The 72,089-nt window shown below is 41.8% G+C and overlaps 2 protein-coding genes across 2 annotated transcripts; both read right to left on the bottom strand.

The window, feature by feature from the left end:
• Positions 1-5,363: 5,363 nt before the first annotated feature.
• On the bottom strand, positions 5,364-7,205 carry LOC135515289 (amphoterin-induced protein 2-like). Its single transcript, XM_064938982.1, has one exon. The coding sequence runs from the start codon at positions 7,159-7,161 to the stop codon at positions 5,725-5,727; it is 1,437 nt and encodes a 478-aa protein (XP_064795054.1). The 5' UTR covers positions 7,162-7,205; the 3' UTR covers positions 5,364-5,724.
• A 10,392-nt stretch (positions 7,206-17,597) lies between these two features.
• LOC135515754 (anoctamin-4-like) lies at positions 17,598-69,044 on the bottom strand. Its single transcript, XM_064939462.1, has 29 exons — positions 68,688-69,044; positions 67,228-67,308; positions 57,181-57,417; positions 45,965-46,159; positions 45,090-45,226; positions 44,612-44,764; positions 43,685-43,785; positions 43,252-43,296; positions 43,015-43,146; positions 42,406-42,512; positions 42,008-42,063; positions 41,378-41,499; positions 40,984-41,118; positions 40,585-40,681; positions 39,937-39,997; positions 32,979-33,061; positions 28,499-28,639; positions 28,058-28,222; positions 26,878-26,914; positions 26,573-26,684; positions 26,421-26,478; positions 25,781-25,878; positions 25,540-25,682; positions 21,891-22,043; positions 21,427-21,574; positions 21,201-21,320; positions 20,994-21,102; positions 20,687-20,890; positions 17,598-20,311 (listed from the first exon to the last, which is right to left on the bottom strand). Exons 1-28 carry the CDS (start codon positions 68,926-68,928, stop codon positions 20,699-20,701), a joined length of 3,459 nt encoding a protein of 1,152 aa, XP_064795534.1. The 5' UTR covers positions 68,929-69,044; the 3' UTR covers positions 17,598-20,311; positions 20,687-20,698.
• Positions 69,045-72,089: the final 3,045 nt, after the last annotated feature.

Below are 72,089 nucleotides of genomic sequence, written 5' to 3'. Positions count from 1 at the left end.
CAAAACCTACTAAAGTAGAACTTTACACAACTGCAAAACAGTACTGTTCATTTTTTGTGCTACAGAGAAAATTTGCCTACTGTACACATACAGAAGGTAGAATCATTGAGACATGAGGCACTCATTACTCAAGTGCTAATAATTCATTGATATCAACAGGAAATGTGTCATTTCAGATTTGCATCTCTCAAATTGGGATTGAATAGTACACTAAACAGTGTGACATGAGAGTTACACAGGAGTGTACAACCTTCCCAGTTTGAACAAAACACAGAGAGAGAGAGAGAGAGCAAACCACCCACAGGGCATACACTGGTTGAATCAATGTTGTTTCCACGTAATTTCAATGAAATTAGGTTGAACCAACGTGGAATAGACAATGAATTGATGTCTGTGCCCAGTGGGCATTGGAAAGGGCAAACTTTCATGGAGTAGACATGAAGAAACCAAGTTCTGTTAAGAGGAGCTCAGGTAGGTCACACCACGGACATGCATTTGCTGAAAATAGAGAAAGAGGGAGTGTTCTATGAAATGGAATGTACTGGATATTCGGAAGTGTTGTCAATTCACTCTTTGTAGTGCTTTAATAGAATGGAAATTCAGTGGTGGTTATTTTCATGGGCGCAACTTTGGTTTTAGAAGTGGGGGGGACACAATTATTTTTTTTTTTAAATCCAGTCAGACACTCTCCAAACAGCCTACCCAACCTCTCGCAGGTGTCCGCATGGTCCTAAAGCACACCGTTGCCTCGTTTTGTATCGCATTCCAATGACAAACCTGGGGGGGACGACAAAAATGCAATTTCAGACTGTGGGGGAAACATGTCCCCCATACCCCTCCCGTCCCCAGTGAAAGTTGTACCCCTGGATATTTTGAATGATAAAACATTTTAAAATTGCCTTGAAATGAAACGTAGGTATTCTGGAATAACTACCTTCTCTGTTATATGCATTTGGGCTCCAGATCCACCTAGACTCAAGTAAGCTTTACGCAGAAACAGCACTCAAGTTATTTTCAGTTTCTGCAAACGGAAATTACATCACTTTTAATTCTTAGAAATACACCACTAATATATTTAGATTACATGACATCAGTGTTTTCCCAGGAAGATTGCGTCAAATGGGCTTCCAACAACTATTTCAATAATTGTTTTATTTAACTAGGCAAGTCAGTTAAGAACAAATTCTTATTTACAGTGACGACTCACAATTGGCGCGCTGCATCTCAGTGCTAGAGGCGTCACTACAGACCCTGGTTTGATTCCAGGCTGCATCACAACCGGACCACGCTGGGCCAATTGCGTGCCACCTTATGGGACTCTCGATCATGGCCGGTTGTGATACAGCCTGGGATCAAACCCGGGTCTGTAGTGATGCCTCAAGCACTGCGATGCAGGGCCTTAGGCTGCTGCGCCACTCGGGAGGCCATTCATACATTTCCTATGGAAATATCTCCTCCTTCACAATTTAATATTTCTGTTTCTATCAATTACTTTATAAAAGGACATTTACTCCAAGCATATGAAGTGTCAGTGACTCAATGCGTCTGTTTTCAATTTCCTGTTCACTTACTTATAGTTACATAGCTAATGTGCTGCTACACTGCTAATGTTGAGAACCTTAACATTGGACTGACGGAGGGAAAAGTTGGCTTCAACAGTTACATGTATTACTTAGTTATTACATATTAACACTTACCTGTCAACATGCCAATTTAACACATGTACGTGTTGTAACGTGTGTATGTATTTAACAAAACTGGCCTTTTGTGTGTGTGATTGTAGTATATCATACAAATATGCTAATAAATCTAAACAGGCTCATCATAGCATCCAGTCATTGACCAATGGGCACACATACTAAACATCTCTAAGTTGTCATTATTACAGAAGCCAGGCCTATAGTCCGTGTGGCGGTAGCTCCCTGTCATTGCTGGGAAAATGTTCCCTTTTCTTCTTAGAAAGCCCAGACATGAATTGTCGTTTTCACATCAGTTTGTGGGCAATGTGTGTTTTAGGGAGAGCTTCAAAAACGACACAGTTCAGAATATAGTACCCTATGGCCATACTGTGCACTAATCTAAACTATGTAATTGCATGAGAAAAATAATTTGTGAGTTGCTGTACACAAATGCTCGCCTTGTCTTGCCCCTTCATCAATGATATAACTGTCATGGAGGCGGAGTTTCATCCTACGTGTTCCTCTAACTCACGTACAGTTATGGTATTGACAGCAAAGAGATCTGTTGTTGACATGGATTTCCTGTTAGCATAGTGAGACAGCACAATCTAAAATCAGATACAGTGCTGGGATCCCTGTGGCTTCAAGCATCAAATCAAGAATGGTTTGTTCCGTTCCTACAGTACAAACAGACTACAACACATAAAAGCATGAATGTCGTTTTTATAAAGATCCTCTTTTCCTTTGTTGGCTGAAAGGACTTTTGAAAGCGTTGTTAAAGGATACATTGGATGTAGCCTCATTTTTTAATGGGACCACATTTCCATACAATAACTTGTCTTTTCATCTAGTTTATGAGTGGGTTGGGGCGTAGCTTATTGATGACCATTCCCCTGTCACATGGACGGCAAATGAGCTGAGGTTTACTTAACGTGGCAATGTCAATGACCAAACAAACACTTTGCATTTAGTGAGCAGGACTACCCAAGACATAATTAAAGGGAAGGACTGAGTCTTGGGAAATGGTAGTTTACGTTCCATTTGACAAAACTTTCCATAAAAAAAAATACTATGAGTAGACTGAAAGCAGCTACTAGTCCCTCATTGTTTGCAGATCCCATGAAACCGGATAGGTGTTAACATGGCGGAAGCTCTCCAAAGCCCATTGAAAAGGCTAGATGGTGCCGTCACCATTATTGCTTACATATATACAGCTCATTCAGATCTGTAAACACAGAAGGAATAGGGGCTCAGATCAAACTTGTACAGTTGAAGTCGGAAGTTGACATAGCCAAATATTTTTCAACTCAGTTGCATCATTCCTGACATTTAATCCTAGTAAGAATTCCCTGTTTTAGGGCAGTTTGGATCACCACTTCATAAAAAGAATGTGAAATGACAGAATAATAGTAGAGAGAATGATTTAATTCAGCTTTTATTTCTTTCATCACATTCTCAGTGGGTCAGAAGTTTACATACCACTCAATTAGTATTTGGTAGCATTGGCTTTTAAATTGTTTAACTTGGGTCAAACGTTACAGGTAGCCTTCCACAAGCTTCCCAGAATAAGTTGGGTGAATTTTGTCCCATTCCTCCTGACAGAGCTGGTGTAACTGAGTCAGGTGTGTAGGCCTCCTTGCTCGCACACGCTTTTTCAGTTCTGCCCACAAATGTTCTATAGGATTGAGGTCAGAGATTTGTGATGGCCACTCCAATACCTTGACTTTGTTTCCCTTAAGCCATTTTGCCACAACTTTGGAAGTATGCTTGGGATCATTGTCCATTTGGAAGACCCATTTGCGACCAAGCTTTAACTTCCTGACTGATGTCTTGAGATCTTGCTTCAATATCCACATAATTTTCCTGCTTCATGATGCCATCTATTTTGTGAAGTGCACCAGTCCCTTCTGCAGCAAAGCACCCTCACAACATGATGCTGCCACCCCCGTGCTTCACGATTGGGATGGTGTTCTTCGGCTTGCAAGCCTCCCCCTTTTTCCTCCAAACATAACAACGGTCATTATGGCCAAACGGTTCTTTTTTTGTTTCATCAGAGGACATTTCTACAAAAAGTATGATCTTTGTCCCAATGTGCAGTTGCAAATCGTAGTCTGGCTTTTTAATGGTGGTTTGGAGCCCTTGGCTTCTTCCTTTCCGAGCGGCCTTTCAGGTTGTCGATTATAGGACTCGTTTTTACTGTGGATATAGATACGTTTGTACCTGTTGTTCTGGGATTGATTTGCACTTTTCGCACCAAAGTACATTCATCTCTAGGAGACAGAACACGTCTCCTTCCTGAGCAGTATGACGGCTGTGTGGTCCCATGGTGTTTATACTTGCGTACTATTGTTTGTCCAGATGAACGTGGTACCTTCAGGCGTTTGGAAATTGCTCCCAAGGATGAACCAGACTTGTGGAGGTCTACAATTTTTTGGAGGTCTTGGTTGATTTCTTTAGATTTTCCAATGATGTCAAGCAAAGAAGCACTGAATTTGAAGGTAGGCCTTGAAATATATATACACAGGTACACTTCAAATTGACTCATATTAAAGTCAATTAGCCTATCAGAGCCTTCTAAAGCCATAACAACATTTTCTGTAATTTTCCAAGCAGTTTAAAGGCACAGTCAACTTAGTGTATGTAAGCTTCTGACCCACTGGAATTGTGATACAGTGAATTATAAGTGAAATAATCTTTCTGTAAACAATTGTTTGAGAAATTACTTGTCTCATGCACAAAGGAGATGTTTTTCAACCACTTTGTTGGTAAGGACAAGTTTTAAAGTGTATGTAAACTTCAGACTTCAACTGTATGTCCCATACATAGAACTTTTATGAGGGCCTGATTCCACAATTGAGCTAGAGTTCTCTGCACTAGACAACACAGCCTTAAAAACGGTCACAGATTTTAGTTCCATCAGATTCCTTCGTCAGATGAAACCTAGTGATTGGAACTATCCTGATACTACATGTCTGTACAAGTCACATTTAGCTGTGGTAGAATATTATACTGTGATCACGTAAAAACAACATAAAAACATGGAACTGTAGTTAAATATGTCCCCTAGAGAACTGTCAGTGAGGGGGGTGGGAACCTACTGGGGAACCTACTGTAGTTAAATATGTCCCCTAGAGAACTGTCATTTGGGGGGGAACCTATCAATTCATGTCCACGCCATCACCTCTAAGGACGTGAAAATGCTTTATTCCATTACGGCCTAACGCTAATATCAAATTAAGTGATTTCTTTCTATGAAAATGGTGTCTAAAATAGTGTATAAAAGCAGGTCTCTTGCACCGGTTCGAGATCATTGTCAGATAAAAAAAGCCTACTCATCTGAAATGCATATATACTTAAATACAACGGAATTTAGTTATTCTAAATGAATGTCAATTTCCAAGTTAGTTCAATATATGAATACCAGCAGTAACATATCAGTCCCTTCCTCACCTTGAAAAACTCTATTCACGGTCACACCTGCAAAAATAACTGAGAACAACAATAGTATATAGGTCATGGGAGGCTTGGGGCTAGAGCTGACTAGTCCCCAGACACTGATCAGGGTCGACTGACATCTTTGTCTGAATGCATCCATTCAACCTGCATATAATACATTAAGAATACATTTACAGTGTTCACCCTGTTATGATCATTCATAGTAGCGCATGGCACCTTATGACAGACTAGGAACCTGCAAGTAAGCATTTGGATGGACAGTGTATACCATGTGCATCCTGTAATAACATTATAGATCCATGAATGCCTACATAATGAATTTCACACAGGTGTTCCACAGAATGTATTTTGTTTGGAACTATTTCTTTATCTGCAAGTTCATGTGTATAAAACTTTGACAAAGAAACCAACTACTGTTTCCATATCTGTCCACACAGTAGGTATAACATAAAAAAGCAGTCTGATCACTGTTGTGAAATAAAGGGTGTTAAAACTACTTTCATGTATGGATTCTCAATGCGAGGTTTCAATATTTTACATTTTGAGAACCATGAAAGCCTGGTGGGGCTTTAAGGACAGACCCTGAATGCTACACAAGGTGTTCTTCGTGGACCTGCTCCAAGGCCCTGCTTCCGTTCTTCAATATGCCCTCTGTGGCTGCAGTGTCCATTACTGAGTGCTTGGCACTGCATTTGTGGGGGTGCTCGTCCCCCGTGTCGAGGAAGGCCACCCTCTTTCCACCGGTGACCCTTCGGTCTGTGAGCTCCGCCTCTCTGGGGTCTGCACAGAGGAGCATGGCTCGCCCGCCGCACCCAACAACTCCCCTGGCATTTCCACCATGGCAACGGCAGGGAGTGAGGTACAGGTAGAGGAGCACCAGGACGATGCTGACCACACAGGACGCCAGCGTGGTAAATGCCGTGTTAAAATGCGCCCCGCCGCTGCTACGTACCTCCCCGCTCTTACCTGGTCCGCTGGGGTTACCTACGGAGACGGTGACCTCCAAAGTCTCGTTGGAGCTCCGGTGTCGACCGCGGACTGCCACGCATGAGTAAGTCCCTGAATCCCCACGGAGAGCCCCTCGGATCTCCAGCGTACCGTTAGTGAGGACCGTGAGGCGGCTGCTCTGATCGTCTGTTACGCCCAGTGCCGGGGATCCATCGCCCGGGGTCACCCAGAACACCACCACCTCTTCCTGGAAGGGGAGAGAAATGCCAGGGCACGGCACCATAAGCCAATCGCCAGGCTCTGCCTGGTAAGACACTTCTACAGTTCCATGGAACCCACCCTGAGGGTTGCCAGAACAATTCAGCCACTCCTCCTGACCCAGACTGCATGGATACTCCTCCCTGAAGTCTAGTAGGGGACAGTACTGCCTCCTCTCCCAGTACTCCAGCATGGCGCGCAGGGCACAGTCACACACCAACGGGTTCCCCTGCAAGTAGATGCCACCCTGCTGCCAGGTGGCCAGAGAGAGTAGGCTCTGCACGGGCACCTGCCTCACCATGTTCGTCGACAGATCCAGGAAACGCAGGCGTGGCAGAGCCCCATTTCGCTGGTAGAGCTCCAGGGGGAAGGCAGTCAGTCTGTTCCCACCCAGATACAGCCTTTCCAGGCTGCTCAGCCCCTCGAAGGCTCCCGCCATTGTCTGAGAGATGCGGTTTCCAAACAGAAGCAGCACTTCCAGTTCCCCGAGCCCATGGAAGGCAGATGCATTGAGCCGAGACAGCCCATTGGACGAGAGGTCCAGGTGGCGAAGGTGAGGGGTGGGGGCAAAGGCGTCCGGTGCCAGATGGATAATGGCATTTTGGCTGAGGACCAGTACGGTCAGCCTGTCCAGACGCCGGTCTGACCAATCCAAGAGCAGAGCAGTGAGGACATTGTGGCCAAGGTCCAATCGGGTGACATAGCCAGGGAGGTCAGGGGGAACGGTTGACAGATTGCGACCACTGCAGGAGACGATGTCGCTGGCACACAGGCAGGGTGGTGGGCAGGCGGCCGTGAACGTCATACGGGACAGACACATGGACAGGAGGAATGCCAAGGTAACCCTAAAGCCATGTAAGTGCCCGTCAATAGACACACACAGTGGTTGTGGCACAACGGGACACATTCTACTGTTTGAGGGCTGAGTCTCAGGTTGTTGGTGAAGAAGTTGCACACATCTTATGAGCCACTCTTAAGCGTCCCATTCAAAAAGAGCTAAGAGAGAGGAGAGACACACAGAGAGAGAAAGATAGGTATTGGCATCCAATACTGTCATATGACAGTTAAGGTTATTTTTCAGAGAAAACAAGTTAACAAGAGTCCTTAATTAAAACAAAGAAGCAGCCATGCCACCTCTTTTGGTAAAAAAAACCTGAGGGATGGACATGGAAAAATGTAACCACTCAAATTCATAGACATAATGTAGTCAGTCCTTGCATCCACAGCTCTATCATAATGGTAGTTTTAACCACGTTGAGGCTTTACAACAGGGCTGCCCAACCCTCTTCCTGGAGATCTACCTTCCTGTGGGTTCTCAGTCCAACCATAAATTAACACAACTGATTCTACTAAATTAGCTGCTCAACAAGACCTTAACTAGCTGAATCAGAAATGCTAAATTAGGGTTGGACTGAAAACCTACAGGACAGTTGATCTCCAGGAAAAGGGTTGGGCAGCCCTGCTTTACAGTGCTTGTTTACATTTACAAACATTAGAGTAAAATATGTTGACATTTTGGGTTCTTATGGTGTTAGTTGAACTAAACACATGAAGCATGAGCTATTAAATTAGATAACCATCTGGATTTTGCTCGTTTAGTTGTCTACTTACAGTGGGATAGCTCGAACCACCATGTAGTTTAGAACTACTAGTGAAACTGTTATTTTACCAGCTGAAAATTAGGCTAAAATGGAATAGATTGAGTCTCATTGAAAAGACTCCCAGAGAGCTGCCAAACAAAAGGTCAAAGCAATAGAACGTTTAACATAACCACTTACATTTCCAAACGATGAAGAGCCTCACAATAATGCGACATCGTTTTCTTCGTATTGTGACCATAACCAATGAACGTATTTCGCTCTCTGGAACTGTTTTCATCTCACACACGATGCGTAGGCTATATTCCGTAAAAAAATGATATCCAATACTTCATACAATAAAATACAATTTCAAGCAGAATGCCACATGATTGCGCAGTTCAAAAGCGGCGTTGTCATCTCTAACCAGACTTCAAAAGCGTCCGAATGATAGCAGAGCTTTCAGGACTCATGAAGCGTGTTATTCAGTTCACCTTTTTGGGGTAGCGGTTGCGCACAAAATACTTATGGCACATCGATAGTAGGCTATTAAACCAATTAGGCGACTTGTTTCCTCGTGTCCCCGACAAATACAAGCGTTATTTCTCTCAAATGTTGTGCTCCAATTTGTTTACATCCCTGTAAGTGAGCATTTCTCATTTGCTAAAATAATCTATCCCCCTGACAGGTGTGGCATATCAAGACGCTGATTAACAGCACGATCATTAAACAGGTGCACCTTGTGCTGGGGACAGTAAAAGGCCACTAAAATGTTTTGTCACACAACACAATGCCACAGATGTCTCAAATATTGAGGGAGCATGCAATTGGAATGCTCACTGTAGGAATGTCCAATAGAGCTGTTTCCAGAGAATTGGATGTTCAGTTCTCTACCATAAGACACCCAGTCATTTTAGAGCATTTGGCAGTACATCCAAAAGGCCTCACAACCACAGACCACGTGTAACCCAAAAACTCATTCTGATTGGCTGCGCCTGGCTTCCCTGTGGGTGGACATGGCTCTCAAGTGGGTGGGCCTATGCCCTCCCAGGCCCATCCATGGCTGTGTCCCTGCCCAGTTAGGTGAAATCCATAGATTAGGGCCCAATGAATTTATTTCAATTGACTGATTTCATTCTATGAACTGTAACTCAGTAAAATGTTGCGTTTATATTTTTGGTCAATAGAGATAGGCTAACCTACCCCGGTAGAAGATTATGGCATAGGGTTTCACACAAGTGTGTTAAAATCCATTTAATCAGTTTTATTTAGAAATTATTTAGTAAGTAATACTGAAAAGCTAAGTCTGGTTATCTTATTTTAATAATTGAAATTAAATATGAGGGCATGATGTTGCACATGTCACCATTAATACCTGCACTATGAGGAGCTTTGATGTAAAGTCCCTCTTTTTAGCTCACCTGCACATTCCTATTATTTGTTCTTTCTTTGTTGTTCCTTTTCCATACAATCCATTATGTACCATTACACTAAATATGATTTGAATAATGCAAGATCTTAAATCCCAGCAGTCTTTAAAATGACATTCAGGAGCAAAAGGTTTTCAATAGTGTTGGAATATAACATTTAATAACAGTAACTTAACTAATTAACTCAGTGTAACGATGTGGCAACTCTCTTATGTTCTGCTATTGCACAATTATAATTAGAACATGTAGGTCACAAATACAGCTATCCCTAGTAAAATTGGAGCACAACTCATGAGCCTACGTCCTGCACTGCTTGCACCTAAATCCCCACCTGTGACTGAAAACAGGGGGAGAGATGCCAATTGAAAAGCTCTGTCTTAGCTATCTACGTTTTTTCTAGCTATATGACATAAAATGCTGCGTAAAATAGCTAAAAGGCTATAAAGTTGAATTAACAGTAAAGCTATCAGTCACTAGCGGAAACATTTAGAACTGAAATTAAGCTATTGTCACATCTGCTCCTGCCACGCCCTCGACTGCTCATCCTGTGTCTCCTTGACGTGCCGCCACTCCTCCAGTACTCTCTCCCACTCCCTCTCTCTCTCTGTGTGATTGTGTGGGCGAAGACAGGTGTGCTGGATTCAGAGCAGATCCCCACCAGCTGCAACCTATTCCATAATCAAGACTTTTACAAATACTCAGCCCTGCCACTGCCAGATTGTAATATCTGCTCAGTCAGTCTACGCGGCTAGCTATTTGTTACGATTCAGATCCTGGTGTCCTTGTCTGATGCTATTTTCCTCTCCGCTACAATTCTGCCCGCTCTGACTCTGGTGCCTGTCCCGCGTCTAGTCATCCTACTACTCTGTCCTGGAGTCCCCACTCTATTACTCCCTTGGATTCCCTCCGGACCTGCTTACCCTGTCTCAACCCTTCTCACTCCAGTCACAGCCTCGGCACCTGGTTTCCAGCAACCCGCACAAGCTTTCCCTGACCTACACTCCATCTCCCCCCTGGGGTTCAATAAATACCTTGGTTACTTCATCCCACTCTCCTTGTCTGAGTCTGCTCTTGGGTTCCCCTGTTCCACTCCGATTAACAGTTATGTTATCTTTTTAAATATATTTTTACCTCAAACTATCTGGTAGTGAGATTGCTAGCTAGCACTCCTAGCAGCTTATGCTAACTAGCTAGCTGGCAAGCATTTAATGCTAGTGAAGTTGCTAGCTAGCATAAACTAGCACTAACTGGGCTAGTCATTGTCTAACTGACAGGAATAAACACATTCATAACCAAAAAGGGGTAACAAGCCCCCAGAGGTCAGTTACCCCCTAGTAGGGGGGAGAGTTGCCCCAACACACTCATCTAACATACTCAAAACTATCAACATGTTTCTCTCTAAACAAGTTGGTTATTTCTAAGGCTTTCCTACTTGAATTTTTAACAAAAATATATAGATCTAACATCATTGGAATATATCTACAACTTTTTCTAAATGTAAAAAAATTTGATCAACTTACCACAAAATCGTTTTGTTGAAATATCTCAAGGTTGTAATGACACAGGACATTTTTTGTTCAGCAAGAACAGTAACAGCCAGGGAAAGTGTTGGAAAAATAATTTGACACCTTGTGGTCATTATGTGAATTACAGGGGGGCAGTTACCCCAGGTGGCTACTACTACTCTATTTACAATTATTGTTGCCAAAGGCTAATCAAATGCCATTTGTAATATACAAGTCTAATCAAGAAATGTAGGCTATGAAAGCGAAGAGAAATCACGGATATTGATCAAATCCATAATCAGTAAGTGCAATCAAAGGTTTTTTCTTGAAAAATGTAGGCTACATTCCTCTGGACACAGACATCAGTTCAGTTCTAGTTTTGATTTACATTTGTTGTCAACTAAATTCAATACAGCAACAAAAAATTAACCATGTCATTGGATTTATGTTTAAAGTTAGGTGAAAACACCCCGATATACCCTTATGTTGATGATTTTTGAAAAATCCAATCATTTTTCCAAATTGATTCAACGTCATCAACGTTGAATCAACTCAACCAGTTTTTGCCCAGCAGGGTGTTTCTTTTGCCAAACATGTTATTGCATTGCATTCTCTGTTGTTCATGTTATAAAATCATTGAAATGATCCTGCGCAGACACAATTAGGTGGCTTATCCCACATCTCTCAAGTCTCCACTTAAAGGGCCAATCCGTTGTTGAAACAATAACAAAGCGTCAACCCTGCTCTCTTTTGGTAAAAAGCTGAGGGACGGGCCTTAAATGTAACCATTTAAATTCATAGACAGAGGACTGACCATACATTATATCAAAGGTGTTGTTTTAACCAATAATACCATGTTTTAACTATGTTTTTAGGCTATACAGTGTTGAGGCTATACATTTACAACGTTTACAATCATTGTAGTAAAACCAGCTTATATTTTGGGTTCAGATGGGGTGTGACAGTTGAACTAAGCTCATGAGGCATTACGTTATATTCTTCAAGAATGGGTATATATAATTAATTTATAAGTCCAAAAAGGGATGTAGCAACTGCAGTTTGCCCTTCATTCTGTCCCTGAGCAAGGCAGTTGACCCACTGTTCCCCGGGTGCCGATGACGTGGATGCTGATTAAGGCAGCCCCCCACACCTCTCTGATTCAGAGGAGTTGGGTTAAATGCAGAAGACACATTTCAGTTGAATGCATTCAGTTGTACAACTTACTAGGCATCCCCCTTTCCCTTCAAGTCATACGGAGACAGTGGCCTATTTAAATCGGAATAGAGAGTAGCATGCTTATGGAAATCACCATATGTCTTCTACCACAGTCTTTAGTGGAGAAGAGTTTCAACAGACATCCACTGTAACAAACTGGTGCATTGAACTGTATTTGGCACCTGGAAAAGGGTACAATAGATTGATTGTATAAGAAGATAATTATAGGCCTACAGTATATATTTATACCAAATAATCAACACTTGAACTTCTCTACTTTGGATAAAACATAATATATTTCCTAACTGAATATGAAGTACTCTTACTGTCACAACAAAGGACATACTGTATGCCGTGTCTATTGAACAGCAGTTATTAGGCCTATCTGGCAACGTTTCAAGTCTTTTGGGACAATCTAAAGGCCATGGAGCTTTAAATTCAGCCCATACCCCTGACTCATGTTCCTCATTTCCTGTGACTGTGTGCTTCGAAAAGGTCCCGCTGACATGACCAATGCCTGGTGGTGTTATATTGATGTTATATGCCTCCCCTTGGTAGTATTACCCACATATCCTATTAGGAATAACATTATATTAACACATTCAGTGCATGGTATAAAATCTAACTTTGAAGGGTTTGATCAGCATAACCAACATGAAACACTTCTCACCCACCTAACAGCTTATTGCATTGAATAGAACATATCTGATTAGCTTGAATGATACAACCCATCCTACACAGATTCCCTCCCTAAATAGGACATTATGTGAATCGCTGTAGGCAGTGGTTAAGTGGTGCCTGGAGAAGTGGATATACTCTAATTGTGAGAAGAAAAGAAAATGGCCCACCCGGCAACAGAAAGGCACCCTGTGTGAAAACGTCTGAGAAATAGTGACACACTCTGAATGACCTAAAATCTTTCACAGTCAGGCCTCCCCAAGCTGTACTGTGCAAGTATGCTAATAGTAGGCCTTCTATTGAAACAGATAAATGAGTCTGTCAACTGAGTCAGAAATTCACAGGTTTCTTATTTATATATTTTCTAAGGTTTTTAAGTCACTTTTTGAATATTATTATTTTTTAAAATTGAAAGTTCTAAGTCACAGGTGTCAAACTCATTCCACGGAGGACCGAGTGTCTGTGGGTTTTCGCTCCACCCTTGTACTTGATTGATGAATTAAGGTCACTAAGGAACTTCTTCCCAGAAAGTCTGGGAAAAATCAAATAGATGTATTTTTTATTGTAGTTACCCTTTGATTCAAGTGTGCAAGCATATAGCACTGTTGTTTGGTTAGCAGTGTTTCTGTAGCACATGAGATGGAGTTTACAAAACAAATAGGCACTGGATTGATGCAAATAATCATGATATCATTCAGCCAGGTAGGCTACTTTGTAGCTGGTTAACATTTAATTGAGAAGGTTTTGGGAAAGCCTTTCCATATACCAGAAGGCGGTTAGTCCCATCAATTGGCAGCAATTACATTATAAAATACTTCCTCTTATGCATTCTCCTGTTTTATTGGTTTTCTTTCAACTTTCTTTTATTGTCAAGCCACCAAAGGCATAATCCTAGTCATATTATTACTACACTGCCATGTAGTTCTGGGCTGATCCCTAAACCTTCCTCATGATCATTGATGCCCCAAGAGGTGAGATCTTGCATGGAGCCCCAGACCGAGGGTGATTCACCGTCATCTTGAACTTCTTCCATTTTCTAATAATTGCGCCAACAGTTGTTGCCTTCTCACCAAGCTGCTTGCCTATTGTCCTATAGCCCATCCCAGCCTTGTGCAGGTCTACAATTTTATCCCTGATGTCCTTACACAGCTGGTCTTGGCCATTGTGGAGAGGTTGGAGTCTGTTTGATAGAGTGTGTGGACAGGTGTCTTTTATACAGGTAACAAATTCAAACAGGTGCAGTTAATACAGGTAATAAGTGGAGAACAGGAAGGCTTCTTAAAGAAAAACTAACAGGTCTGTGAGAGCCGGAATTCTTACTGGTTGGTAGGTGATCAAATACTTATGTCATGCAATAAAATGCAAATTAATTACTTAACAAATTATACAATGTGATTTTCTGGATTTTTGTTTTAGATTCAGTCTCTCACAGTTGAATTGTACCTATGATTAAAAATTACTAGATGCTTTGTAAGTAGGAAAACCTGCAAAATCGGCAGTGTATCAAATACTTGTTCTCCCCACTTTATACACGTGCACACACACAAGCACTTAGCCAAGCATCTACCTTAGGGGTTTGTACACGTGCAGTCAGCTGTTAATCATAATCAGCCAGTATTTCTCTGTGTTTTCTGTGTTCATAATTGTTGCAAACCGTATTACTAGCCTGTTCAACCTCTCTTTCGTATCGTCTGAGATTCCCATAGATTGGAAAGCTGCCACGGTCATCTCCCTCTTCAAAGGGGGAGACACGAGACCCAAACTGCTACAGACCTCTATCTATCCTTTCTAAGGTCTTCGAAAGCCAAGTTAACAAACACATTACCGACCATATCAAATCAAATCCAATGTATTTATATAGCCCTTCGTACATCAGCTGATATCTCAAAGTGCTGTACAAAAACCCAGCCTAAAACCCCAAACAGCAAGCAATGCAGGTGTAGAAGCACAGTGGCTAGGAAAAACTCCCTAGAAAGGCCAAAACCTAGGAAGAATCCCACCGTACCTTCTCCGCTATGCAATCTGGTTTCAGAGCTGGTCATGGGTGCACCTCAGCCACGCTCAAGGTCCTAAACGATATCATAACCACCATCGATAAGAGACATTACTGTGCAGCCGTATTCATCGACCTGGCTAAAGCTTTCGACTCTGTCAATCACAACATTCTTATTGGCAGACTCAACAGCCTTGGTTTCTCAAATGACTGCCTCTCCTGGTTCACCAACTACTTCTCTGATAGAGTTCATTATGTCAAATTGGAGGGCCTGTTGTCTGGACCTCTGGCAGTCTCTATGGGGGTGCCACAGGGTTTAATTCTCGGGCCGACTCTCTTCTCTGTATACATCAATGATGTCGCTCTTGCTGCCGGTGATTCTTTGATCCACCTCTACGCGGATGACACCATTCTGTATACCACTGGCCCTTCCGTGGACACTGTATTAACTAACCTCCAGATGAGCTTCAATGTCACATAACTCTCCTTCCATGGCCTCAAACTGCTCTTAAATACAAGTAAAACTAAATGCATGCTCTTCAACCGATTGCTGCCCCTACCCGCCTGTTCGTCCAGCATCACTACTCTGGACGGTTCTGACTTAGAATATATGGACAACTACAAATACCTACGTGTCTGGTTTGACTGTAAACTCTCCTTCCAGAAACACATTAAGCATCTCCAAATAGAATTGGCTTCCTATTCGCAACAAAGCATCCTTCACTCATACTGCCAAACATAGCCTCGTAAAACTGACCATCCTACCAATCTTCGACTTCGGCGATGTCATTTACAAAATAGCCTCCAAAACTCTACTCAACAAATTGGATGCAGTCTACCACAGTGCCATCCGTTTTGTCACCAAAGCCCCATATACTACCCACCACTGCAACCTGTACACTCTTGTTGGCTGGCCCTCACTTCATACTCGTCGCCAAACCCACTGGCTCCAGGTCATCTACAAGTCTCTGCTAGGTAAAGCCCCGCCTTATCTCAGCTCACTGGTCACCATAGCAGCACCCACCAGTAGCACATGCTCCAGCAGGTATATCTCACTGGTCACCCTCAAAGCCAATTCTTCCTTCGGCCGCCTCTCCTTCCAGTACTCTGCTGCCAATGACTGGAATGAACTGCAAAAATCACTAAAGCTGGAGACTCTTACCTCCCTCACTAGCTTTAAGCACCAGCTGTCAGAGCAGCTCACAGGTCACTGCACCTGTACATAGCTCATCTGTAAATAGCCCACCCAATCTACCTCATCCCCATACTGTATTTATTTATCTATCTTGCTCCTTTCCACCCTAGTATCTCTACTTGTACATTCATCTTCTGCACATTCCACCATTCCATTATTTAATTGCTATATTGTAATTACTTCACCACCACGGCCTATCTTATCTTACCTCACTTGCACATACTGTATATTGATTTGTCTACTATATTATTGATTGTATGTTTGTTTATTCCATGTGTAACTCTGGTACAGAGTTACACATGATTTGTAATGTTTTATTTGTGCTTCCCATGACAGGTTTTGGGTGTTTTATTGCGTGTATAATGTGTATATTTATGTTGTATTATACAGGGCACATCTTCCATGTTAAAATAAAGGTTAAAAAAAAGAATAATACAAAAAACATTCAGCAAGAAGGGAGATGTACGTTTGGAAAGTAAACAAGTCAATTAACAGGTTAGGTTAGCAGGAGCTTGTGAAACAAGACGAGATAAGAGTTGTTATGATGGGTCTGCATTAGCAAATTTCGCCAGATCTATAAATGTATATTTATTCACTGAGATTTTTAACATGCCTCCTCTGAAAGCTTTCACGTTTGACATTTGATCCTAATCTCTAAATGATATTCAGTTACATGGTGCAAGAAAAGGTCAAACATGATTGGCTATGAAACTATTAAGCAGCATTTCAAAAAGGTTTGTCTTAGAGATGCAGCACACACTAAATGATTGTTTATTTATTAAATATGGAACTAATTTCATAATTTGTTTTTATCATCAATTTATAACAATTGTATGTGTTCTTTCAGAATTAATTCATTCGTATGGCCGGTGGACCTATTAAAGTGAGGGGAATAAGACTCTTGTTGTGATACTATTTCCTAGAACAGGACTGGTAAAATGGTGCCATAACATTTCATATAAACAGAAATGGATTCCATGGATAAGTCAATAAATAGAACGCGGTACCATTGACCCAGTTTCTTGTGTGGGGAAGGTGAAGAGTGGTGCACTGTTGACATAATTGCCACTTTCACTGGGACAAGGGCTGACAGATTCACTCTTAAAAATGGTCCCTTTCAACGCATTTGGGGCACGCATTGGGGTCACGGTTTGGACAGGATGAGAGTAGCTTCCCACATCATCAACCGTGTTATTAGACTACATTATTATCTATCTGCTGTTACAAGGGTTGTAGGCGCACTTAAGTGTGTGTGTGTGAGATGGAACAGGCTGCTGTGTCGTTCCAGGCAACCAGTGAGTGGTTCTTTCTCTCCCTGTAGCAGGGACAGAGGAAGACAGTCATACATCTAATCTGTTTGTGCAAACAGCCTGCGAGGAGGGCTCTTTATCAGCAACATTACGGCCGGCAGCTGGGGCCCTGACATTCAAGGACGTGCACCATGGCACTGTCGCCACGGGAGTGCTGAAATCATTTATGACATTATGATAAAAAATACAAGACCATGTTAGAAACATCAGTTGTGTGTTGGTGCTTTCTGTTGCTCAAAGGGCCTATGCATTATTCTGGCAAAGCTCTCTGACATGGGTTTTCAGGTATCAGGCATGGTTGATCATGAGGCAAGCAACATTCAAGGAACCACACAATGCAGGGGTCTCTTCAATTAAAATCTGAAAGTCTATATTTGAGAACTCCTATTAAATGCTATTGAACACCAATAGGTCTGGGTATAACATGAGACATTGTGTTTGATGTCGGAATCGTGGCTGAGACAGACTGGAGAGGTAGACTGAGTAGTTCTGCATGAATAAGTATTAGAAAATGAGTTGGATTAATTAAAAAGACTAGCGAGGGATACAAATAAAAAAATAATAAAAAACAGACGGGTCAAGGAACACTGGTCACTGGTCTGAACGAAATGGATGAAAACTCAAATGAAGCTTACATCCCATCAAACAGGAGCCTGTACATATAAATATCATCTATTCATTCATTCTATGTTCCCAGGTCCCTACCACTTCGTATTGGACATTTCTGAAAAGAATACAGGATATGAGGCCATGGCTGATATGATCGCAGATTCCCAGGATAGCCTTACGCAACTCAAAGCCGGTGTCAGGGATAATCCTCTTAGAGGAGAACATTTGCCTTAATAGGAAACAAACACGCCATGTTTCCCCTCCTGTTTTTAATTCTCATAATGGAGAGTTTACGTGTGGATGTGTACCCTGCGCTAACTCCTCCATCACACCACAGTAACCAACCTGAAGGACATGGCACTGGACTACATAGAATTTATAGCCTCCAATTTGCAGTGATGTGCATCACATACAAGCGAAAGTTAAAAATGTGAACAGTAGATTACAAGCATTTTCCAAGGGTCAGGAGGATTTAGCATGCTGATGTGATTTCCAACAGCTCCCAGCTCCACATGTATCAGTTCCAGTCAAGGTCAGACCGTTAGACTAAGAAGGGATACTTTATGTAACCTCAGAATGGCTTTATAATGCTCACACAATATGACCATAGACAACATACTGTAAAAGTGTTTTTCATAAAACATACAGAATGGTTTGGAACTTCTCAGTGGCATTACAAAGCCCTTTTCTCAGGCGTCCAGGGTCAAGACAGTTGCAAGATGGGTGTGATTCTGTTGTCAACACAATCAACTTCCAACCATAATGCTGTCTCTCTTCAATGACATTCAGCCAAGAAACTTCCCCCCAACATGTGTATTTTGTGCTCAAACAGGAACATGCGATTTCTGCTTGAATCCAGCCCTGTGGTTGCTGCTGAAAAGGCCTTTCAGTGTGCTCTGGTTGCCAACACGACCTTGACTGGCCACTTCAGCCATCTTCTTGTTTTGTCTTATTAGACTGCTGAACGTCAATCATGAATAGGAGCTGTAACAGTTTTAAATGACGTCTTATCCTCAATGTAACTGTTACCTATCACAGAAAGGGATAACAAGCTAGTTCACCTTGATAGGCTGTTATAGTGCCAGATGTGTGAAACAAGTCTGACAATTCCTACGGATATGAAAGAAAGTGGTCGATATTGAGGCGGTGCTTGGGGAACCAACTGCTGCCCTTGGCAAAATGTGTATTACTATTACATAGACATGTAGACACTAGGAATTATATAAACGTACAGGAGAAAGCAGCCAACAGCAGAGAGCATTTAAATAAACATAAAGCTTTAAGGATTTGACAGATATTTTACACCAATAATGGTGTAAACCAAACAAGAATTCCTCCAGGGGCACAAAAAAACCACCATACAATAAACAAAAATAAAGATACTTCTCATCTTCAAAGTATCAGAACATGACTGTGTTTATCTTTGGACACCTGACAAAAAAATGTGAGAACTGTGCACCTATTCCCTTCTCTCTCTCATTGTTGAGGCCTGTGGCTGCACCAGAAGATAGGTGTATTGGCGCCCCTTGGTGGCCAAGTAGGGAACTGCAGAGGGGGTATCAGGTGTTACCACACTAGACACTAGAGGCAGACAGTAGCTACAGCTACTTGGCGGGCAGCCTCTAAACGAGCTGGAGGAGACATCAGTGTTAGTGATGCATACTGTGCTCTGACAACCTGCCCTACCCGCTAAGGATGTGCTAACCGCCATGGAGATTCTCGTAGTGGCACATTCTGTCAGATGGAAACATGTTGAAACGGTTTTAAAATGACAGCAAAGTGCAAATGGGACAATTACAAAACCGGTTTGTAACAAATACGAATTTTTATTACTCTTATTAGTATCCATTGTAAAGGAAGGCATTGGATGTCTGAGCAGTCTGCGTCCACTAACACAGATCTGATGGAACGCTTCAAAATAACATTGTAAGCAGCACACAACGTAAGCAGAGAACATGGCCGAAGGTTTACAACCTTGTAAAAGCCATTGATCATGATTCCTCATGAATTTGTCCTCAAAATGAAAAGGCTAGGATTGTAAACAGGGTTTGTCATTCAACCGCACAGATGACAGAATATTTCTTTAAGTTGTGACAACAGAACTGCAAAAGTTAGTTTTTTTGTGTTTCTTTGAAATCTACATTCAGGTTTTCAAGAAATGTACAGTTGAGAGTCCAAAGTGGAAGGAGCAATCTGGGGGAAAAAGTAGTAAACCCATTGTCAAATGTTCCAACGTCTGTCCTCTTTTTCCCCCCTCGCCCACTGGCCTCTCGGATTCAGAATGACGTACAGTACGTTTGAACACCATGGCGAGGAGCATGCTGACGGTCCTCTTGGGGGCACACACCTGGTCCAGTGGGAGACGCAGACAGGCAGGACAGTCCCTGGCGTGCATGCAGCCAGTTCTCTGTCATTCCCACTCACAACACCACCGAGCAAAAATGGACACCAGTATGACCTGTGGAGTCATAGAGAGAGTGTCAGTAGATGATCACATCAGTAGTGGAAATTCTAGACAACAGGAACAAAAGGGACATGACTTTTTTATTTTATTTACTTATTTCCCTTCCTTGCACAACCTGGTCCCTTGTCATCCCGTGCTTCAATTAGCAAATCTTACTTTGATAGCTGATGTGTGTTGAGCATTCAGGCATAAAATGACAGCCGTGCTTCACCCAGATGAGTGGTGCTACATCTTGGTCATACAGGTGAGTTATTCTTCCTATATATAAATGTAATTCCTATGCGCCACACTCTGCAGCCTGCAAACTGTTATAGATTGCCTGTCTGTATTCTGTGCTGGTCCCTTCAGTGCAGTGTAGTTATTTATCACCTGCTTGTGCATTCAGAGCAATGCGTTATGATGGGCCCTGTAATTCTTCTTCTTCTCGTTCTTCTCCTTCTGCAGTCTCTCTAGCTCGGCCTCGTACATCATCTCCTGGATCAGGTACTTCTCCCGCCGCATGCGGTCCCGCAGGTCCTTGGGCAGGTCTGGGATCAGGTAGGCGATCAGGTTCTTGATGGTGAAAACCATGTGCTACAAAAGAACATAACACCAATAGTACAGAAATTACAGAATGTCATCTCGGCTGAATATTGTGTTATGGTTTTGTTGAATGGAATGAACTGTACAAACTAACCTCGAAGACGATGATGAAGGCCAGTCGTGCGGCCAGGACATGCCAGAACTGCAGTGTGTAGGAGTATGGCTCACCGGGCGAGTCTGGGGGCTCTCTGTAGTCACGGTACCTGGGGGGTCAAGCACAGAGTCGAAAGGTCAAAGGTTATGACTTTTCTGTTCAAACAAGCACAAACATACCAAGACTCTCTTTGGTCACCAAACCTACCTGCAGTACTTCACTGCTTCTCCAAACGTATCCGATCCATCTGTCCTGGGCACCGACGTGTTCTCAAAATCAGACACTCTGAACATCGATAGACTGGCGTTCACATATCCCATCATGCACCTGGACAGGAAACATTAAAATGTCAGTGGTTTGACGTTGTGATGCCAGAAAACATGTCAAAGGCAGACACTTTGCCTGTGTGGTCACTGTGGTCAGGCTCGCTCACCTCTCCCCGGCCCGGCCCTGCCCGGCACACGGGCCGTACTTGTATGCGTAGACAAGGCGTGGGATGAAGTCGGAGGTGACGGCGATGACAAAGGCGTTGGTGATGACGGACAAGATACCGATGCCCTCCAGGATGCCGTACCAGATCCCTGGAGAGAAATTAAAATGATGTTCTTGCTCCGATGCAAATGATTTATTACAGTTCACCAGCAAGCAGCCTGTCAGGACCTCTTCAAAGAATACTTAGAAAGGGGTTTGAGAAGGATTCCAAAAGTATAAAGCATAACAGACTGGCTGGCTAAAATTGTCTGTCTGTGCTGAAACTAATGAAATAGGGTTCCATTGAGTGGAAATAGCTGAGGCACGATTGTTGGCGTAGAACAATTTTGTCTATATGGCATGTTTTGCGTTCCTTTGAAAATGTCCCTACAGTAGGGGATTGTCAGACCGGAAGTTGAGCCTAACCGATGTCTTTGGCTTGAGAGGGCAGGGGTCTCCTCCACTGGGTGACAAACTTGTAGGCGTCCAGGCGGATCTCGATGATGTTGTTGAGGAGGGCCAGGAGCGGGGCCAGGGGGAAAGCTGCCACAAATATGGTGGTGAAGCCAAACTGTAAGACTGAAACACACAGACACAGGGAGTAAAGCGTCACCAGTAGTCCTATTGAAAACCCCATTCAAAAACCCCATTACATTTTGTACAGATGGCCACCCCAAAGCCATATTCACTCAGAAAGGGTGATAGGATTTGAGGTTATACCGTTCAATGTCACAATTGTTACTGTATGTTAGTGCGTGTGGTATTTCACAGGACAAAGTTAGCCATTAGATTTTGTGCTTCGTGAAGAGCCTCGCCAAGGAAGTCACAGACGGCACATCGAGCGTAATTACAAATCAGCACTCAAAAAGCCTACAGAGACACCACATAATGGATCTATGCAGCATTATGGGTTAAAATAGCATTATGGGTTACAATAGCATTATGGGTTAAAATAAACAGTGACACATGCACGTGGACATAGCTGCATGCAACCACGGAATCCTAGCCTAAGCGTTACACTGATCTGTCACTGTCATAAATGTCACGGTCATCTGACATTGTTACACATAAATCTGTCTACACCAAACACATGTAGGAGAAATGCTTCAAGTAACCATTGTGTGATTAATACATGGCATGTGCCTGCTTTATGTATACCTCACATAATCATACTTAAAGGACAACTCCACCCCAAAAACTATCTTTTGGTATTTGTTAAATTAGTCTATTGTTTTGCCAAAATGTTTTGCTTGTCAGCACTCAAGTTTTCAAGATACGTAACTTTCAAAACACAGAAATCATCCCCGTATGGTGCAAACCGCAGCATCATATAATGCTAAATGCATCATATAGTGATGATTACTGTATTTTGAAAGTTACATATCTTAAAAACTTGAGCGCTGACAAGCAAAACACTTTGGGACTATGTCAACAATGGACTAATTAAACAAATACCAAAAGATAGTTTTGGGGCAGACTTTTCCTTCAATATACACGTGGAAAATCTATGTAGACGTTAATTATTAATATTTACCAGCATTCACATTGATGGTAAATAAATGTAAACATGATATATACAGTACATGGCTTGTATATAATGGTTTACATGAGCAAACACTGTACGAGTGCTAGTTTATGGTTGACCTTCGACCTCCAGCTCCCCAGGGGGCAAAGAGTCATGTAGGTCAACATATTCTAGAATGTAACAAGAGCAGGTTAGAGATCTTACTGTCCAAACATGTTCCGGTTTTTACTCAACAGTTCTTAAATATCAGACTGTATTAGAGGATTATAAAATAGTGAAATGATGACATTTCAATAATGATCTCTCCTAGTTAGTGAAGTTGGCAGAGGCTGCATGCCGTCTTAGAGGATGTCATTCCTGAAAAGGTGAAGAGCTTACAGATTGATATGGACATTTCACATGGAGAATTGCATAGCATTATACTTCAGTTAACTTTTCAATAATGACATCATACCCAGGTCATAACCACTCATTCTTTACACCAGTGTTTTCTTGGTAAATTACATTCCCGGGTCATTTGTGATACTGGTATAATTTGTTAGAAATTCTGTATTCTTATGACAGGTGTTTTCAGCCTTATGTGGGCCCTGTGACGTTTAGGCTGTATTTCAGTCTGGAATCTCTCAGACAGAAAGGTCATTTCCACCACCCAGAAACTATCCAGGTTAATCAACACCCTCTGAGGTGATCTATAGTCATCAATAGACTGTAGGTCAGGTGTGTTATTGTTTTGGCAGCCTGGAGAAAAGGTTGGCACTAACACCAGCACTTTGTCCACCACAGAACCACGTGCAGCCCCTCAAAGAACACTGTTGTGCCCAGTGGAAATCGGTTTTCTATAGAAGTAATTAGATCCTTAGCTAATATTCATGGCCTTTCTCCTCTCCATGTGCAGTTTGCCTGGCAAAGCAGAATATGATGGCAAGGAGCGCAATAAACATATTTGGCACATGCATTCATGACCTAACTAGTAAACAACATTTTGTTCTACAGTACCTTTCATGTTCACTGCAAGCAATCAGGCAATCAGGGAAAAATGACAACGGAGTTGGTGTCCCACATCTGACCAATAGGTTCTCTCAACTTATTAACAATTTACATTACACTACTCTCATTACTGTTGAATTACTATTGTAAGCGGTGCAAAAATAATTGTAATTAGTCATTGCTACACTGTACTTACTGTTAGCGTAACTAACGGTTACGTCTAGGTGCTGCTTAGGGTTAGTTGTGCTGCTCTAAGTTGGAGTGTAACAATGAGTAATTAAAATTCTTGTAACACTGTACTCACAGCAATAACTACACTGTACTCACAGGAATAACTACACTGTACTCACAGGAATAACTACACTGTACTCACAGGAATAACTACACTGTACTCACAGGAATAACTACACTGTACTCACAGGAATAACTACACTGTACTCACATGAATAATTACACTGTACTCACAGGAATAACTACACTGTACTCACAGGAATAACTACACTGTACTCACAGGAATAATTACACGGTAATAAGAACCCCTTGTAAAGTGTTACCCAAATTGTTTAAGGAAATGGTTCACCCAATATACACATGTACATTGTTTTCCTTACACTGTAAGACATCTAGAGAAAAGGTTAGACATCAATCCATCCTTTGGTTTTATATACCTGGCCAGTGGCCACAATTCCCAAATTCTAACATTGTTGTTTTATTGTCCAAAGACCAATGTAACTCAATATCCCCAAAATTAACATGTTTAGCATTTCATGTCCAAATCATTCCAAAGTGTCTACAATTGAACCATTTCTAGTCAAAGCATGTGAACATAACAAACAGAACAGTGTAAGCACCACTGATGGGAATGGGACAAACAGAAAGAAGAGGATCTATCGATGACAACACCAACACATTTTTACACCCATCTTACACAGAGGGGTTAGCTATGTTTTCTGCACTTGTGTATTAACTGCATACAAGATGATGACGGCAATGACTCTCAGTGTTCTCAATGCAGAGCAGTGGCTTACTTGGTTGCTCACTCAGGTCTATATCGCTCGACCCACACTGATTTCTTCTGATTGGTCAATTGATTGATAGTGAGATAGAAATAATTTGCATTTTAAAGTAACTGTCCAGTGTTTCCAGATTTCTATGGAATATAATCTAGAACTAATTACAATATGAGTGAAATATTTTTAATCCAGAAAATGGTACTTAAGTATGTTAACAAGCAGATTTTTTGTATTGGAATATTGTAGCCCAACAACAGAAAGGTGTGGGTGTACACTGGTAATTCAAAAAAGATATATGAGTAGACCAACTGATTGGCCAGGAGGAGGACATCATCCTCTATGTGGAAATAGCAAGCATTTTTTAAACGGTCTGTTTGAGGTGTTTTTTTGTAAGGTGTTTTCCTCCAATGTATGCTTTGGCAACAAATACGAGTATAGGATGAGTCAACAACATTATTTGGGTATGAGTTTACAGAATATTAAGTTTTAAAAGTGATATTTTCATTTGACAGTTGCTTTAAACGTGGGCTCAGGGTCAAAGGGCACATACTCATCTCCAGGTATTCGTCAAACAGTCCGTAGGCATTCATGGGCTGCAGGTTGTAGTCCCTCTCCCACTGCGGGAAGCTGGCCTTGGCGTTGGGGCCGTGCTCCTGCCTCAGCCTTCGCCGCGTCCACCAGTTCTGGATCAGCCTGACAAACAAGCAATTATAAAGTCACAGGGGGTGACTGGTGGAGATGACACGATAGGCGCTAGTTGCGTCTAATTGGCTAAGACAGGCCATACTCACGGGTAGCCCAGCTCCATGAAGTTGTTCCAGGTCTGCTTGAGCACCATGATGATACCCATCTGCATGCAGAGATCTATCAAACAACCACTGGGATGGCACTACACAGAAAGGGGAAACAGTGCCGACACTTTATTCAATCATAACTCTTCAACTAACTAACTATCCAGTAACCCTAATTTTCTGGTTCAAAACACAGAGGTTTGAGTGAGAATACAGTGTTCCAAGCTACTATCCACTTAATCTGGGACAGCCAGAACAAATTGTGGGGGTATTTTCGGCATAAACTCAATTCAGTTCTGGGCGGAGACGTGTTAGGAAATATACTAAAGAGACTACTGAAGTCTCCACCCCTCTAAACTGAAACTCTCAGACAGTTTCTGGTAAGTCCACGGGACAAAATGTCCACTCCACTTCCTAAATTCGAAAGATGCGAGCAACTACGAAATTGTGATGTGATCAGCGATGAAAAATCGACGTACTGGAACAAGGTTCCTAATTCGTAGTGGCATCCCACAGTCTGTCGACAGATGCTACTACCATTTATGTTATGTGCATCTGTCCACGAGAGTACTTTCCACTATACATTTTCCAAGTTGAACACATTTCAAAAGCCCAATGAAAAACATACACGTTCACTCACCTCTTCCAGTTTCCAACGGTTAATGAGGCGGATATAAGCTCCTGGCCGGCCAGTGAACCTGACAAAGGTGGTCACATCATTTTACTAACTAATCTCTATGAAATATAGCCGGGTATTACGATTTACACCATGAAGTAGAGATGTTTCCTCACCTGCCCAGGAAAAAAGCTATGTAGAAGGTAGAGCTGTTGAGATTGACAAACTGAAACAGGAACATCTTCAGGGTGAAGCTGTTCTCCCACTCGGACTCAGTCCTCGGCTGCTCTGTGGACACAGAGCCAGAGGGAGAGACAGAGAAACAGAAAGAGAGAGAAAATAGAGAATAAGAGAGAAAGAAGAATAAAGAGAGGGCGACAGAAATAGAGAGGATGTGTATAAAACCACAGCCCCTGCATTACATTGACTGTAATTACCTCTGAGGATGGCATGTTACAGCATGATGACAGTTGTAGCTTACCTAAATTGGTGAGCAGAAGGGCAACTTTTTCATACAACTGAAAAGAAACAAGGTTACCAGTTAATAGGGTTTGTTTTCCATGACTCTCTTGACTCTCATGCGGTTGTAGCTAAAATGCGATACGTCATGACATTGAAGGGCGTTAGGATCCATTTTGATCAACATTTTGAGCACAACTGTAGTTAACTGAATCAAAAAGCGCTACACGACATTAGGGTTTCACCGCTGATAGACAATATACACTGAGTGTGCAACATTAAGAACACCTTCCTAATATTGAGTTGCACCCCCCTTTGCCCTCAAAACAGCCTCAATTCTTTCGGGTCATGGACAAGGCGTCGAAAGCGTTCCACAGGGATGCTGGCCCATGTTGACTCCTGTGATTCCCCCATGAATTGCTGGTAGTGGATCTCTACTCCATATAGTTTGTTCCGTCTCATCCCACAGATGCTCAATTGGATTGAGATCTGATGACTGGGCAGGCCACTGCATTAAGCTGAATTCATTCATGTTCGTGGAACCATTTCTGGACAATCCTAGCCTTGTGTCATGGGGCATTATCCTGCTGTTAAAAATCTATTCGCAGACAGATACACTACTGCCATGAAGGGATACACCTGATTGGCAATTATGTTCAGATATCCTTTGGCATTCAAATGTTGCTCCACTTTTATCAAGGGGCCTAATGTGTGCCATGAAAACACACCCCACACCATTACCACCAGGCTGCAATGTTGACACACATCAATGTGAAAAAGAAGGAACCAGGATTCATCAGACCAGGCAATGTTTTTCCAATTCTCCAGTGTCTTCGTTGCTTAGCCCATTGCAAACGCAGTTTCTTGTTTTTAATGAAAGAAGTGGAACTCTAAGGTTGTCGGCTGCCATACCCCATTCGTGTCAAGGTATGACGAGTTGTGCATCCTTTTGTGCGTTTTTGGGCACCAATGTTGTACTGGACTGTCAGTTGACTAATTGCTGCTCTGCACAATTTGTGTCAGCCTCCTTTGTCCCCTTTCATCAATTACCCGCTTTTAACCACTGGTTTGCGGGATGTCCTTTTGGTGGAGCAGGTGTTCCTAATGTTGTGTACACTCAGTGTGTGTGTGTGTGTGTGTGTATATATATGCCACTTTTTTAATCTCATAATCCTAAATGCATTTCTCAACAAAGCCCTTACCACATTGAGGAGCATGATGATGCAGAAGTTGATGCACACGGCTGTGCCGGTGGTGGCCACCTGAGAGTTATTCCTGATGAGAGCCCAGCCGAAGGCGGCAAAAGTGCTGACTGTGATCACGCGGTAAATCACGATGCCGAAGACGGCAGCGATCACCACCAGGATCTGTGGTCAATAAAACATTCTGGTCAGACACACCGATAGCAACAAGGCAAATCTGATTGATAGCTCACTGGCTTGTGTTGGCTTGCTTGCAACGTCATAGTGGTGGGTTTGATTCCTGCATGGGCCACTTACTGAAGATTTGAATGAATTCAAAAACACAGTGGGAAACTGGTTTTGCGGCAAGTACGAGGCTACATGCAAACCATTTTAATGAATCTGTCCCTACTCAAATGAATTTATTATGAAATATTCACTATACCTACTCCAGGGACTTACCATAAAGAAGATTCCAGAAGCTGAGACGATGAGTCGGCTGTACTTGTCTGTAAAGGCCTGGTACGGCTCAGGCTTTCCAGATATGGGGTTCATCCTCTCCTTTTTGGAATATTTGGCCTCAAACTGGGGGCGGATTTCCTCCTGCAGCACACAGAAAGCTGTCTGAGCCACAAACACTCCCAGAATGTTCTGCAAACGTCTGCAAAATGTTCTAGGAACGTGATCATGACACGTCTCCTTGGCTTTCTTGAAACAGCTGTAGAACGCATAACTGTGGGTATTTCAAGAACACAGCAGAGTGTCATAACCAAGGTTGAATATTTTCCTGTTATTTTACAAATGTTCCATCCCGAGAATAAAACCACTTTCCCCCCGGGTAACCCAGTACTTCCCACCAAAACTGGGAGTGTCGTTCTAAAGTGTTTAATTTTTGGAGTTTGGACTGTGTCACTGTATTATATGGACATCGCTCAAACCATGAAGCTGGGAGAGAAGCTGTTATGCTGGTGCAGGACATGCAGCCCACAAAGTTACAATTACAGGCAAGTAAATTTGATTGAAAAAATGTATGTAGTAAGGCCTATTTTACATTTCTATAATTAGTAGGCTTACACCTATATATACACAACTTTCATAATATTTCCCCTAATGTTGTGTGACGTGTGTATTAGCATATAACCCTCCCTTTTGGTAATATTTAGATATGTGCAAAACTGGCAAACACATTTGGAAGGAAAATAAGTGGGTAGAATGTATATATTTTTTATTAAATGTAAAACCCTAATTTTAGAAAGGTGGTGTTTAAAAAATATATTACATGAATGTACAGTGCCTTGCGAAAGTATTCGGCCCCCTTGAACTTTGCGACCTTTTGCCACATTTCAGGCTTCAAACATAAAGATATAAAACTGTATTTTTTTGTGAAGAATCAACAACAAGTGGGACACAATCATGAAGTGGAACGACATTTATTGGATATTTCAAACTTTTTTAACAAATCAAAAACTGAAAAATTGGGCGTGCAAAATTATTCAGCCCCCTTAAGTTAATACTTTGTAGCGCCACCTTTTGCTGCGATTACAGCTGTAAGTCGCTTGGGGTATGTCTCTATCAGTTTTGCACATTGAGAGACTGACAGCTCAGTGAGATTGGATGGAGAGCATTTGTGAACAGCAGTTTTCAGTTCTTTCCACAGATTCTCGATTGGATTCAGGTCTGGACTTTGACTTGGCCATTCTAACACCTGGATATGTTTATTTTTGAACCATTCCATTGTAGATTTTGCTTTTTGTTTTGGATCATTGTCTTGTTGGAAGACAAATCTCCGTCCCAGTCTCAGGTCTTTTGCAGACTCCATCAGGTTTTCTTCCAGAATGGTCCTGTATTTGGCTCCATCCATCTTCCCATCAATTTTAACCATCTTCCCTGTCCCTGCTGAAGAAAAGAAGGCCCAAACCATGATGCTGCCACCACCATGTTTGACAGTGGGTATGGTATGTTCAGGGTGATGAGCTGTGTTGCTTTTAAGCCAAACATAACGTTTTGCATTGTTGCCAAAAGGTTCAATTTTGGTTTCATCTGACCAGAGCACCTTCTTCCACATGTTTGGTGTGTCTCCCAGGTGGCTTGTGGCAAACTTTAAATGACACTTTTTATGGATATCTTTAAGAAATGGCTTTCTTCTTGCCACTCTTCCATAAAGGCCAGATTTGTGCAATATACAACTGATTGTTGTCCTATGGAAAGAGTCTCCCACCTCAGCTTTAGATATCTGCAGTTCATCCAGAGTGATCATGGGCCTCTTGGCTGCATCTCTGATCAGTCTTCTCCTTGTATGAGCTGAAAGTTTAGAGGGACGGCCAGGTCTTGTATATTTGCAGTGGTCTGATACTCCTTCCATTTCAATATTATCGCTTGCACAGTGCTCGTTGGGATGTTTAAAGCTTGGGAAATCGTTTTGTATCCAAATCCGGCTTTAAACTTCTTCACAACAGTATCTCGGACCTGCCTGGTGTGTTCCTTGTTCTTCATGATGCTCTCTGCGCTTTTAACGGACCTCTGAGACTATCACAGTGCAGGTGCATTTATACGGAGACTTGATTACACACAGGTGGATTGTATTTATCATCATTAGTCATTTAGGTCAACATTGGATCATTATTCAGAGATCCTCACTGAACTTCTGGAGAGAGTTTGCTGCACTGAAAGTAAAGGGGCTGAATAATTTTGCACGCCCAATTTTTCAGTTTTTGATTTGTTAAAAAAGTTTGAAATATCCAATAAATGTCGTTCCACTTCATGATTGTGTCCCACTTGTTATTGATTCTTCACAAAAAAATACAGTTTTATATCTTTATGTTTCAAGCCTGAAATGTGGCAAAAGGTCGCAAAGTTCAAGGGGGCCGAATACTTTCGCAAGGCACTGTACCTCAACATAAAAATAATTGTAAAAATTCTGTGCTCCATACTGAGGTGGGCTGTCTGTCCTCAATGTGAGCATTGATGATTGATCATGGAGATACAGCGGGGCAAAAAAGTATTTTGTCAGCCACCAATTGTGCAAGTCCTCCCACTTAAAAAGATGAGAGAGGCCTGTAATTATCATCATAGGTACACTTCAACTATGACAAACAAAATGAGAAAAAATCCAGAAAATCACATTGTAGGATTTTTAATGAATTTATTTGCAAATTATGGTGGAAAACAAGTATTTGGTCACCTACAAACAAGCAAGATTTCTGTCTCTCACAGACCTGTAACTTCTTCTTTAAGAGGCTCCTCTGTCCTCCACTCGTTACCTGTATTAATGGCACCTGTTTGAACTTGTTATCAGTATAAAAGACACCTGTCCACAACCTTAAACAGTCACACTCCAAACTCCACTATGGCCAAGACCAAAGAGCTGTCAAAGGACACCAGAAACAAAATTGTAGACCTGCACCAGGCTGGGAAGACTGAATCTGCAATAGGTAAGCAGCTTGGTTTGAAGAAATCAACTGTGGGAGCAATTATTAGGAAATGGAAGACATACAAGACCACTGATAATCTCCTTCGATCTGGGGCTCCACGCAAGATCTCACCCCGTGGGGTCAAAATGATCACAAGAACGGTGAGCAAAAATCCCAGAACCACACAGGGGGACCTAGTGAATGACCTGCAGAGAGCTGGGACCAAAGTAACAAAGCCTACCATCAGTAACACACTATGCCGCCAGGGACTCAAATCCTGCAGTGCCAGACATGTCCCCTGCTTAAGCCAGTACATGTCCAGGCCTGTCTGAAGTTTGCTAGAGAGCATTTGGATGATCCAGAAGAAGATTGGGAGAATGTCATATGGTCAGATGAAACCAAAATATAACTTTTTGGTAAAACTCAACTCGTCGTGTTTGGAGGACAAAGAATCCTGAGTTGCATCCAAAGAACACCATACCTACTCTGAAGCATGGGGGTGGAAACATCATGCTTTGGGGCTGTTTTTCTGCAAAGGGACAAGGACGACTGATCCGTGTAAAGGAAAGAATGATTGGGGCCATGTATCGTGAGATTTTGAGTGAAAAACTCCTTCCATCAGCAAGGGCATTGAAGATGAAACGTGGCTGGGTCTTTCAGCATGACAATGATCCCAAACACACCGCCCGGGCAACGAAGGAGTGGCTTCGTAAGAAGCCTTTCAAGGTCCTGGAGTGGCCTAGCCAGTCTCCAGATCTCAACCCCATAGAAAATCTTTGGAGGGAGTTGAATGTCCGTGTTGCCGAGCAACAGCCCCAAAACATCACTGCTCTAGAGGAGATCTGCATGGAGGAATGGGCCAAAATACCAGCAACAGTGTGTGAAAACCTTGTGAAGACTTACAGAAAACGTTTGACCTCTGTCATTGCCAACAAAGGGTATATAACAAAGTATTGAGATAAACTTTTGTTATTGACCAAATACTTATTTTCCACCATAATTTGCAAATAAATTCATTAAAAATCCTACAATGTGATTTTCTGGATTTTTTTCTCATTTTGTCTGTCATAGTTGAAGTGTACCTTTGATGAAAGTTACAGGCCTCTCATCTTTTTAAGTGGGAGAACTTGCACAATTGGTGACTGACTAAATACTTTTTTGCCCCACTGTATGCGATAGCAGAGAGAAGGACTAGAAATAATTTACGGGTTTCTTGCTGTTATTTATCCAGAGAAAAGGGATTGGGTTTGGGTTGAAAATCTCAGTAACCCAGTTCCCACTACTCATACCTAGTCATAACCCGAGTGGGAATCTCAAGGCAATGCTCCCTCTTGTAATATTTTGTATATTTCAGCAAAGTGGAACGTCCCTAGGACCTTCATGGTATGATTGTTAAAATCGTATAAGAAATGTATTTTTTTTAAATCACTAAAAAATCTGAAAAGTTCTTCTTGCTAGAAACACACACACATGTTTTGCCTGAGAGATTATTTCTAATTTGATGATGCTGATCATAATGAAGATATATTTACCTCCTCTTCCTCCCAGTCAATTAGGTCCCAGTCATACGCAAGGACCGCTCGCCGCCTCTTCCAGAACTCGAGAAACACGGTTGCTAAAATACACAACTAGGTTAGTGTTTGAGGGTTGTTAGGGCTAGGTGAGTATGTGTCATATTCAATGTGGGACAAATATGTACACTTGTGTTCAAGCTATAAAACAATGTTGGCAATGTATTACAAACAGAATCATTTAAATTCAAACATCTCTTGCAATGCTGCCAAAAACAGGAACCCTTTAAATTCAACCATCGCTTTCTTTGTCGAAGGAAGGTTGTTTTGCATGACTTAAAATGATTAGAAGTTCTACACATTCAGATAAGACAATAACACAAGTATTTTGCAGCAGGGTTGCTGGGTGCCAGGATTCATACTGTTACTTCAGTTATCTAAAATCGTTCACTAATTTAGCTATTTAGGATGGTCACAATAGGTCATTTCACCAACAAGCCATTGCTGCCTTTAAAGCACTGAAGAGAGAGAGGAAAGGTTCTCCTGAACAAGGCCCTTTAGATGCCAACCTGTTTACCAGTGTGTCACTTGACAATCAGAGCAATATCTCCTTGCAGAGGCTGGACTAAGATCAGTTAAACTAGTAGCTCTGAATGGAAAGGCACATGTTTTAGTAGTTTCAGACAGTTGCACGAGGCCGGCCAGTGACTAGCGGTCTCTTTTGGTGGAAAGGCACATGTTTCTGCAGAGCCAGCAGCAGGGGAGCTCACTTGAGAGGAATGTTAATGAAGTGATTTCAATGGGTATTCTACTGTAGGTGAATGCCAAGAAATAGTCAGTGTTGGACAACAGCAAGGCCCTGCAGCAAGATCCCCTGCTCTCCAGACAAACCCAGGTAGGTTGAGTTGTATACTTAGTTACAGGCAGTCCAACGATACTGTATTGCAGGGATCATCAACTAGATTCAGCCGCGGGACCTTTTTTTCTTGAGCGGATAGTTAGGAGGTTAGAACATAACTACAAATAATTTGTAGACTGCAAAAAGACTGCCCAAACAGATTATGTTTGACTAAAACAATCATTTCAAACCTTGCTTGCATTTGTATATGATCACGTCCTGCCTCTCTATTATGCGTGAGAATACTTGGGAACAGATTTCTTAAATGAAAGTAACTTAAAGCTGATGAACTGTTTTCTTTTTTACAGTCTCATGTCCAACAATGAAAATTCACCAAAAAAAAAAGAAAACGTTTTTGCTCAGAAAACTTTGGGGGCCAAAAAAAATTACCAGCGGGCCAACTTTGGCCCACGGCCCGCCAGTTGGGGAACCATGCTGTATTAAGTATCTGAGGGCCTATGCAGTTATTTAGCCTTGATTAATCCCAAATGTATTTTGAAATGTTTTGCTTTATTGTCATACTTTTATACCTGTGGTTGGTTCCACTTGTATGCGCCTACATGATTATAAGTGTGTCTGGATATTGTGTCAGATAAATGACTCAAATGTAAATGTAATTGCACTACAGAAAATGATTGCAATCTTCCAGTTGAAAGAGCACCGAATGTAGTTAGGTTGTTTATCACTTGTAGATTTTCCATAATTTGCTCTAGCAACAAAAACAACAAAAATACTAAAAACGTGAGTAGGCTATGGGATTGTTACAAAAGAGTAGTGTGCTATTGAAGTGGAGCTAACGTATTACTTACATGTTTCAGGTTAGTTTATTAATTTTTGCTACCTACTGTAACTGTTTCACGTTTTCAGCTGATCTACTTTGTTGCATGAAGATGAGTGAAGCAGAGTTCACGCAATATATTTGTGTCACGCCCTGACCGTAGAGAGCTTTTTAATGTCTCTATTTGGTTTGGTCAGGGTGTGATTTGGGGTGGGCATTCTATGTTTTGTTTTCTATGATTTGGTGTTTCTATGTTTTGACCGGGTATGGTTCTCAATCAGGGACAGCTGTCTATCGTTGTCTCTGATTGGGAACCATACTTAGGTAGTCCTTTTTCTCTCCTTTCTTGGTGGGAAGTTGACTTTGTTTAGGGCACATAGCCTTTAGCTTCATGGTTTGTTTTTGTAGTGATTGTTGTTTTTGTTCGGCGTCTTTTTTCCAAATAAAGAGAAAATGTACGCTTACCACGCTGCACCTTGGGCCTCTCCTTTCAACAGCCGTGACAATTTGACCATTGAAGTACTGTAACTTTGTACCAAGGAGATGAAATCGCCAATTTTTGACTAATTAATTAAAGGCAGGGTTAGATCAAATATTTTTAGTAGACATTGCACTCAAGAGAATGATGAATGGTGGAGATTTAACCTACATCTGACCCCATTATCCTACACATGAATCTCGCTAACACATTAGGGAAGAAATCCGCAATTGGCGAAACAGCACCACTGGCACCCCACCCGTTCTTGTTTTGAGGAAATAAGCATCCAGCATCGTACATACTCTGCTGTTCTCTTGCGCATGCAAAGATGTCCGAGGGGGGAAAAACAGTTTGGTGTTTTAAGGAATGTCTTTTTTGTTGTAATATCGCAAACAGATGTGACAGTTTCACTGCTGGATTCAAGCTTTAAGTACACAATGCCTAACATGCTGACCAGACCGGACACGTCGCATGCGCGAGCGTCGCAAAATAAATGTAGAAATCCATGTTATTCAATTATTGCACCCACACTGCTCGCACGCGCCAACGAGCGTCTGCGTTGCCAAGGGCTAAAATAGAAATCATTCCTATTTCTGACGCAGATCGAGCTGAAAGTCCTGCCTCTCTCATCTCCTCATTGGTTTATAGAAGCAGGTACCCACGTGCCATCTCCTCATTGGTTATACCAATGTGGGTGATTGAAAGACGAAATGTTTTGCCGGTCATTGTGGTAAAATTAAGTTAGATGCCAATCACCATATAAGTTCAAAGATGAAAAAGCCTGGAAGGAGGAGAGATGACTAGAAATGATTAGGCTAGCTATTTAACGTTAGCTAGCAAATGCAAGCTGACTAGCTAAATTGCCATACATGTATAATGCTTTCCGACCTGTCCCCAAATTAATGTCATTGGTTCAGAGTTTGTTTGGATATTTTAACCTGCGTGTCGTGATCGCGTTTGGTGTGGGAGGACAAAATAAATGTATGCACGATATCGCACGTGCGCAGCCGTTTTAGGTTCCATGTTAGTAAAGCCATCACAAACAACGACCACTGATCAACACGTGACCATTCAAACAGTGAACAGTATGACAAAAATCTTGACTCATGAAGTATGCAATCAGTCACCATAACGTGCATTGAAGAAACATGCAAACCCTACTGTCACAAGCTCTTATGAAGAATTATGACAGCCTCTGTCAAGTCCAAGTTGTTGTTATCTAAAGCAATATGTGGTTGACGCTACATGCTAATGTCTCCGTCTTGTCTAGATTGGTCCTGGTCCGGTGTAAAGGAGTAGAGCGATGGGCCGTCCCCAGAATGACAGCTTCTCTCTGGACCTTTCCCAGTCAGACGTCTGGGTCTGGCAGCCAGAAACCACGCCAACGGCGGGTGAGTGAATCACATACAGCTGAAGTCGGAAGTTGACATACACCTTAGCCAAATACATTTAAACTCAGTTTTCCACAATTCCTGACATTTAATCCTAAAACAAATTCCCTTTTTAGGTCAGTTATGATCACCACTTTATTTTAACAATGTGAAATGTCAAAATAATAGTAGAGTGATTTATTTCAGCTTTCATCACATTCCCAGTGGGTCAGAAGTTTACATACACTCAATTAGTAGCATTGCCTTTAAATTGTTTAACTTGAGTCAAACGTTTTGGGTAGCCTTCCACAAGCTTCACACAATAAGTTGGGTAAATTTTGTCCCATTCCTCCTGACAGAGCTGGTGTAACTGAGTCAGGTTTGTAGGCCTCCTTGCTCGCACACGCTTTTTCAGTTCTGCCCACAAATGTTCTTTAGGATAGAGGTCAGGGCTTTGTGATGGCCACTCCAATACCTTGACTTTGTTGTCCTTAAGCAATTTTGCAACAACTTTATAAGTATGCTTGGGGTCAATGTCCATTTGGAAGACCCATTCGCGACCAAGCTTAAACTTCCTGACTGATGTCTTGAGATCTTGCTTCAATATCCACATGATTGCCCCTTCTTCATGATGCCATCTATTTTGTGAAGTGCACCAGTCACTCCTGCAGCAAAGCACCCCCACAACATGATGCTTCCACCCCCGTGCTTCACGGGTTGAGATGGTGTTCTTCAGCTTGCAAGCCTCCCCCATTTTCCTCCAAACATAACGATGGTCATTATGGCCAAACAGGTCTATTTTTGTTTCATCAGACCAGAGGGCATTTCTCCAAAAAGTATGATCTTTGTCCCCATGTGCAGTTGCAAACCATAGTCTGGCTTTTTTATGGCGGTTTTGGAGCAGTGGCTTCTTCCTTGCTGAACGGCCTTTCGGGTTATGTTGATATAGGACTCGTTTTACTGTGGATATAGATACTTTTGTAAATGTGTCTTCCAGCATCTTCACAAGGTCCTTTGCTGTTGTCCTGTGATTGATATGCACTTTTCGCAACAAAGTACGTTCATCTCTAGGAGACAGAACGCGCCTCCTTCCTGAGCGGTATGGAGCCTGCGTGGTCCCATGGTGTTTACACTTGCATACTAATTGTTTGTACAGATGAATGTAGTAACTTCAGGCGTTTGGAAATTGCTCCCAAGGATGAACCAGACTTGTGGAAGTCTACCATTTCTTTTCTGAGGTCTTGGCTGATTTCTTTTGATTTCCCCATGATGTCAAGCAAAGAGGCACTGAGGTTGAAGGTAGGCCTTGAAATACATCCACAGGTACACCTACGACTGACTCAAATGATGTCAAGTAGCCTATCAGAAGCTTCTAAAGCCAAGACATCATGTTCTGGAATTTTCCAAGCTGTTTAAAGGCACAGTCAACTTAGTGTATGTAAACTTCTGACCCACTGGAATTGTGATACATTGAATTATAAGTGAATAATCTGTCTGTAAACAATTGTTGGAAAAATGACTTGTGTCATGCACAAAGTAGATGTCTTAATCCACTTGCCAAAACTAGTTTGTTAACAAGAAATTTGTGGAGTGGTTGAAAAATGAGTTTTAATGACTCCAACCTAAGTGTAATGTAGACTTCCGACTTCAACTGTAAATCAAGTGCTATATATTGCATTGTGAAAATGGCCTAGAATGCACCTTGGAGCCTTGCTCCATTGTTTGTGTTGGTCAATTAATTATTCTTGGATAAACTGAATTTAAATTGCTGACTTACAGTACAGTATTATATGTAGAGTGTGTAATGAATACCTGATCCAATGTATGTGGAAGTTAAATCCCTCTATAACATAAAATGCTCACCATAAAAGATGAACGACAAGGAAATGTATAAGAGTGGTTTCCATTAGCCCTGAAGACAATGTCTGAATTTGCAGTGCAATCAATAATTGAAAAACTAAGAGTTACAGCTATTTTAATATGAGCACAGTCTGGCAGCGCACTCACCACCTCAGCTTTGGAAGTCACCTGAGAAGAATAGAAGATACATCACACAACTTGTATTTCTCATTTGAACTATCTGGAAAATAGAGGACTGGTAATATGGATTAGTGTTTGGGCAGCTTACAGTCAGGTACCTACAGTGTATTAAAGCCATTGTTCATGCCTATTGTTCAATTGTGTACGTTTCTGGAAAACAGATGGAAGAGGACTGGTGTGGAAGAGGAAATTCGATTTTTAATTTTACATAACCTGGACATGTCCTTGATATGATTGGTCTTTCTCAGTCTACTATCTGTGGTGATAAGCAGAAGTACCCGACTCATTTGAAATGCATGTGAAACACCCCACCCATTCTTGGTCTGTATAAAATGTCTGTGGAGAACAAATAGCGAGTCAAACTGGTTTCCCTTTGCATGCATGCTGGTAATAAAGATTTTTATATTGAGATCGGACTGCCTTTTCCCACCACACTGGTTACAGTCTACAACGTCTGTATGGTTACTGTGCTATATGTTGCAAAGGGCTTGGCCCTGGCCATTAGGAGAGCTTGTCCAGAGGTGCTTGGTCTAATCTGGGTCCATTTCCCCAGGGACATTTTGGATAAACTGTAGACATTTGATCATCCCTTCCTCCATGTCAGTCTACCAGCTTTGCTCTCTTCCTTTACCTCACTCACTCTTTCTCTCCCTAACTCTTTTCCCCCACCTGTCTTCTCACACAGCCGCCCAGGTCTTCATTTGGCTGGCGCTTCTGTTGGCCTTTGGCCTGCAGTTCTACCTAGCTGTGTTCTGCCTGCTGAACTGCTGGAGTTTTGACACGAGGCTAAAGCAGGCTCTTAAAAACCTGCCCTCTAAGGGGAAGCTCCTCACAACAGGTAGGTCTATTCCAGGGATGTTGCCTTGACAGTGCAGTGATCAATGAACTGACCAAGGCAAGTATGTAGTTTGACAAAAACGTTTGTTTTTGTTTTATCAAATCCACTGAACACTTTCGATCTCACTACATTCCGAAATCAAAAGTTAAGCAGGTTGAAATGCGACCTTTCATTCGACTAAACAGGAGGCAATGTTAATAACACCTGTATTCCATATGTTTCAGTCCCTTCCTCCATCATTCAACTTCCAGAGGACTTGAAGAGTGTGAAACCACCGGCTTACTGTCGTTATGACGTAGAAGTGGCTGAATCCTCCCTGCCTCGACCCTGCTGCTATGACGATGAGGAGGCCGGGCCCTGCACTAACTCTCCCTATACACCCTTTCCCTGGGATCTTGTGCAATGCTGAGGAGGACCCTGTAACACTTCACTGTAAATACTGACACTTAAATAGAGTGAGCATGGCATGCTGATCCATAAAAGTGTTGAGTAAGTTACTTCTTAAACTTTATTTTTTAATACAATTAGATGTTTTAAATTGAACCTATCATATTTATACTAAATGATAAAAACTCACCCCACACAGCCATGAATACTGCAAAGAAAACTGTTGCTCCGTTGTCAAAAAGATGGGTGACCTAAAGCCAAGAAACACATCAATAGCAATTGCTTAGAGAAATGATTTCTGAAAACATGAATTCAGTGCAAACACAAAGTAGTCACATTTGTATAGAAAGATTACAAAGTCCCGTGTAAACTCAGTTGGTAGAGCGTGACGCTTGAAACGCCAGGCTAGTGGGTTCGATTCCCATGAGGGACCAGTATGAAAATGTATTAATTCACTACTGCAAGTCGCTCTGGATAAGAGCGTCTGCTATATGACAAAAATGTGAAGTAAAAAGGTTACCTTGCTAAATGTGTTATACTTATGTTACTGTGGCATAGCTCTGGAATAAATGTTTGTCAAAAAATGCAATATTGTTTTAAAAAGTATATGACAAAAATCACTGTTCCTGGAGTGCTGCAGTGTACGCAGGCTTTTGTTTCAGCCCAGTTCTAACACAAAATAATTGTGGTCTAAATTCATGACCATCGTTAGTTAATCATTTGAATCACACAGTGGCTCTCCAGGATCGGAATTAGCCACAACTGCCCTGATGTTTGTCAGCAGTGCTCAGTCTGGGGCAAATGTTTAACATACTCTACATGGTAGTACGGAAGTCACCTTGGCATAGATGCAGCTGTCTGAGAGTCTCAGGTAGGGGCAGTACTCGTCACATATGGGGCACATGATGATGTCAGTGGCCTGGCAGATTTCTTTACTGGAGAATCACAGACAACCTTTAGCCTGGTTCCATACACTCATCAATTCTTAGTGTATTTATCAGCCCGTGTCAGTGTTGCCACACGACTAAGGCATTGATAGCATTGGTAATAGACTTCTACCAGACTAAGGCCAAATATACACCAGTGTAAAGCATGCGTCTGTTTGGTATTTTTTCTAGTGGAAGAACACAAGACCAAACATAGTATTTTATACATATTTTTATCCTTCACTAAGGTAAAACAATGAGGTAAAACCCAATTAAAGAAGACCAATGAGTATTAGGTGAGCTCACATTACCTGACCTGGCAGTGGTCTAGGGTGAACCAGCCGTAGAGGAAGACCATGAGCCCAACCAGCGCCGCAGGGAACAGCATCCCAGTGTACCAACCCAGCCAGGCAAAATAGAGACCAATTTTCTCCCCGAAGTACCGCCTGACAACACCGCCAGGAGACAAACATCAACAAACAGGTCATTATGTACCACCACTGCAATGATGTTGTGGCTTCATACGTTTTTAATGATCTAGTAAATTCACTCCTTCATTGATTAATTCATGTGGCTTTAATACATGTGGCTGGTGAAGTTGTATTGCTTGCAGGTTCTAGGGACAACCTGCAAGGTGCAGATAATACATTGTATTAGACCTGTGATGTCCTTATAGAGCAGGAGTGTTAACACACAGTGTTTTACCTTATGAGGTCCAGTGGCTGGTACTTGTACCACACACCCCACCAGGCCCAGCATTCATACAGCAAGTGTCTGTGGTTCTCTGCCCCATGCGTCCGGATGGAGTTCTTACTTCTGTAGCTCCCCTGTTAACACACACACACACACACACACACACACACACACACACACACACACACACACACACACACACACACACACACACACACACACACACACACACACACACACACACACACACACACAACACACACACACACACACACACACACACACACACACACACACACACACACACACACACACACAAGTAATGTACCATCATAACTACAGATGTAGAATCTTAATTTGATCACTTTTTTTGTTGCTGACAGGAAATGAAAACTTGTAGTGTATTTGAGTTTTAAAAATGCTTCTAAAGTTGGATAATTACCACTTTGAAATATCAGACTTGATTTGTCCCAATGAAAAATGTATCAACCCCTACAAAAATTTCCATTGAATAAATCAATTAATAATTCACATTTCCCGTTGCTGCAGGATTATTTTCCTGCTGTAGTGAACTGACTCAAATGAAGATCCTACACGTGATATTTATCTTCCAAGCCAATGTGTGAAGTGTCAGTGCATTACCTCATGAAGGGGAAAAGCTGCTTCATATGAACTATTGCTCAAAAGACGATTCAGCCCTGGAGCATGAACAAGAACATGAAGACACTGTCAATAACTCTACACACCAGAGATATGCTGTATCTCAAACGTGGAACACATCTAGCAGTGGACTTGTACTACTTGCAGAGGTGCCAGGTAGCCTACCGGTTAGGAGCGTTGGGCCAGTAACTGAAAGGTCACTGATTCGAATCTCTGAGCCGACTCGGTGAAAAATCTGTCAATGTACCCTTGAGCAAGGCACTCAACCCTAATTGCTCCTGTAAATCACCCTGGATAAGAGCGTCTGCTAAATGATTACAATGTAAATGTATTATCCAGAGGCCATTTGTAACTGTGTTAGACGATGATGACAATCTCACCCATTTTGTCTTTGCCCTCCTCATATTTGACCCGTTGCAAGATATGATGGACGATGCGACTCCTGGTGGCGTTGTTGAAGAACGTGTCTTTGTTGTGAATGGTGAAACTGGAACATAATATAGATACAGAAAAGGATCCTAGATCATATTTCTTCTAGACCGTTCCAGTCCGTTGGATTGATTGAGCTTTTGAAAAGCACACCATTTTGGCCTGATGTCATCTCAGTGCATTCTATATCATTTTGCCTCGACGGGCGCTTGTGAGCTCCCCCAAAAAGGCCCCTAAAATTGGACCACACCCACAAGGAAATTTTGTTCATTTGTTTACATTGCAAAAATGTGGTACCCAAAACTAAGAATTGTGGTTTAAAGATGGAAGACATTGATTCATTTTCACCTTTAAGTTAGTAAGGAAAAAGCATATACCAGACTGGTGGTGGTGGACACACACTCACACACACACACACACACACACACACACACACACACACACACACACACACACACACACACACACACACACACACACACACACACACACACACACACACACACACACACACACACACACACACACACACACACACACACACACACACACACACTCACTGATGTATTCTGGAGCGACTGAAGGGGGCGGTAAAGCTTTCATTCTCCTCCAGGTCAGGAAGGGTGTTGTTGTCAAACTTCATGGGTTTGCGAGGCAGCCATCCTCGAAATCTGTTGATTCTCTTCTCCATCCTGGATGGTGACAGAAAACCCCAAACCACATCACACACAGCCAGAGACCATTAACATTAGGGTTTGTGCCCCAAAATTCAAATCAATAAATCAATTCCCACTCACCTACTCATGAACTTGTACCGTCGATGCATGTAGTAGATTTTCCTCCTGAAAACTCCCACAACATTATCAAACTATTAAAAATCTCAGTGCATTAATGCATTGCAGTGGCCTGGGGCGGTCTAGCAGTCTAGGTCACTTAAGCCTCTGGAACACATGTACCGGTGCTCACATGTGTTAGAATGGTGAGAGTGCTCTAGAGGGGTCAGATTCTATCTAACAATCATGAAGAAATACAGAAAATATAAGTGCATTGCAAATAATTGTAGATTCATAGTATGAGAGCGAGAGAGAGGGAGAGAGAGAGAGTCAGTGAGAGAGAGTGAGAGAGCGAGACAGAGCGAGAGAGGGAGAGAGAGAGACAGGCAGTGTCTGTCGATGTGATTTATGTGTGTGAGTGTCCGGAACTACAGAGGCTGTGTGTTCGTCTCCCCACCTGAACGGCATCCGAATGTTCATAAGCTCTGCGTAGCGACACAGCACCTCCCAGGGAGCATGCAGCTTCAGGAAGATCACGTCACTGTTGCACACAGACAACTGTTTGAGGGGAAAAGAACCAGCATTAGAATTATTACGTCCTGTTGATCATATTTCTTAGAACAGTTTCTTAGCACGTGAAAAAATGTGAATAATACAAAATCTAATGTTTTAAATGAAAATGTTTCTATTCTATATCATGTTGCCACACATGTATCGAGCTTCAGTAGATTTGACTTTATTTGGATCTCTTTTAGTCCTCATTTGGACTAATCTTCAAGAGTAGAGGTTTATGGACGTAAAGAGGAAAGGGACTGTTGAAATATTGATTTTCTTTTCTCTCTCATCATTTCCTGTGACATCAATTTCCTGTGACTGATCTCAGAACAGCTAACAGGCCTTCACTGTCATGGCTGTGGAATAGTTTTTACTAGGATCTTTAAAAGATACCAAACTATGTGATTTTGATTTCTTCAAAATCCCACTAGCACAGTTATATAGTCAGTACTGCATTCTCTGATAATTTCAAGCAGAATTCTGCCTTGCATCTTGTTGTCATCCTAAGCAGTCTGACAGCAAATGATGCTGTTAAAAGAGAGAAGAAGCATAGTCTCTTTGAATGCTCCATATGATGACCTTGATGTTACTGCGTCAGCACACTAGGCATCAGCCCCTCACACACATGCAAAAGCGCACGCACACACACACTCTCAGCACAATTGCTTCCCTACTCCTTCTAAACAGGATTGAGGATGAAACTTGCCATCAGCACATTTGTATTGGTTTATGAGTGACAGGCAGAGCTTCAGTGACTATTGTAATACTGTCATACTATAATATACTGTTACTGTAATAGTATGTTACTGTAATACTCCGTAGTACTCGCCTCCTTCTCCATCTGCAAGCCCTCGGCCCGGATGTTGCGCTCAAATATTTCCCTCTTCTCCGACTGTGGACCGGACTTCCTGTAAACCAGGATGTAGTCGATGTGGCACTTGCCATCGCTGAAGCACAAGCCACTGGACCTACTTCTCCCTACCTGGGGAGAGAAACAGAGGGAGGGAGTAACCACTATAAGGTTGTTTTGACCCAAAGTGACTTTAATATATTTTACCATTAGCACTGCTTAACATTTACAGAGGCGGTTGAGCTAAAGTGCTTTGCTCATAAGCACAAGATCTAAATATGCCCTTCCAAGGGTTATATATCACACGACCGTAGTAAGAAACCAATGAGCTCACCCTAAGAAGACTAAACATCTTTACAGATCCCCCAAGGAGGATAAGAATAACACTGACAGCAGCCAGCTTCAACCCACATCGACCATACGTGCTTTACGGACACACCTGTAATTGACATCTCACCTCTGGTGCCGGGTCAGTCCTGGTGTTGTCGTCCAGGATGCTACTGGTCCCGGGGTCGAGCAGGGTCGAGTCGCCATCTTTGGACGGAGTGCTCAGTCCCTCCAAACTCTCCATTAACAACTTCACATCCTTCAAAACTGGACAGAACATCAGTAGAAAACTCAGCATCATTGGTCAAACCCTCAATATGTTTCTGATTCTGTAGACACCTAGATTACTTCCTAATTTACTTAATCTAACAAAAAAATTAACATAGACAAAAATCTTGAAAAAAAAATGTTTTTAAAAATGAAGTGCATGACTACCACTCAGATTTCAACTTCACAAAAGTTTTTTTTGTCTCATAAAATTTGCTCTTTAAAAATATGCTGGGGCCTCCGGGTGGCACAGTGGTCTAGGGCACTGCATCGCAGTGCTAGCTGTGCCACCAGAGACTATGGGTGGGTTCGCGCCCAGACTCTGTCGCAGCCTGGCCGCGATCGGGAGGTCCATGGGGCGACGCACAATTGGCCTAGCGTCGTCCGGGTTAGGGAGGGTTTGGCCGGCAGGGATATCCTTGCCTCATCACGCACCAGCGACTCCTGTAGCGGGCCGGGCGCAGTGCGCGCTAACCAAGGTAGCCAGGTACATTGGTACGGCTGGCTTCCGGGTTGGAGGCGCGCTGTGTTAAGAAGCAGTGCGGCTTGGTTGGGTTGTGTTTCGGGGGACGCATGGCTTTCGACCTTTGTCTCTCCCGAGCCCATATGGGAGTTGTAGCGATGAGACAAGATAGTAACTACTAACAATTGGTGAGAAAAAAAAGATGCTGCACAAGTTACATTATGGTAATGCTATTTGGTTGAGGTACCCCTTGAAGGAGGTGCCAAATGGCTTACCGGGGGGTGGCACGTTGTCCTGTGTGCTGGGGGAATCAGGAGCCCCAGCCAAGGACTCCTCCATTCTGACTGGTGACCTGTTGTGGGAGAAGGAGAAATCTGCAGCCTCAACCCCAGGGGCCGGGGGCCGCAGAACTCTGCGTCTGTGGGGGCTCTGCCATTGGAGCTCAGCCCCATGTAGAGAGAAACTCACACCTGGAGTTGAGAAACAGAGAGAGAGAAAGAGAGAAAAAGGAGAGGGAGAGAATTCATCATATATCCAACCATCAGTAAAGACTGAGGCCCCACATTTAGTGGAAAACAGATGACAGAAGAGAGGGTGAGGGGTATTATCAGAGCTCAGTAAATAAAGTCAAATAAAACCCACATAGTTAAATAAAAGGTTAAATAAAATACATATAAAATAACCTAACCGTAAGGGAGCTGGAACATTTACATTGTAACTTTTGAGACCTTATCAAACCTTCAGGAGACATCTTCTGTTGGTTAGGAAATGGGAGATATGTGAATCCAGAGGCTTATATAGTAGGGCTGGAAAATGCCAGGGAGTTCACGATATTATCATCTCCATACTTAGGTGCCGATATGATAATGTATGGCAAATCTCACGATTCGATATGTATGGTGATTCTATATGCATTGTGATTCGATATGTATGGTGATTCTATATGCAGTGTGATTCTATATGCATTGTGATTCGATATGTATGGTGATTCTATATGCAGTGTGATTCTATATGCAGTGTGATTCGATATGTATGGTGATTCTATATGCAGTGTGATTCTATATGTATGGTGATTCTATATGCAGTGTGATTTTATATTTGACATGTATGGTGATTCTATATGCAGTGTGATTCGATATGTATGGTGATTCTATATGCAGTGTGATTCTATATGTATGGTGATTCTATATGCAGTGTGATTCTATATGTATGGTGATTCTATATGCAGTGTGATTCTATATGTATGGTGATTCTATATGCATTGTGATTCTATATGTATGGTGATTCTATATGCATTGTGATTCTATATGTATGGTGATTCTATATGCATTGTGATTCTATATGTATTGCGATGCAATACTGTGATTTTATTGCGATGCGATACTGTGATTGTATTGCGATTCGATACTGTGATATTATTGTGATTCGATACTGTGATATTATTGTGATTCGATGTTCCTAACATATTGCTCACCATATGTCTGCTGCAGAGGGACGATAGAGAGCCATGAGAAAATGAGTGTTGATCAGGGAAATAAAAGTGCTGAAACCATGTTGGCTTAATATTTAAAAAGAAGATGGAGAACAAGATATAGGAGGTAAATACCAGCGTTTTGGCGCAGGCAGGTAGGCCCACAGCCGATAGCGCTGGCTAACGCTACCAATAGTAGCAAAAAATAAAAAATAAAATACTTTGTGTCAAATATTGATTTAATATTGTCCTAAAATAACACCCCCATCACTATTATGCAGACATGCAAATCATGAGTAAACTTTACAGTGGCCCCAAAGAAGATGTATAGATATATCTATCTCTATACAGTCGTGTCTGAGATGATTGACACCCTTAATAAAGATGAGTAAACTTTACAGTGGCCCCAAAGAAGATGTATAGATATATCTATCTCTATACAGTCGTGTCTGAGATGATTGACACCCTTAATAAAGATGAGTAAACTTTACAGTGGCCCCAATGAAGATGTATAGATATATCTATCTCTATACAGTCGTGTCTGAGATGATTGACACCCTTAATAAAGATGAGTAAACTTTACAGTAAAAAGAAGATGTATAGATATATCATCTCTATGGCTGAGATGATTGACACCCTTAATAAAGATGAGTAAACTTTACAGTGGCTGGCCCCAAAGAAGATGTATAGATATATCTATCTCTATACAGTCGGGCCTGAGATGATTGACACCCTTAATAAAGATGAGTAAAAAAGCCTGTATAAAATAAATAATACAAACACTGAGCTATATTGTTTGCACATTGTTGACACTAATGCAATTGATCAGAGAAATAAATTGTGTGCCCTGAAGTGATCCTGTGCACCCGCTGAGAGGAGCCATTATTTAACATGACCTAGTGAGTAGGCTAACAACAACCCCTCTGAAGAGGTCTGTGACCCACTCGTCCATCTGACGAGGCTCTGGGGAAGGTCGTCGCTGGTCTGAACGCTGAATTTCCCTTTGTGACAGCGCCGCGACTCAGCAAAATATTTCTGCTGAGCCCCAGACATACAGAGAAGGAGTGGGAGGGAGAACGCTCCCTTCCCGCAGTGGCTGAGGTATTGAAATAACAGCAGGTAATAAAACCACCACGAACTCTTTCTTCCTGGATGAAATCGATGGGCGGGTTCCCTCAGTGACTTCAGTTGTAATAAACGTTTCACTCAGCCATCAGCTGCTAGGGGGTATTTTATAGCGCGAGTAGAGGTTACTGCAGCCCCAGAGGAGATGTGAGTGATAAAAGCCAGGGCACTATAGAAATCAAATGATTCCATCCATAATAACATTCATATTTGAAAGAGTTGTCTAACGCAGCTCTGCCGGTCTGAATTGACACATCAAAGCATATAATTTGCACACTTTAAAATTCCATCTGTACCCATCAAAATCGAAATGACCTGCTACTTCCAAACACAAGGTCTGTATCGTGCTGTTACCACAACTACCACAGTACCCTCTAAGTTCAAGATTAAGCACAAGTCACAACATTGAGAAAATCCTTTACATTTAAGATATACTTTACATGATTTATATGAACTAGTCAGTAGATTAGACCCTGGAAAATTATAAATATTGAACAAGATGATTGGCCTAATAATAGACCATTAGGTTGATCTAGGTTGGATGATTTGATATGATATCAGCATAGAAGCCTAGGTGTCCATAGAGAAACATAAAGCCAATCAATAATTAACAACAGTGGCTCTGTTGCCTCTGAGTGACCACTAGGTAGCAGCACACACACATTTTAGCCATTTTGTAGATGTTCTTATCCAGATCAACAGTAGTGAGTGTATACATTTTCCCATACTGGTCCCCCATGGGAATCAAACCCACAACCCTGGTGTTGCAAGCACCAAGCTCTACCAACTGAGACACACACACACAAACTGATTTACACCGAGTCAGACAGTCACAGTGCAGAGTCAATGAGCATATCGGCCAAAATCCTGGCCCAAGGTACACACACAAAATGCCAATTGTCATGTGGTAATCCATGCCATAAGCGTGGAGGCCAAGCCATTGCTAACATGTTGCTATGCTAGCTATCTCAGGAGGATGTTCAGGCTAAGCTAGTTGGTTTAAGTAGTTTCCCCACACAAAACCATTGTACAGTCACAAACACATAGTGTATTATCAGAAACTTCTGATTGATAATGAGAAGTACATTACATTCAGGTGTGCTGCATCACATCACCAGCTAATTACAGGACAAATAGACTGGCTCATGGGAAAAGTCTAAATGGGATCCTTGGGATTTCCCAACTCTGACGACACCCCATTGAAGTTGAAATTGAAAACGGTTAATGGTTAGAGTAAGGGCAGGGAAGTTCCAAGGATCCCAGATAGCACCAACAGTGGCTTATGGCCTCTGCACATGAACAGGTAAGCAGTCTTACTTGACAGGTTGTTAAGTTAGTGATTGACCACATGGAGGGGAAAATAGGCTCTATTCCTCCAGGAATGGGGGCCATTACCAAGATGCAATGAAGTTAGGAGACAGCAAAACAAAGTACGAAGTTACATTCAGTGGATGTAATGAAATTACACTCAGGAAATGTAACATGGGACTACAGTGATTCTTAGGTGACTTTATTTGCTAATCTGTGAGTAAAGCTGCACCATTCAGCTACAGTGGCAACAAACATGGTATATTTTTTGTTTTATTGCGTGAGGCAGCTCCAAAATGGAGGTGTTTCAGCCTAGCTCAGTGCAAAATAGGAGCATTGCGCCGAGATTGGCTCAGTGTTCTGTCACTCATGGGGACACTATGTCATCGCCAAGTTTAAGTCCTTAGTAAGAGTAGACATCCAAAATTTCAGGCTTTTGGCTCCTGCCATAGAGGTATATTACAAGTCCCCAGATCATTGGCCACAGATAAAACGTAAAATCACGTTATATGTACAGTAGCTTTGATTGGACTGATCATGTCAACATCTTACTTTCAAAGTCTTAGCTAGCAAGTCATCACCATGAATTAAGTCAATCTACTGGTAAATCATTTTTAATCCCTGTCATATATGAAGAGAAATAATGAATAGAAATTATAGATAAAACGTATCGGTGCTCATCGGCCATTGGATATAAAGATTACACAACAAGTTGGATATCACAAATTCAACAATGAGTGGTTTGTAAGAAAGCAGTGGCTGACTGAAACATTGCAAAGCAACCCCTGTTTTTTCCCCAGTGTACCCACCATAAATCCAGAGAAAGCCAGACTCTGATGACAAAATTTGCCCACAAAGGACCGCCGCACCACCTTCACAAGGTGAGTCCAAAAATGTATTGTATGCTGCAGCATAAATTATGTAATATGCAAGGGAGATACAGTGCACGCCCAATTTTTCAGTTTTTGATTTGTTAAAAAAGTTTGAAATATCCAATAAATGTCGTTCCACTTCATGATTGTGTCCCACTTGTTGTTGATTCTTCACAAAAAAATACAGTTTTATATCTTTATGTTTGAAGCCTGAAATGTGGCAAAAGGTCGCAAAGTTCAAGAGGGCCGAATACTTTCGCAAGGCACTGTATGTATACTGTAGCTAAAAAAGTAATACTAAGTGTATGTTGTGTAGTAAGCTGTTAGTAGCCCATGTGCCTCATCTTAATATTTTGTTTAATTTTCACCAACATGCTATTGTAAACACATCGTTTGTGGCAGGTGTTTGGCTATTTGCAAATGTGTTTTGTACAGTGCTACTAATAGTAGTGGTGGCGCTTGGCTTGCACGTGCAAATTCAGCACACACAACATTTTATAATTGAATTGTGTAAGTTGACATGTCAAATTAAAAGCTTATTTAATGAGTCAAATAGTGTTATATGACATGTATATTTTTGACACGCAAATACCCAAACGGCGTTCAATGTGCTTCACCCTAATAATTTTGTCTATTTTCACCTCTTAATTTTGTCTACTGTTCTAACTTGGTGGTGCACATGTAGCCTATAACCTGTTTTAGAGAAATGTAATAATTGAATATTGTAAGAGCTTTCATTGTCTGTTTATGTGCCCCCTTTATTTTTCCTATGGTTCTGAATTGTTGTACAGGGAGTACACTAAGAACGGCCCATGTTCTGAATTCTGTCGCTGTACATTTCAAAAGTGCTGAACAAATAGTTATTGACTACGTCAGTCGTTGCTCGCTCAATAATCAAAATTACGGATTGCATCTTATCTGCTTGTCGTCCTCTTATGCCATAGTTTGTACATCTCAATTGTCAGTAGAAACCACATTTTTTTAAGCAAGTCAGCCATATCAGCTATGTTTTTTTAAAGGCAGTAAATGAGGCTGAATTAACTTTCTTCGCTGCCAGACAAGGCTCCGCTGAAAGCCAAGTGTAGCAGTAGTAAGGTGTTGGGACTCTGCGGTTGGGACAGCTTTATGTATGACAGCTTTATTGGGGCGGCAGGTAGCCTTGTGGTTAGAGAGTTGGGCCAGTAACCGAAAGGTTCCTAGTTAGAATTGCCGAGCTGACAAGGTAAAAATCTGTCATTCTGCTCCTGAACAAGGCAGTTAACCTACTGTTCCTAGGCCATCATTGTAAATAAGAATTTGTTCTTAACTGACTTGCCTAGTTAAATAAAGGTTAAATACAAAATACATGTAGGCCCTACCAGTTTGTGGTCACTGTTATAGTGCAATAAATGTATTGTTTAGTGTTGTGTTGTGGCTTTGCTGGCATGCATCCCACATTTTATTTTGTTTGCCCCACCGAGATTTACATGCTAAAATCACCACTGTTTAGCTAACATTATTTAGCCTGGCTCACCATTCACAGCAAATCAAATCAAATTGTTTTGGTCAATTACACATAGTTGGCAGATGTTATTGTGGGTGTAGCGAAATGCTTGTGTTCCTAGCTCCAATTGTGCAGTAATATCTAACAATTCAGAAAAGTAGTGTTTCCTACAAAATAATCATTCTGTCAAGAGTCAAATTGCTTTTCCCTCATTCACATAAATGTTACCTCTTACATGATGAAAAAGAGATTGGCTAGTATTGATTCAGAATATTTATTTCACATTTCATGGTATTTATGACCACACAAATCTAGTGAGCTGAGCTCATAGTGGTCCTATAATTCATGTGATTCTGTATGTAATTCTATGGCTTAAACAGTCGGCACTCATTTAATCTGTATCATTATAAGACTCTCTGTCACACCTGCATTAGAGTAATTCCATATGAAACCAGGACAAAATGTTATAAATATGCCAACTTTTTTTTTTCTTCTCAATTATACTATTAGATACAAATGTCAAATATGTCAACAATACCTCCCCCAAAGAAAATTGATATGAATAAAATAGTGAAAATCCCCAAAAATCATGGTATTTATTTGTCCTGGTTTCATATGGAATCTCCATTAATTTGTAACATAAGCTATTGGCGAGGTCACCTCAGCCTTGGCAGCAGAGGAAAACAGAGAGATATTTTGGGATGGACGCCCACTTTTGGATCTGAATGTCTGGAAATGGTGAACTCGTCAAAAACTAGACCACCGACACAATACATTCATCATGGAATCTACAAGCAATCTAAAACTGTTGAACAGGACAGACAACAGCAAATGTTGCATGATACCCAGTCTGACACACCGATTAACCAACAATCTAGGCTACATGAGAATACTTAAAAATCAGAAGTAGGGTTCAAATAAATAGTCGAAGCTAGTTTCGGTTGGTTTTCAAATAGCTATTTAGCGGACTTCTCCACGTATCAAGGAAACAAGCCCAAGGCTTCCAGGCTCCCACTGATACAACGATGGTGAGTTACATTGCCTTACATTCTTGGGTACAATAACACTTTTGTTGAATATTAAGATGTTTTGCTACAAAGTGCATGAACTTCTAGTTATGCTGCGAAAATGACTTTTGAATTAAATGAAAAAATACTACAGTATAACAGTATTGCTAGTTGATTTGTAACCCTGAATCATAAGCCACTGATGGATTGTCAGTAGAGAAATCTTTCTTGCATAAAATTATTCCCCAATGAAATCGCTAGCGCCTCCTCAGTTCATATGACATAACCTTGCCTTAGCATGACAGCTCACAGTAGGCTAGCTGGTTGGGTAAGTGAGCGGAAAATAGAAAAGGGGGGGGGGGGGGTGGTTGGTTGTCATGGGGACCAGGAAGACAGAGGAGGGTTCTGTACCACTACACCAGCAGTCAGGGGACAACAGACCTCCAGGCTCCATCAGGCCCCGGGGCAACACAATGGCCGTTTCACACCTGCCAGATGGGAAACAGAGCTTGGACACACGGCGTCTCCACTGATCCCTGACCCACTTCTCCTTCCCTGAACCATGCATAATGGAGGAGTGCTACACTTTGGACACACAGCTCATTTACAACCCCCGGAGTGAAACCGTGTGGGAGAGAGGGCGATACGGGAGAGAGAGAAGGGGGGAATGGGAGCCAAGGAGAGATGGGAGAAAGAAGGAGTGAGTCTGTGTGTGTATGCGTGTGTGAAGGTCAAATGCCTGTACGGTTCAGGAACACAATAGTGTGAAAAGAGAACAGAGATGATAGACAGTAAAAGAAGAGTACATTTGGGTCATAGCATATGAGTGAGGGACAGAGAAAGAAATAGATCGAAACAGAGAGGGGGGGGTGAGCGAGAGCGACAGAGAGAGAGAGATCACTGCAGCAAAACCACTACAGAGGGAAAAAACAACAACACTGCTGTGGGTCTAAAACAAGTTGCCTGCAGCACTCACCATGCAGGGCAGAGAGGGAGAGAGCTTCAACCCCTCAGAGGGCAACAGGAGAGGACGACACAGCCCGGGGCCGACCCAGCGGAGGTTCCGCAAGCGCTACAGTAGCTACAACTAGCTAAACTTGGCTCCCGTACTAAAGACCCCGCAGGGGGAAAAGGAAAAGGACCTTCTGCAGAGGCAATTAGCTGCATTCCCCATATTTACCTCCACTCCCGAGCACCGCAGCGCTCTGCTCTAGCTTCTGAGCTCCCTCACACACACAACACACACACACACACCACTCTGCTCATCCCCAAAACATCCCTCAGATTATATAAACCTCTGTCCAGCCGGCACGAGGCAAAGCTCAGGAAGAAACAGATGCAGACCAGCTTAGATCCTCTCTCAGGGAAAAATACAAGCAGAATGTCTATGCAGAGAGAGGGAGAGAGTGAGGGGGAGAGCAAGAGAGCTGCAAGACAATCAGTATTCTTAATCAGTTATCCCCGTCAGCCAATCCTTGGGACAGGAGCTTTGAGGGTAGCCAATCGGAGCAGGGCTGGCTCTATCAGTGTGGTTGTTGACCAAAGGAATGACAGTTGCTGCTGCTCTGGGTGTCAATGTGTTTTTTTAAAGCCAGCACCTCAGACACATGCACATAAACACATTGATGCACACACACCATTTTTGTATAGAGTGTGTATATTTTAAAAGGAGGAATCCCTTAGAAAATTCTACCATTAGTTACCCTACTTGCATGCAACACTCAGAGTGAGTGTCACGCTACTGAAATTAAACAAACCTTACATATATAATAGCTGGCTGCTTTCCAAAAGTGTGTTTTCAAGTCTGTTGTACGCTTTACCATGTTAGTAACACTATTTTAACAATTTGCTTTCAGGCAGGATTCAACTGGAACACAGTCTGCGAACCAGTGGTGTAAAGTACTTAATTAAAAATACTTTAAAGTTCTGGGATCTGCCCCTTTTTTTCAATTTTCGCTTAAATGACACACCCAAATCTAACTGCCTGTAGCTCAGGCCCTGAAGCAAGGATATGCATATTCTTGGTACCCTTTGAAAGGAAACACGTTGAAGTTTGTGAAATTTTTAAAGGAATGTAGGAGAATATAACAATACATCTGGTAAAAGATAATACAAAGAAGAAGAAAAAAAACGTTATTTTGTATTTTTTTGTACCATCATCTTTGAAATGCAAGAGAAAGGTCATAATGTATTATTCCAGCCCAGGTGCTATTTAGATTTTGGCCACTAGATGGCAGCAGTGTATGTGCAACGGTTTAGACTGATCCAATGAACCATTTCATAATTTGTTTATTAATAACTTTTCATGTTCAAAATTGTGCACTCTCAAACAATAGCATGGTGTTCTTTCACTGTAATAGCTACTGTAAATTGGACAGTGCAGTTAGACTAACAATAATTTAAGCTTTCTGCTAATATCAGATATGTCTATTTCCTGGGAAATGTTCTTGTTACTTACAACCTCATGCTATTCGCATTAGCCTCAACCGTCCCGTGGAAGGGACACCGATCTCCAAAGGAGTTAAGACTTTTTTGGGGGTATCTGTATTTTTTTTTTTTTAGGTCAACTTTTACTTCACTTTCCTAAATAAAATAAAATAACTTTTTATTCCATACATTTTCCCTGACACCCAAAAGTACTTGTTACATTTTGAATGCATAGCAGGACAGGAAAATGGTCAAATTCACGCACTTATCAAGAGAACACGTGGTCCTCCCTACTGCCTCTGATCTGGCAGACTCAATAAACACAAAATGCATCATTTGTAAATAATGTCTGAGTGTTGGAGTGTGCCACTGGCTATCCATACATTTTTAAAACAATAAAAGGGTGCCAATAATATAAGGAATTTGAAGAGATTTATATGTTTACTTTTGATACTTGAGCATATTTTAGCAAAAACATTTACTTGTGATACTTAAGTACTGTATATTTAGAACCAAATACTTTGACTTTTAATCAAGTAGTATTTTACTGGGTGACTAACTTTTACTTGAGTAACTTCCTGTTAAAAGGTATCTGTACTTTTATTTAAGTATCACAACTGGGTACTTTTTCCACCACGGGTACTAACCAGAAATAGACTGTGTGTATGCTTGTGTAACAACCATATTTGTTTCATGCACTGAATTTTTACACCCACCATCTCAGATTGTTTGGAAATTCTTTCTGTTGTTAGAAACAAAAGATTATCATTCCTGCTACATTATTTTGTTGAGATATTAAGCTAATTTATTGCACCCAAATTTGCCATTTTAAATGTATAGGATTCATATAATATTCAATAAATATAGTGCCTAACTGTAACGGTTTTCTGTAGGCGAAGGAGAGTCGGACCAAAATGCAGCGTGTAGATTGCGATCCATGTTTAATGAAAACGTAAAACACGAATCAATACAAATACTACAAAACAAAAAGAACGTAACGAAAACCGAAACAGCCTATAGTAGTGTAAACTAACATAGAGACAGGAACAAGGAACACTAAGGACAATCACCCACGAAACACACAAAGAATATGGCTGCCTAAATATGGTTCCCAATCAGAGACAACGATAATCACCTGACTCTGATTGAGAACCGCCTCAGGCAGCCATAGACTAACGCTAGACATCCCACAAAACCCCAAGACAAAAACACACCACAATAACCCATGTCACACCCTGGCCTGACCGAATAAATGAAGAATAAACATAATATATTTCGACCAGGGCGTGACACTAACATCCAATTTGGACCCAAACTATGAGTTAGACATGAGGAATCCAGAGAAATTGTCAAAAGCCACTCACAGACCACCAACGCCCCACGGTAATTTATTTATTGAGTATTATATGAATCCTATAAATAAAAAATTGGCAATGTGGATGCAATTAATTAGTTTAATTTCTCAGAGATCAAATTATATTTCAACAAATTATATTTCAACAAAATAATGCTGCAGGACATTTTATCTGTTTCTAACTACAGAAATCATTTCAGAACAATCTGAGATAGTGGGCGTCATGACTTGGTGAAATGATATGGAACGATCCAGGTGTGTTCATACTATAATGTGATTCCAGGATACTCTCTTCTGTGCAACTCAGAACCAATTTACCCCGAACGCCAAAGGTTCTGAGCTTAGGCAGGATAAAGCCGTTTCTAGGCCAGATTTTTAGTGACCAAACCACAGAGCTGAGATTAGAATGAAGTCAGGGTTCAAAGTTGAAAGGTGAAACCTTACTTGTGCTGCTGTCGCTGATGGTCTCCTGGCTGGCGCTGCAGTGGGATGATATAGGGTTGATTGACAGGGAGGCAGGACAGGACACTGGCTCTTGGTACTCAGGGAGATGCGAGGCTGTGGCAGCAGAGGCCTCGGAGCGAACCCCATCAGGACTGTCACACAGGGGGTGACCTCTGGGAGGGAATGGACTCTTCCAATGAGAGATGCCAATGGCCACTTGGCCCCCGAGATCAAACCCTGTAGGGAATATTAATATCTCAGAAAGAGTTTCTCAAAACATGGACTCCCTTCCTATAACACATAACCCTGGAAAGCATGTGAATGTGAACACTTGTCCTTGCAACTTGCATACTTAGTCTATTTCTCTTACAGCAATGTCATGGTTCTTTGAAAATCCTTGATATTGAATAGATCCCAGAAAGTCAGACATTGCAGAAAAATCCCATTGCTTGAAAAGGGAAATTAGTGATATTATTCAAATAAGTTCCTGTTTCATAATGAAACTAAGGTTGTTGCTCTCTGGAGGATGGAGTTTCCACTTACGATTACATATCCCATATCTCAGAAATTCAGGGTTCCGCTTCCCTAGTTGAACCAATTAAGCAAAATGCTGACGACATATTTTGCTCTCCCAGTTCAAAATAAAAAATGTGGGTGCTATGTCCATAACAATGCTGCTCTCTAGTGGTTGATGTTGCTCCATGACTGTCCTTTCCCCTGTCTGATGAGTCCATCTTCGTTTCTCGTTTGTCAGTGGTCTACTTACACATACATCTTGGGAAGTATCATAACTAAGCATGAGGATGCTACTTATGACAAAAAGTATGTTTTGACAGTTGACAACTAAATCTTTATTAAAAAGGTATGTTGTGAAACATTTCCAACTGCAAGCACCTTTGTGGAAGTCTGTCAATTCTGTAAAATCTGTAGAATTAAATAAGAAAAATATGGTAACATTGATAGCATGCGGCATAGTGTACATTTAACTTGAATTGATTTAACAGAGTTTACTTTATGCATTTGACTTTCCTTTTGAAGCATACCACATGAAGGTTGCCAACATAACCAACAATCCTAAAGACATTGCATGAACGCAAATATCTCTGTCCACGCTCAACGGGCATCATACCAAAGAGCAAAGAGAGACTTCTTTAGCTTTTCTGGAAACACAACCCCAGCGCATTATAAGATACACTTCAAATGCGTGGATGTGGCTATTTCAGCCACAACCGTTGCTGGCAATCTCCATAGACAAACATTGACAGTAGAATGGCCCATACTGAAGAGCTAAAGTATCCTTCTTATTAATGCTGTGTAAAGCATCAGTAGACAGTAATACATAATTTATTGCATTTTTTATTAGGCTATATATTACACTGAAGCAAGCTGTAAAATGGAGTTAAGAATGTAGGAAAAAATGTATCGCCTCTTCGGGTGGCAACTTTATTACTACTCTTTATTCATGAACATAAATCTTTATTCCTATAATTGCAAATGTAGTGGATCCCTGGGAAATCTCAACCTCCATTGCAACTGTATGCTACTTGAAATGCTATAGCATACAAGGTAATCCACACCTGTGTGTGCTTCAGGGTGCCCTCTAAAACCATCCATGCAATGAGCTGTTTGAACGATACAGTGTGTTCTAAGCAACATCTCTGTCGCAGTCATCATAAAAAAATTGCCCTGCCTAGCTCTCTGAGGAACGTCAGGCCCAGATCACCACCGCCAGCACTTCCTGCCTCTTAGAGGGACCAAGGTACACTACTATGCAGGTGCCTAGAATTGGGCTAGATTTGTATTATTTTGTATTTATTAAGGATCCCCATTAGGCAGCAGCTACTCTTTCTGGGGTCCAGCAACATTAAATCAAATCAAATTTTATTGGTCACATACACATATTTAGCAGATGTTATTGCGGGTGTAGCGAAATGCTCGTGTTCCTAGCTCCAACAGTGCAGTAGTATCTAAAAATTCACAACAATACACAAATCTAAAAGTTACAAAATGTGTTGCATTAAGGCAACATATTACATGACATTACATTTCATAACACTTTTCACGACACATTAAGTATGTTCCCTCAGGCAACTACTCTACTACAACATATCTATAATATAAAATCCATGTGTACTTGTGTGTAGAGGGGGTGTATTATCATGTGTAGGCGTGTGTGTGTGTCTCTTCACAGTCCCTGCTGTTCCATAAGGTGTATTATTATCTGTTTTTTAAATCATCAGTTACAGTGCATTCAGAAAGCATTCAGAAAGCATTCAGACCCCTTCCCTTTTTATACACTTTTTTATACGTTACAGCCTTATTCTAAAATTGAGTAAATTAAATGTTTTCCTCATCAATCTACACATTGTAGCCCATAATGACAAAGCGAAAACTGTTTGACATTTTAGCAAATGTATTAGAAATAAAAACAGGGGTCTCCCAAGTGGCACGGAGGTCTAAGACATTGTATCGCAGTGCTGGAAGTGTCACTACAGATCTGGGTTTGATTAGGAGCTGTGTCGCAGCCGTCCGTGACCAGGAGTCCCATGAGGAGGCGCACAATTGGTTCAGCGTCGTCCGGGTCGGCCGGCTAGGATGCCCGTGTCCCATCGCACTCTAGCGGCTCCTCATGGCGGCCAGGCGTGCTGACTTTGGTCGCCAGCTGTACAGTGTTTCCTCTGACACATTGGTGCGGCTGGCTTCCAGGTTAAGCGAGCAGTGTGTCAAGAAGCAGTGCGGCTCGGGCAGGGTGGTGCTTCGGAGGACGCATGGCTCTTGACCTTCGCCTCTCCCGAATCCGTACGGGAGATGCAGTGATGGGACAAAACTGTAACTATCAATTGGATATCACGAAATTGGGGAGGAAAAGGGGTAAAAAGTACAAACAATTAAAATATATACATATTACTAAAATAAATAAATAAATAAATACTCAGACCCTTTGCTATGAGACTCAAAATTGAGCTCAGGTGCATCATGTTTCCATTGATCATCCTTGAGATGTTCCTACAACTTGGAGTCCACCTGTGGTCAATTCAATTGATTGGACATAATTTGAAAAGGCACACACCTGTCTATATACAGTTGAAGTCAGAAGTTGACATACACCTTAGCCAAATACATTTAAACTCAGTTTTTCACAATTCCTGACATTTAATCCAAGTAAAAATTCCCTGTCTTAGGTCCACTTTATTTTAAGAATGTGAAATGTCAGAATAATAGTAGAGAGAATTATTTATTTCTGCTTTTATTTCTTTCATTACATTCCCAGTGGGTCAAATGTTTACATACACTCAATTAGTATTTGGTAGAATTGCCTTTAAATTGTTTAACTTGGGTCAAACATTTGGGGTAGCCTTCCACAAGCTTCCCACAATAAGTTGGTTGAATTTTGGCCCATTCCTCCTGACAGAGCTGGTGGAACTGAGTCAGGTTTGTAGGCCTCCTTGCTCGCACACGCTTTTTCAGTTCTGCCCACATATGTTCCATTGGATTGAGGTCAGGCTTTGTGATGGCCACTCCAATACCTTGACTTGTCCTTAAGCCATTTTGCCACAACTTTGGAAGTATGCTTGGGGTCATTGTCCATTTGGAAGACCCATTTTCGAGATGTTGCTTCAATATATCCACATACTTTTCCAACCTCATGATACCATCTATTTTGTGAAGTGCACCAGTCCCTCCTGCAGCAAAGCACCCAAACAACATGACGCTGCCACCCCCGTGCTTCACGGTTGGGATGGTGTTCTTGCAAGCCTCCCCCTTTTCCCCCAAATATAACGATGGTCGTTATGGCCAAACAGGTCTATTTTTGTTTCATCAGACCAGAGGACATTTTTCCAAAATGTACGATCTTTGTCCCCATGTGCAGTTGCAAACCGTAGTCTGGCATTTTTTATGGAGGTTTTGGAGCAGTGGCTTCTTCCTTGCTGAGCGGCCTTTCAGGGTATTTATTTATTTTACTTATTTCACCTTTATTTAACCAGGTAGGCAAGTTGAGAACAAGTTCTTATTTACAATTGCGACCTGGCCAAGATAAAGCAAAGCAGTTCGACACATACAACGACACAGAGTTACACATGGAGTAAAACAAACATACAGTCAATAATACAGTAGAAACAAGTCCATATACGATATGAGCAAATGAGGTGAGATAAGGGAGGTGAAGGCAAAAAAAGGCCATGGTGGCAAAGTAAATACAATATAGCAAGTAAAACACTGGAGTGGTAGATTTGCAATGGAAGAATGTGCAAAGTAGAAATAAAAATAATGGGGTGCAAAGGAGCAGAATAAATTAATTAATTAAATACAGTAGGGAAAGAGGTAGTTGTTTGGGCTAAAATATAGGTGGGCTATGTACAGGTGCAGTAATCTGTGAGCTGCTCTGACAGTTGGTGCTTAAAGCTAGTGAGGGAGATAAGTGTTTCCAGTTTCAGTGCTTTTTGTAGTTCATTCCAGTCATTGGCAGCAGAGAACTGGAAGGAGAGGCAGCCAAAGAAAGAATTGGTTTTGGGGGTGACTAGAGAGATATACCAGCTGGAGCGTGTGCTACAAGTGGGAGATGCTATGGTGACCAGCGAGCTGAGATAAGGGGGGACTTTACCTAGCAGGGTCTTGTAGATGACATGGAGCCAATGGGTTTGGCGACGAGTATGAAGCGAGGGCCAGCCAACGAGAGCGTACAGGTCGTAATGGTGGGTAGTATATGGGGCTTTGGTGACAAAACGACTGAGCGGCCTTTCAGGTTGTCGATATAGGACTTGTTTTTACTGTGGATATAGATACTTTTGTACCTGTTTCCTCCAGCATCTTCACAAGGTCCTTTGCTGTTGTTCTGGGATTGATTTGCACTTTTCACACCAAAGTATGTTAATCTCTAGGAAACAGGCGTCTCCTTCCTGAGCGGTATGACGGCTGCGTGGTGCCATGGTGTTTATACTTGCATACTATTGTTTGTACAGATGAACGTGGTACCTTCAGGCATTTGGAAATTACTCCCAAGGATGAACCAGACTTGTGAAGGTCTACAATTATTTTCTGAGGTCCTGGCTGATTTATTTAGATTTTCCCATGATGTCAAGCAGAGAGGCACTGAGTTTGAAGTTAGGCCTTGAAATACATCCCACAGGTACACCACCAATTGACTGAAATAATGTCAATTAGCCTATTAGAAGCTTAACCGACTTGCTAAAACAAAACAAAAACTATAGTTTTGGAAGTTAACATTGTCCGTAGAGCTCCCAGACAGGATTGTGTCGAGGCACAGATCTGAGGAAGGGTACCAAAACATTGAAGGTCCAAGAAAGTCCAATCATATAAATAAAATTGTACTTGTCACTTGCGCAGAATACAACAGGTGTAGACCTTACAGTGAAATGCTTACTTACAAACCCTTAAACAACAATGTAGTTTTAAGAAAATACCCCAAAAAGTAATAATTAAGAACAACAAATTATGAAAGAGCAGCAGTAAATACAATATTGGGGCTATATTCAAGGGGTACCGGTACAGAGTCAATGTGCGGGGGCACCGGTGTCGAGGTACATGTACGTAGAGTTATTAAAGTGACTACGCATAGATGAGAGTAGCAGCAGCATTCCAGTGGGGGGGCAATGCAAATAGTCTGGGTAACCATTTGATTAGTTGTTCAGGAATCTTATGGCTTGGGAGTAGAAGCTATTTAGGACTCTCTTGGACCTAGACTAGGTGCTCCGGTACCCCTTGCCGTGCGGTAGCAGAGAGAACAGTCTATGACTAGGGTGGCTGGAGTCTTTGACGATTTGTAGGGCCTTCCTCTGACACCGCCTGGTATAGAAGTCCTGGATGGCAGGAAGCTTGGCCCCAGAGATGTACTGGGCCGTACGCACTACCCTCTGTAGTGCCTTGCAGTCGGAGGCCGAGCAGTTGCCATACCAGGCAGTGATGCAACTGTCAGGATACTCTCGATGGTGCAGCTGTATAACTTTTTGAGGATCTGAGGACCCATGCCAAAACTTTTCAGTCTCCTGAGGGGGAATAGGTTTTGTCATGCCCTCTTCACCACTGTCTTGGTGTGCTTGGACCATGTTAGTTTATTGGTGATGTGGACGCCAAGGAACTTGAATCTGTCAACCTGCTCCACTACAGCCCCGTCGATGAGAATGGGGGCGTGCTCGGTCCTCCTTTTCCTGTAGTCCACAATCATCTCCTCTGTCTTGATCACGTTGAGGGAGAGGTTTTTGTCCTTGCACCACACGGTCAGGTCTCTGACCTCCTCCCTATAGGCTGTCTCACCGTTGTTGGTGATCAGGCCTACCACTGTTCTGTCATCAGCAAACTTAATTATGGTGTTGGAGTTGTGCCTGGCCATGCAGTCATGAGTGAACAGGGAGTACAGGAGGGGACTGAGCATGCACCCCTGAGGGGTCCCTGTGTTGATCAGCATGGCGGATGTGTTGTTACCTACCCTCACCACCTGGCGCGGCCCGTCAGGAAGTCCAGGATCCAGTTGCAGAGGGAGGTGTTTAGTCCCAGGGTCCTTATATTAGTGATGAGCTTGGAGGGCACTATGGTGTTGAATGCTGAACTGTAGTTAATGAACAGCATTCTCACATATGTGTTCCTTTTGTCCAGGTGTGAAAGGGCAGTGTGGAGTTCAACAGAGATTGCATCTTCTATGAATCTGTTGGTGCGGTATGCAAATTGGAGTGGGTCTAGGGTTTCTGGGATAAAGGCGTTGATGTGAGCATTGACCAGCCTTTCAAAGCATTTCATGGCTACAGACATGAGTGCTACGGGTCGGTGGTCATTTAGGCAGGTTACCTTAGTGTTTTTGGGCACATGGTCTATGGTGGTCCGCTTGAAACATGTTGGTGTTACAGACTCCGGGAGAGGTTTAAAATGTCAGTGAAGACACTTGCCAGTTGGTCAGCGCATTGCTCGGAGTATACGTCCTGTTAATCCGTCTGGCCCTGCAGCCTTGTGAATGTAAACCTGTTTAAAAGGTCTTACTCACATTGGCTGCGGAAAGTGTGATCACACAGTCGTCCCGAACAGCTGATGCTCTCATGCATATTTCAGTGTTACTTGCCTTGAAGCATGCATAGAAGTTATTTAGCTCGTCTGGTAGGCTCGTGTCATTGGCAAGCTCTCGGCTGTGCTTCCCTTTGTAGTCTGTAATAGTTTGCAGGTCCTGCTACATCCAACGAGCGTCCGAGCCGGTGTAGTACAATTCGATCTTAGACGTCCTCGATGCACTCATGTGGTGTACTCCTCAATGTCATTGAAAGAATCACGGAATATATTCCAGTCTGTGCTAGCAAAGCAGAACACAGTGTCCTCCATCATTCTTAAATGGAAGAAGTTAGGAACCACCAAGACTCTTCCTAGAGCTGGCCGCCAGCCAAACTGAGCAATCATGGAAGAAGGGCCTTGGTCTGGTAGGTGACCAAGAACCTGATGGTCACTCTGACAGAGCTTCAGAGTTTCTCTGTGGAGATGGGAGAACCTTCCAGAGAAGGACAACCATCTCTACAGCACTCCATCAATCAGGCCCTTATGGTAGAGAGGCCAGACGGAAGCCACTCCTCAGTAATAGTCACATAACAGCTCGCTTGGAGTTTGGCAAAACACACCTAAAGGACTCTCAGACCATGAAAAACAAGATTCTCTGGTCTGATGAAACCAAGATTGAACTCTTTGGCCTGACTGCCAAGTGACACGTCTGGAGTAAATCTGGCACCATTCCGACGGTGAAGCATGGTGGTAGCAGCATCATGCTGTGGGAAGGTTTTTCAGAGGCATGAAATGCTCCTCATCCAACCTGACAGAGCTTGACAGGATCTGCAGAGAAGAATGGGAGAAACTCCCCAAATACAGTTGTGCCAAGCTTGTAGCATCATACCCAAGACTCAATGATGTTATCGCTGACAAACGTGCTTCAACAAAGTTGAAACTGAAACTGATTAAAGGGTCTGAATACTTATGTAAATGTGATACCATTAAAAAACACTTTGTTTAAAAAAAAAGAAAAATGTCCCCCCAAAAAAAGAAAGTGTTTTTTGCTTTGTCATTATGGGGTATTTTGTGTAAATTGATAGGGGGAAAACAATTTAATCAATTTCAGAATAAGGCTGTAATTTAACAAAAATGTGGAAAAAGTCGAGGGGTCTGAATACTTTCCGAATGCGCTGTACCTGATGTGGAATAGAGTTCCATGTAGCCATGGCTCTACATAGTACTGTGCACCTCCCATAGTCTGTTCTTGACTTGGGTACTGTGAAGAGACCTCTGGTGGCATGTCTTTTGGGGTATGCATGGGTGTCTCAGCTGTGTGCTAGTAGTTTAAACAGACACCTCAGTGCATTCAACATGCCATGGATATTATTAATGTTAGGTCCCTGTGTACATTTAAGGGCCCTGTTCTGAGCCAATTGTCATTTTCCGAGGTCCCTCTTTGTGGCAACTGACCACACGACTGATCAGTAGTTCAGGTCGACCAAACTAGAGCCTGTAGGACCTGCCTTGTTGATAGTGTTGTTAAAAAGTCAGAGCAGCGCTTTAGTATGGACAGACTTCTCCCCATCTTAGCTACTGTTTCATCAACATGTTTTGACCATGACAGTTTACAATCCAGGTTTACTCCAAGCAGTTTAGTCACTTCAACTTGCTCAATTTCCACATTATTTATTACAAGATTTAGTTGAGGTTACGGTTTAGTGAATGATTTGTCCCAAATACAATGCTTTTAGTTTTTGAAATATTTAGGACTAACTTATTCCTTGTCACCCATTCTGAAACTAACTGCAGCTCTTTGTTAAGTGTTGCAGTGATTTCACTCGCTGTAGTAGCTAGCGTGTATAATACGGAGTCGGGGGTGTAAAGCCATAACACATATGTTTTTCCAGCAGCAGACTATGATCGATAACGTCAAACGCAGCACTGAAGTCTAACAAAACAGCTCCCACAATCTTTTTATTATCAATTTCTCTCAGCCAATCGTCAGTCATTTGTGCAAGTGCTTGTTGAACGTCCTACCCTATAAGCAGGCTGAAAGTCTTGTCAATTTCTTTACAGTAAAATAGAATTGTATCTGGATTCATCATGGGCTGTGATCAGCTGGCCTGGTCAATAAGTAAATTCAAACAATGGTGAGTGCAGCAATCAGTATGTTTGACCAGGCGAATATTCTGCATCAATAAATCAATTCAATACATTTGATTAGATGTAGCTCATCACTTTAGAACCCACTTTGCCTGTAATCCAGGAATTCTCCATGGTTATAATACGCTTTTTCATTTCCAATATTCAACAGCACTTACTAGAGTAAAGACTACAACAAACCAATAGGGTTGAATTAGGGGAGACTGATCGCCCATTAGCACTTTAGGGGACCCATAGTGATGCAGAGTACCATATCCTGGCCAAACAATGGGGAAAGATTTTAAAAATCACACTCATCCAGGGGGTATATTGACTCCTCTGAAAGCAGCTTATTGAGAAAGGCTATCGATTTGTCATTTTCTGAAGACTAGAGGTGGCTCAAGGTAAAGCATGTGTGCTACATTTAGAATGATCAATCTGTGGATGACTTGTGCCTGGTCAAAAACTCATCCATGCATCCATTAGATTGCTTGTTGGTTATTACTGGTTATTACTGCATTGTCGGAACTGGAAGCACAAGCATTTCGCTACACTCGCATTAACATCTGCTAACCATGTGTATGTGACAAATAAAATTTGATTTGATTTGATTAAACATTAGCTTTTTATCTAGGCTACTCTATATCAATTTCATTGTCAAGAACTCCACATACAGCACCTGAGGAATTGTTCATGTGCAGGTGTAAAAGATGCATGATATTGGATCTGGTCTACTTCTACCTGATAAAGGATAGACTCATTTTTTTAAAGTCTCATTTCTTGGCGTGGTCAGCGTTTTCACACAGGGTCTATTTTCCAAACATTTCTGAAAGTTTCAGTGTAACTTTTTCCCGCCAAACCAAATATGGCCTCCCCCTTGCGGTCTCTTTTGGATATAGAGTAAGACATTCTGTAAAGTACAATTACCAATGGTGATCTGACTGACGCAGCTGTAAAAGGTTCCCGTTCCAGTGGAGACGTTGTAACTGCCACTGCTTGGTTCACGGTCTGGAAAGACAACATCATCATTGGTTGCCCTTGATCAGAGCCACTCTCACATCACACTCAACCTTCAAGAACATGTTTATTTTCCCCAGATAACCTGGATTTATCCCATGCAAGGTCACACACAGTAGTCGATTCACTGCTTTGGAGTTTCTTGGAGGACATTTTTGTGTTTTAGAACAGAAGACAAAAACGCCCCCATTAGTTCGATTAGCTTTTATGGAGGAGCTAAATCTGGCCAGGGGCTGCTGAAACTTACTAAATAAATCACGTCTGTTTTTGGATGGACTTTTGTGTCTGGGTTGGGGAAAGTGCTGCAATATAATCAATACTGTACTCAGAGATACATGTTTCCTTTAATTCAGGAGGATGTTTGTTGTCGCCACTCTGAAAATGAACTGAAAACATTTGCGCCAAACTATCCAATATGTATTTAAAGTAAAGGCACACTAAATAGGTCCTAAATTGCAATACTGTCTCCACGTACACTACAAGACCTATGTTGAGTCAGACTGCTCAAAAGATGCAATGGATGCATTCATTAGCCAAAAAGGCATTAACATTTTGGAAACGTTACTAATTATATTGGGGCAGCAGGGTAGCCTAGTGGTTAGAGCATTGGACTAGCAGCTGAAAGGCTGCAAGTTCAAATCCCCGAGCTGACAAGCTACAAATCTGTCGTTCTGCTCCTGAATAGGCAGTTCACTGTTCCTAGGCCGTCATTGAAAATAACATTTTGTTCTTAACTGACTTGCCTAGTTAAATAAAGGTTAAAAATATATATATATTGAGGGGAAAGTGCCAACGTTTACAAACAACTACTTCAGATAACATGATGCAAAAGGTTTAAAAATACTCACATCTTGTATCATGTTGGAATACTAGTGTGCATACATGTCAATGACTCTCCATAATGGGTGAATGTGAGCAGTTTTGCTGGCTACGATTATGAGGGTCATCCAGTCAAATAAAAAATTAACCTTGAAAACTATGGCTGATGAGCTGAGAAATAACCAATTAAATCTGGGTCATCAAGGGAAATTAAAAAGTTCATGTTTAATAACTCTGAGTTGGCCTATAGAAAAACAAATCACATTTAGGCTTCATCAGGACTATACATGATTTATATTAAGCATCTATGTACTTGCTTATGGCTGCCCTTAAATTGTTAATTTAAAGTTAGTGTGGGATGTTAGTGTAAAATTGTAGCGCACTGTACATTTTGCTACATTGTATCACCAACCATGCACCAACACTTATCTACAGAATCAGATATACGAGCTCCTATGTAAAGGGGTTATTAATTTGTTTTCATTAATCTCGTGTCGCCTACTTTGAAAACATTACAGAAAAAAATATACAATGCTTTCTTTGGACTTTACCTGCTGTGGAACAGGAGGATAGCCGCGTGTCTGTCGCCAGTGCTGGGCTTCCAGGACACACCCGTCCCGTTTCATCCTGAGATTGCAGACAAACAATATTTGCATTGACGTCTCCGGTTTTACATCCCCGTTGCTGCTCGGTCCCTCCGCTGCATATCCCTGGTTGAATCCCCATACCCCTGTTGAGCTGACGAACCAACCGAACATCAGTCCCAGAACAGTCATGATCCACGAGCATCATCACCAGCAAGTTCAATTCCTGGGATATGTTAACCCGCCTACATGTCTCGAGCACAAGTGTAGCTAATATTTTAATGACTATAAATAAATACAGAACCTAGCCTACAACTACTCAGTATGTATAACGTATTTCTTTATGGGTAATTTGGCTTGCCATTCTGTTATCGGCCACCCTGGCTTCGTCCTTCCAGAAAGCTTGGAGAATAAGGTCGATGGATTTAGCCGTGGGCGAAGAGTTTGGGACAGGCGTGGTTTTCATGCACGTCATCCAGGTGGCACCCTGCCATACTCTCCTGGCTGATCATAGGCTGCAGATCAATAGATGGACGTGATCCTACATCTAGAGATTTGCAAAATACGCATAGTTATAAGTTAACCATGAGTGTAGCATATTGCTGTAGCCTAAGCCCATTAAATATATTTGAACCTTAGAGGCATTTTCTGATTTAAGCACACAACATTTTATTGAAAAGTGCCTACATTTGACTGACGTAAAACAACACATTCTGTAGCATATAGCACATTGTGTGTCCCCAGGTTCGTTACATTATAGAAAAATATGGCGGCATGAAGTAGCCTATTTAATTTCACTAGTTCTAATGCCAGGGTTTGAGTTTTCAACCGAATGTAGTGATAGGGTAACCCGTGATACAACTCTGAGGGTGTCTCAGGTGTAGTTGGCATATGCACAAAAAATAGGACAAATAATTATAAGCACCCACCAAATTATTATTGTTGTAGATCTGTGGCTACATGCAATTACAGACTCTCTCAAAGAGGGGATTATACTGCACAAAATGTCTACATAAAAATGTATTAATGAATCAGCAGTCAAATATAAGTAGATTAATGCATCACACATCAACTCTAAATTGTGGATGGTTTGCATGGTACAGTGAGTACAGATGGCTTTTATCATTAACACAGCTAGGTGCAGAGCTGGTCCACAGCATCTTTCAGCACTGTCAGATTGTGCTATAACCTTGAGTCTCAATATTTTAGTCAGGATTTCACACTGGAAGGAGCTCTTTATTATGCAACTGTTCCAAAACACTTATGCAATCAAATTCCACCCAATTTTTTTATTTTACCTTTATTTAACCAGGCAAGTCAGTTAAGAACAAATTCTTATTTTCAATGACGGCCTGGGAACAGTGGGTTAACTGCCTGTTCAGGGGCAGAACAACAGATTTGTAACTTGTCAGCTCGGGGGTTTGAACTCGCTCTAACCACTAGGCTACCCTGCCGCCCCAATGACAATGAGGAATACCAGTGTTTATCGACCTGTGGAGTGGTGTGATGGACATGGTATAATCCTGGATCACCAGGAACTGATCTTTGGTGTACAACAGGATATCTAAAACACACCTGTCTTGATCAAATCAAATCAAATTGTATTGGTCATATACACGTGTTTAGCAGATGTTATTGCGGGTGTAGCGAAATGCTTGTAAGTTTGATATGATCCACAACCACTACATTAAAATCATGGGGCCATATCCTAAAATGTCCATGTGAATTTAATTTGCAGTAAGAGGTTCATCAGCAAATCTACTTATGGCATGTAGGCTAAGGTCAAGGTCTTTTGGGTCAAGAAGACAAATATGTTTTTGCTCCACCATTCAGTTTCATGTAGTACAGAATGACAGTTTGATATGATATAGCAGCTTCTGCCACCCTGTACAGCTTAAAAACACGATGTTGACTCCTTCAAGTTTGTTAAAAAAAATTGTTGGTCACTTGCACTGAAAGAGTCCTTTAAAAACTAGGATAAAACCTTTCGGTTCAGCGGATGAAAAGTATGTGCGATATACATTATATGCTTGCTCAGATGCTGTGAAGTGGAATCTCAGCTAAATCGATGTCTAAAACAAACATGGAGGTATCTAAAATACATTTTCAGCATGGGCATAACATTTTTTTTATAGGACACAGTTTGCATTGCAACATCTTAAAACAGGAAAATACTGGAAAAATGTGGAGCATGTTTCATAATTTTTTGTGTGCGTGTTTGTCAACTTTGGGTGGAAAAGCTCCTCAGCAAAGCACAGCACTGTGGAGGAAGGCCCTCTGGCTCAGGGGAAATAGCCCAGATCCGTCAGGTCATTAATCAAAGGCCGATATCCTCAATGCCGTGTTCTACATTCACAAACATAAGATGAAGGACCTGGGGACTTGAAATTAGGGTTTCGCCTTTGCAGGGAACTTCTGCAAGTATCCCTCGCTTTACCTTCACATCTTTCAATGTAAAAGGGGGAAAAAGATGGGCTGTTTTAAAGGGCCAGTGCAGTCAAAAACCAGATTTTCCCGTGTAAAGTACTTTTTAAATTCAGGACTAGTAGGCTAAATCTTTGGCTGGAAAACTGTATTTTAATGTTTGGCAGATTTTGCTGCCATATGCTTTGCTTCTCTTATGCTGAATTCAATCAGTACTTCACATATCAGTGTCTACGCTCTTCAAAAAAAGGTGCTATCTAGAAACTGAAAGGGTTCTTCATCTGTCCCCATAGGAGAACCCTTTGAAGAACCCTTTTTGGTTCCAGGTAGAACCCTTTGAGTTTAATGTAGAACCCTTTTTCACAGAGGGTTCCCTTTTGGAACCCTTTTTCTAAGAGTGCATTTCACACAATTACATTCAATGTCATTATTCACCACGAAACAGTTATCTCTCTTCAAAGTACATTTTGAAGAGACTTTTTGGGGTCACTAGCAGCTGCACTGTCGCACCATCAGACCCATAAAGAGTTGGAGATGTTTACCTCTAATCTCTGTGAAACACAATACATATTTTCTGATGAGCTACAACGTTATCATAGTCATTTGATATGAATGAAACAAGAACATGGGTTCATCTTATGTCAAAAAGGGACATCAGTCAGTCACTTTTATCTGGCATCCTGCCTCTTCCCAGGGTACAGCTTCAGTAAAAGGCAACCTAACACTAAATGTGTGTGTATGTGTGTATGTGTCAAAGTGAGAAACAATCAATGTTAGTTGCCTCACACCAAGCAGCTGTATGATACACAGCAGTGTCTTTTGTTTGCTTGAGTAGTGTTAGGCCTCACTACACAGCACTACGTCTTCATTTCACTCACCAAGTAGCCAACAGTGCCTCCTTGCAGCTAAAGAGTATAGTCTAGAAACAGAAAGAGGCCCAGAAGC

This window comes from Oncorhynchus masou, chromosome 27, assembly GCF_036934945.1.
Source record: "Oncorhynchus masou masou isolate Uvic2021 chromosome 27, UVic_Omas_1.1, whole genome shotgun sequence".
In the NCBI taxonomy this organism is placed as follows: domain Eukaryota; kingdom Metazoa; phylum Chordata; class Actinopteri; order Salmoniformes; family Salmonidae; genus Oncorhynchus; species Oncorhynchus masou.
Note: the sequence above shows the minus strand (reverse complement) of the source record. Positions and strands in the feature narration are given on the sequence as shown.

Excerpts from the sequence above, each read along its gene's own strand:
- LOC135515289 (XM_064938982.1), bottom strand. The coding sequence starts at position 7,161 with ATGTGTCTGTCCCGTATGACGTTCACGGCCGCCTGCCCACCACCCTGC.
- LOC135515754 (XM_064939462.1), bottom strand. The coding sequence starts at position 68,928 with ATGATGCTCGTGGATCATGACTGTTCTGGGACTGATGTTCGGTTGGTT. Across the intron at positions 44,765-45,089 it reads GGACTGACCCGGCACCAGAG|GTAGGGAGAAGTAGGTCCAG; the intron begins GTGAGATGTCAA and ends TTCTCTCCCCAG. Across the intron at positions 21,575-21,890 it reads CTCTCAAGCCAAAGACATCG|GGATCTGGTACGGCATCCTG; the intron begins GTTAGGCTCAAC and ends ATTTCTCTCCAG.